The sequence below is a fragment of the Pelodiscus sinensis genome, unplaced genomic scaffold (assembly GCF_049634645.1).
Source record: "Pelodiscus sinensis isolate JC-2024 unplaced genomic scaffold, ASM4963464v1 ctg170, whole genome shotgun sequence".
Taxonomy (NCBI): Eukaryota; Metazoa; Chordata; order Testudines; family Trionychidae; genus Pelodiscus; species Pelodiscus sinensis.
This window is the reverse complement of record NW_027466026.1, coordinates 82,612-154,198: the sequence shown is the minus strand read 5'-3', so window position 1 is coordinate 154,198 and position 71,587 is coordinate 82,612. Positions and strand designations below refer to the sequence as shown.

The 71,587-nt window shown below is 60.1% G+C and overlaps 3 long non-coding RNA genes across 4 annotated transcripts; all 3 read left to right on the top strand.

Moving 5' to 3' along the window:
• Window positions 1-33,560: 33,560 nt before the first annotated feature.
• On the top strand, window positions 33,561-35,048 carry LOC102459223 (uncharacterized). Its single transcript, XR_012900282.1, has 4 exons — window positions 33,561-33,699; window positions 33,786-34,002; window positions 34,242-34,360; window positions 34,673-35,048. It is a non-coding gene; the product is annotated as an uncharacterized LOC102459223 (long non-coding RNA).
• A 7,974-nt stretch (window positions 35,049-43,022) lies between these two features.
• On the top strand, window positions 43,023-44,043 carry LOC142825987 (uncharacterized). Its single transcript, XR_012900281.1, has 3 exons — window positions 43,023-43,103; window positions 43,343-43,461; window positions 43,773-44,043. It is a non-coding gene; the product is annotated as an uncharacterized LOC142825987 (long non-coding RNA).
• A 3,696-nt stretch (window positions 44,044-47,739) lies between these two features.
• Window positions 47,740-49,127, top strand: LOC142825988 (uncharacterized). Of its 2 annotated transcripts, XR_012900284.1 has the most exons (4): window positions 47,740-48,016; window positions 48,103-48,319; window positions 48,559-48,677; window positions 48,989-49,127. It is a non-coding gene; the product is annotated as an uncharacterized LOC142825988 (long non-coding RNA). The 2 variants fall into 2 exon arrangements; XR_012900283.1 differs by having other exon boundaries at window positions 47,740-48,319.
• Window positions 49,128-71,587: the final 22,460 nt, after the last annotated feature.

The following is a 71,587-nucleotide window of genomic DNA, read 5'->3' as shown; positions in this document are numbered from 1 at the left end:
TCCCTCAACCCAACCCCCACCCCCTTTCAACTCATCCCCCAATCCATCACACCCCCAGTCCAACAGCACCCCAACTCCCTCTACCTCAGCCCAACCCAACCCCCTTTCACGCCACCCCCAATCCATCACACCCACAGTCCAACAGCACCCCCACTCCCTCCACCTCAGCCCAACCCAGCCCCCTTTCATTCCATCCCCAATCCACCACACCCCCAGTCCAACAGCACCCCCACTCCCTCCACCTCAGCCCAACCCAGCCCCCTTTCATTCCATCCCCAATCCACCACACCCCCAGTCCAACAGCACCCCAACTCCCTCTACCTCAGCCCAACCCAGCCCCCTTTCACGCCACCCCCAATCCATCACACCCCCTGTCCAACAGCACCCCCACTCCCTCTACCTCAACCTAACCCAGTCCCATTTCACCCCACCCCCAATCCACCACACCCCCAGTACAACAGCACCCCAACTCCCTCTGCCTCATCCCAAACCCAGCCCCCTTTCATCCCATCCCCCAATCCATCACACCCCCAGTCCAACAGCACCCCCACTCTCTCTACCTCAGCCCAACCCACACCCCCTTTCATCCCACCCCCATCCATTAAATCCGCAGTCCAAGAGCACCCCCTCCCTCTACCTCAGCCCTACCCAGCCCCCTTTCATCCCACCCCCATCCATTAAATCCGCAGTCCAAGAGCACACCCTCTCTCTACCTCACCCCAACCCAGCCCCCCTTTGACCGCACCCCTGAATCCATCACACCCTCAGTCCAACAACACCCCCACTTCCTCTACCTCAGCCCAACCCAGACCCCTTTCACTACACCCCCAATACAGCATACCACCAGTCCAACAGCACCGTCATTCCCTCTACCTCATCCCAACACACACCCCCTTTCACACCACCCCCTGTCCATCACACCCCCAGTCCAACAGCAACCCCACTCCTTCTACCTCAGCCCTACGCAGCCCCCCTTTCACCCTACCCCTGAATCCATCACACCCCCAGTCCAACAGCACCCCCACTCCCTGTACCTCAGCCAAACCCAGCCCGCTTTCACCCCACCCCCGTATCCATCACACCCCCAGTCCAACAGCACCCCCACTCCTTCTACCTCAGCCCAACCTCCCCCCTTTCACTCCACCAGCAATCCACCACACCCCCAGTCCAATAGCACTCCCAATCCCTCTACCCAACCTAAGCCGCTTTCATCCCACTCCTAATCCATCACACCCCCATTCCAACAGCACCCCCACTCCCTCCACCTCAGCCCAACCCAGCCCCCCTTTCATCCCATCCCCAATCCATCACACCCCCAGTCCAACAGCACCCCCACTCCTTCTACCTCAGCCCAACCTCCCCCCTTTCACTCCACCACCAATCCACCACACCCCCAGTCCAATAGCACTCCCACTCCCTCTACCTCTGCCCAACCCAGCCCCCTTTCATCCTACCCCCAATCCATCACACCCCACTCTAACAGCACCCCCACTCCTTCTACCTCAGCCCAACCCACACCCCCTTTCACCCACCCCCAATCCATCACACCCCCAGTCCAACAGCACCCCCACTCCTTCTACCTCAGCCCAACCTCCCCCCTTTCACTCCACCACCAATCCACCACACCCCCAGTCCAATAGCACTCCCACTCCCTCTACCTCTGCCCAACCCAGCCCCCTTTCATCCTACCCCCAATCCATCACACCCCACTCTAACAGCACCCCCACTCCTTCTACCTCAGTCCAACCCACACCCCCTTTCATCCCACCCCCAATCCATCATACCCCCAGTCCTACAGTACCCCCACTCCCTCTACCTCAGCCCAACGAACAACCCCTTTCACCCCACCAATCCATGACACCCCCAGTACAAAAGCAACCCCACTCCCTCTACCTCATCCCAACACACCCCTCCTTTCACACCACCCCCGTCCATCACACCCCCAGTCCAACAGCAACCCCACTCCTTCTACCTCAGCCCTACCCAGCCCCCCTTTCACCCTACCCCTGAATCCATCACACCCCCAGTCCAACAGCACCCCCACTCCCTGTACCACAGCCAAACCCAGCCCGCTTTCACCCCACCCCCGTATCCATCACACCCCCAGTCCAACAGCAGCCCCACTCCTTCTACCTCAGCCCAACCTCCCCCTTTTCACTCCACCAGCAACCCCACTCCCTCTCCCTCAACCCAACCCACACCCCCTTTCAACTCACCCCCCAATCCATCACACCGCCAATCCAACAACACCCCCACTCCTTCTACCTCAGCCCAACCTGCCCCCCTTTCACTTCACCCCTAATCCACCACACGCCTAGTCCAATAGGAACCCCACTCCCTCTGCCTCAGCCTAACCCAGCCCCATTTTATTCCACCACCAATCCATCACACCCCAGTCCAACAGCACCCCCACTCCCTCTGAGCCAACCTGCACCCCCTTTTACCGTACACCCATCCACCACACCCCCAGTCCAACAGCACCCCCACTCCCTCTACCTCAGCCCAACCCAGCCTCCTTTCACTACACCACCATCCATCACATCCCCAGTCCAACAGCACCGGCACTCCCTCTACCTCATCCCAACACACACCCCCTTTCAGACCGCCCCCTGTCCATCACACCCCCAGTCCAACAGCACACCATTCCCTCTACCTCAGCCCAACGCACACCCCCTTTCATCCCACCCCAAATCCACCACACCCCCAGTCCAACAGCACACCCACTTCCTCTACCTCAGCTCAACCCAAACCCCCTTTTAGCCGACCACCTCAATCCATCACACCCCCAGTCCAATAGCAACCCCACTCCCTCTCCCTCAGTCCAACCCACACCCCCTTTCATCCCACCCCCAATCCATCATACCCCCAGTCCTACAGCACCCCCACTCCCTCTACCTCAGCCCAACCAACAACCCCTTTCACCCCACCAATCCATGACACCCCCAGTACAAAAGCAACCCCACTCCATCTCCCTCAGTCCAACCCACACCCCCTTTCATCCCACCCCCAATCCATCACATCCCTAGTCCAACAGCACGCCATTCCCTCTACCTAAACACAACCCAGCCCCCTTTCATCCCACCCCCAATCCATCACAACCCCAGTCCAATAGCAACCCCACTCCCTCTCCCTCAACCTAACCCACACCCCCTTTCAACTCACCCCCCAATCCATCACACCCCCAATCCAACAGCACCCCCACTCCTTCTACCTCAGCCCAACCCACCCCCCTTTCACCCACCCCCAATCCATCACACCCCCAGTCCAACAGAACCCCCACTCCGTCTACCTGAGCCCAACGCACAACCCCTTTCATCCCACTCCCCCATCCATCACACCCCCAGTCCAATAGCAACCCCACTACCTCTCCCTCAACCGAACCCACACCCCCTTTCATCCCACTCCCAATCCATCACACGCCCAGTCCAACCTAACACCAACTTCCTCTACCTAAGCCCAACCCAGCCCCCCTTTCACTCCCCCCCCGAATCCATCACACCCCAGTCCAACAGCACCCCCACTCCCTCTACCTCAGCCCACCCCAGCCTGCTTTCACCCCACCCCCAATCCATCACACCCCCAGTCCAACAGCACCCCCACTCCGTCTACCTCAGCCCAACCCACACCTCCTTTCACCCCACCCCAATCCATCACACCCCAGTGCAACAGCACCCCCACTACCTCTACCTCAGCCCAACCCAGCCCCCTTTCACTACACCTCCAATCCCCCACACTCCAAATTCAACAGCACCCCCACTCCCTCTACCTCAGCCCAACCCAGCCTCCTTTCACTACACCACCATCCATCACACCCCCAGTCCAACAGCACCGGCACTCCCTCTACCTCATCCCAACACACACCCCCTTTCACACCGCCCCCTGTCCATCACACCCCCAGTCCAACAGCACACCATTCCCTCTCCCTCAGCCCAACGCACACCCCCTTTCATCCCACCGCAAATCCACCACACCCCCAGTCCAACACCACACCCACTTCCTCTACCTCAGCTCAACCCAAACCCCCTTTTAGCCGACCACCCCAATCCATCACACCCCCAGTCCAATAGCAACCCCACTCCCTCTCCCTCAACCCAACCCCCACCCCCTTTCAACTCATCCCCCAATCCATCACACCCCCAGTCCAACAGCACCCCAACTCCCTCTACCTCAGCCCAACCCAACCCCCTTTCACGCCACCCCCAATCCATCACACCCACAGTCCAACAGCACCCCCACTCCCTCCACCTCAGCCCAACCCAGCCCCCTTTCATTCCATCCCCAATCCACCACACCCCCAGTCCAACAGCACCCCCACTCCGTCCACCTCAGCCCAACCCAGCCCCCTTTCATTCCATCCCCAATCCACCACACCCCCAGTCCAACAGCACCCCAACTCCCTCTACCTCAGCCCAACCCAGCCCCCTTTCACGCCACCCCCAATCCATCACACCCCCTGTCCAACAGCACCCCCACTCCCTCTACCTCCACCTAACCCAGTCCCATTTCACCCCACCCCCAATCCACCACACCCCCAGTACAACAGCACCCCAACTCCCTCTACCTCATCCCAAACCCAGCCCCCTTTCATCCCATCCCCCAATCCATCACACCCCCAGTCCAACAGCACCCCCACTCTCTCTACCTCAGCCCAACCCACACCCCCTTTCATCCCACCCCCATCCATTAAATCCGCAGTCCAAGAGCACCCCCTCCCTCTACCTCAGCCCTACCCAGCCCCCTTTCATCCCACCCCCATCCATTAAATCCGCAGTCCAAGAGCACACCCTCTCTCTACCTCACCCCAACCCAGCCCCCCTTTGACCGCACCCCTGAATCCATCACACCCTCAGTCCAACAACACCCCCACTTCCTCTACCTCAGCCCAACCCAGCCCCCTTTCACTACACCCCCAATACAGCATACCACCAGTCCAACAGCACCGTCATTCCCTCTACCTCATCCCAACACACACCCCCTTTCACACCACCCCCTGTCCATCACACCCCCAGTCCAACAGCAACCCCACTCCTTCTACCTCAGCCCTACGCAGCCCCCCTTTCACCCTACCCCTGAATCCATCACACCCCCAGTCCAACAGCACCCCCACTCCCTGTACCTCAGCCAAACCCAGCCCGCTTTCACCCCACCCCCGTATCCATCACACCCCCAGTCCAACAGCACCCCCACTCCTTCTACCTCAGCCCAACCTCCCCCCTTTCACTCCACCAGCAATCCACCACACCCCCAGTCCAATAGCACTCCCAATCCCTCTACCCAACCTAAGCCGCTTTCATCCCACTCCTAATCCATCACACCCCCATTCCAACAGCACCCCCACTCCCTCCACCTCAGCCCAACCCAGCCCCCCTTTCATCCCATCCCCAATCCATCACACCCCCAGTCCAACAGCACCCCCACTCCTTCTACCTCAGCCCAACCTCCCCCCTTTCACTCCACCACCAATCCACCACACCCCCAGTCCAATAGCACTCCCACTCCCTCTACCTCTGCCCAACCCAGCCCCCTTTCATCCTACCCCCAATCCATCACACCCCACTCTAACAGCACCCCCACTCCTTCTACCTCAGCCCAACCCACACCCCCTTTCACCCACCCCCAATCCATCACACCCCCAGTCCAACAGCACCCCCACTCCTTCTACCTCAGCCCAACCTCCCCCCTTTCACTCCACCACCAATCCACCACACCCCCAGTCCAATAGCACTCCCACTCCCTCTACCTCTGCCCAACCCAGCCCCCTTTCATCCTACCCCCAATCCATCACACCCCACTCTAACAGCACCCCCACTCCTTCTACCTCAGTCCAACCCACACCCCCTTTCATCCCACCCCCAATCCATCATACCCCCAGTCCTACAGCACCCCCACTCCCTCTACCTCAGCCCAACCAACAACCCCTTTCACCCCACCAATCCATGACACCCCCAGTACAAAACCACCCCCACTCCCTCTACCTCATCCCAACACACCCCTCCTTTCACACCACCCCCGTCCATCACACCCCCAGTCCAACAGCAACCCCACTCCTTCTACCTCAGCCCTACCCAGCCCCCCTTTCACCCTACCCCTGAATCCATCACACCCCCAGTCCAACAGCACCCCCACTCCCTGTACCACAGCCAAACCCAGCCCGCTTTCACCCCACCCCCGTATCCATCACACCCCCAGTCCAACAGCAGCCCCACTCCTTCTACCTCAGCCCAACCTCCCCCTTTTCACTCCACCAGCAACCCCACTCCCTCTCCCTCAACCCAACTCACACCCCCTTTCAACTCACCCCCCAATCCATCACACCGCCAATCCAACAACACCCCCACTCCTTCTACCTCAGCCCAACCTGCCCCCCTTTCACTTCACCCCTAATCCACCACACGCCTAGTCCAATAGGAACCCCACTCCCTCTGCCTCAGCCTAACCCAGCCCCATTTCATTCCACCACCAATCCATCACACCCCAGTCCAACAGCACCCCCACTCCCTCTGAGCCAACCTGCACCCCCTTTTACCGTACACCCATCCACCACACCCCCAGTCCAACAGCACCCCCACTCCCTCTACCTCAGCCCAACACAGCCTGCTTTCACTACACCACCATCCATCACACCCCCAGTCCAACAGCACCGGCACTCCCTCTACCTCATCCCAACACACACCCCCTTTCACACCGCCCCTGTCCATCACACCCCCAGTCCAACAGCACACCATTCCCTCTCCCTCAGCCCAACGCACACCCCCTTTCATCCCACCCCAAATCCACCACACCCCCAGTCCAACAGCACACCCACTCCCTCTCCCTCAACCCAACCGACACACCCTTTCAATTCACCCCCCAATCCATCACACCCCCAGTCCAACAGCACCCCCACTCCCTCTACTTAAACACAACCCAGCCCCCTTTCATCTCACCCCCAATCCATCACATCCCCAGTCCAATAGCACCCCCACTCCCTCCACCTCAGCCCAACCCAGCCCCCTTTCATTCCATCCCCAATCCACCACACCCCCAGTCCAACAGCACCCCAACTCCCTCTACCTCAGCCCAACCCAGCCCCCTTTCACGCCACCCCCAATCCATCACACCCCCAGTCCAACAGCACCCCCACTCCCTCTACCTCAACCCAACCCAGCCCCCTTTCACCCCACCCCCAATCCACCACACCCCCAGTCCAACAGCACCCCAACTCTCTCTACCTCATCCCAAACCGAGCCCCCTTTCATCCCATCCCCCAATGCATCACACCCCCAGTCCAACAGCACCCCCACTCCCTCTACCTCAGCCCAACCCACACCCCCTTTCATCCCACCCCCATCCATTAAATCCGCAGTCCAAGAGCACCCCCTCCCTCTACCTCAGCCCTACCCAGCCCCCTTTCATCCCACCCCCATCCATTAAATCCGCAGTCCAAGAGCACACCCTCCCTCTACCTCACCCCAACCCAGCCCCCCTTTGACCGCACCCCTGAATCCATCACACCCTCAGTCCAACAACACCCCCACTTCCTCTACCTCAGCCCAACCCAGCCCCCTTTCACTACACCCCCAATACAGCATACCACCAGTCCAACAGCACCGCCATTCCCTCTACCTCATCCCAACACACACCCCCTTTCACACCACCCCCTGTCCATCACACCCCCAGTCCAACAGCAACCCCACTCCTTCTACCTCAGCCCTACCCAGCCCCCCTTTCACCCTACCTCTGAATCCATCACACCCCCAGTCCAACAGCACCCCCACTCCCTGTACCTCAGCCAAACCCAGCCCGCTTTCACCCCTCCCCCGTATCCATCACACCCCCAGTCCAACAGCAGCCCCACTCCTTCTACCTCAGCCCAACCTCTCCCCTTTCACCCCACCACCAATCCACCACACCCCCAGTCCAATAGCACTCCCACTCCCTCTACCTCTGCCCAAGCCAAGCCCCTTTCATCCCACTCCCAATCCATCACACCCCCATTCCAACAGCACCCCGACTCCCTCCACCTCAGCCCAACCCAGCCCCCCTTTCATCCCATCCCCAATCCATCACACCCCCAGTCCAACGGCACCCCCACTCCTTCTACCTCAGCCCAACCTCCCCCCTTTCACTCCACCACCAATCCACCACACCCCCAGTATAATAGCACTCCCACTCCCTCTACCTCTGCCCAACCCAGCCCCCTTTCATCCTACCCCCAATCCATCACACCCCACTCTAACAGCACCCCCACTCCTTCTACCTCAGCCCAACCCACACCCCCTTTCACCCACCCCCAATCCATCACACCCCTAGTCCATCAGAATCCCCACTCCGTCTACCTGAGCCCAACGCACAGCCCCTTTCATCCCACTCCCCCATCCATCACACCCCCAGTCCAATAGCAACCCCACTCCCTCTCCCTCAACCCAACCCACACCCCCTTTCATCCCACTCCCAATCCATCACACGCCCAGTCCAACCTAACACCAACTTCCTCTACCTAAGCCCAACCCAGCCCCACTTTCACTCCACCCCCGAATCCATCACACCCCAGTCCAACAGCACCCCCACTCCCTCTACCTCAGCCCACCCCAGCCTGCTTTCACCCCACCCCCAATCCATCACACCCCCAGTCCAACAGCACCCCCACTCCGTCTACCTCAGCCCAACCCACACCTCTTTTCACCCCACCCCAATCCATCACACTCCAGTGCAACAGCACCCCAACTCCCTCTACCTCAGCCCAACCCAGCCCCCTTTCACTACACCTTCAATCCCGCACACTCCAAATTCAACAGCACCCCCACTCCCTCTACCTCAGCCCAACCCAGCCTCCTTTCACTACACCACCATCCATCACACCCCCAGTCCAACAGCACCGGCACTCCCTCTCCCTCAGCCCAACGCACACCCCCTTTCATCCCACCCCAAATCCACCACACCCCCAGTCCAACAGCACACCCACTTCCTCTACCTCAGCTCAACCCAAACCCCCTTTTAGCCGACCACCCCAATCCATCACACCCCCAGTCCAATAGCAACCCCACTCCCTCTCCCTCAACCCAACCCACACCCCCTTTCAACTCACCCCCCAATCCATCACACCCCCAGTCCAACAGCACCCCAACTCCCTCTACCTCAGCCCAACCCAACCCCCTTTCACGCCACCCCCAATCCATCACACCCACAGTCCAACAGCACCCCCACTCCTTCCACCTCAGCCCAACCCAGCCCCCTTTCATTCCATCCCCAATCCACCACACCCCCAGTCCAACAGCACCCCAACTCCCTCTACCTCAGCCCAACCCAGCCCCCTTTCACGCCACCCCCAATCCATCACACCCCCAGTCCAACAGCACCCCCACTCCCTCTACCTCAACCCAACCCAGCCCCCTTTCACCCCACCCCCAATCCACCACACCCCCAGTACAACAGCACCCCAACTCCCTCTACCTTATCCCAAACCCAGCCCCCTTTCATCCCATCCCCCAATCCATCACACCCCCAGTCCAACAGCACCCCCACTCCCTCTACCTCAGCCCAACCCACACCCCCTTTCATCCCACCCCCATCCATTAAATCCGCAGTCCAAGAGCACCCCCTCCCTCTACCTCAGCCCTACCCAGCCCCCTTTCATCCCACCCCCATCCATTAAATCCGCAGTCCAAGAGCACACCCTCCCTCTACCTCACCCCAACCCAGCCCCCCTTTGACTGCACCCATGAATCCATCACACCCTCAGTCCCACAACACCCCCACTTCCTTTACCTCAGCCCAACCCAGCCCCCTTTCACTACACCCCCAATACAGCATACCACCAGTCCAACAGCACCGCCATTCCCTCTAACTCATCCCAACACACACCCCCTTTCACACCACCCCCCGTCCATCACACCCCCAGTCCAACAGCAACCCCACTCCTTCTACCTCAGCCCTACCCAGCCCCACTTTCACCCTACCCCTGAATCCATCACACCCCCAGTCCAACAGCACCCCCACTCCCTGTACCTCAGCCAAACCCAGCCCGCTTTCACCCCACCCCCGTATCCATCACACCCCCAGTCCAACAGCAGCCCCACTCCTTCTACCTCAGCCCAACCTCCCTCCTTTCACTCCACCAGCAATCCACCACACCCCCAGTCCAATAGCACTCCCAATCCCTCTACCCAACCTAAGCCCCTTTCATCCCACTCCTAATCCAGCACACCCCAGTCCAACAGCACCCCCACTCCTTCTACATCAGCCCAATCCACACCCCCGTTCACTCCACCCCCAAATCCATCATACCCCGAGTCCAACTGCACACCTACTCCCTCTATCTCAGCCCAACCCACACCTCCTTTCACTACACCTCCAATCCCCCACACTCCAAATTCAACAGCACCCCCACTCCCTCTACCTCAGCCCAACCCAGCCTCCTTTCACTACACCTCCAATCCCCCACACTCCAAATTCAACAGCACCCCCACTCCCTCTACCTCAGCCCAACCCAGCCTCCTTTCACTACACCACCATCCATCACATCCCCAGTCCAACAGCACACCATTCCCTCTACCTCAGCCCAACGCACACCCCCTTTCATCCCACCCCAAATCCACCACACCCCCAGTCCAACAGCACACCCACTTCCTCTACCTCAGCTCAACCCAAACCCCCTTTTAGCCGACCACCTCAATCCATCACACCCCCAGTCCAATAGCAACCCCACTCCCTCTCCCTCAGTCCAACCCACACCCCCTTTCATCCCACCCCCAATCCATCATACCCCCAGTCCTACAGCACCCCCACTCCCTCTACCTCAGCCCAACCAACAACCCCTTTCACCCCACCAATCCATGACACCCCCAGTACAAAAGCAACCCCACTCCATCTCCCTCAGTCCAACCCACACCCCCTTTCATCCCACCCCCAATCCATCACATCCCTAGTCCAACAGCACGCCATTCCCTCTACCTAAACACAACCCAGCCCCCTTTCATCCCACCCCCAATCCATCACAACCCCAGTCCAATAGCAACCCCACTCCCTCTCCCTCAACCTAACCCACACCCCCTTTCAACTCACCCCCCAATCCATCACACCCCCAATCCAACAGCACCCCCACTCCTTCTACCTCAGCCCAACCCACCCCCCTTTCACCCACCCCCAATCCATCACACCCCCAGTCCAACAGAACCCCCACTCCGTCTACCTGAGCCCAACGCACAACCCCTTTCATCCCACTCCCCCATCCATCACACCCCCAGTCCAATAGCAACCCCACTACCTCTCCCTCAACCGAACCCACACCCCCTTTCATCCCACTCCCAATCCATCACACGCCCAGTCCAACCTAACACCAACTTCCTCTACCTAAGCCCAACCCAGCCCCCCTTTCACTCCCCCCCCGAATCCATCACACCCCAGTCCAACAGCACCCCCACTCCCTCTACCTCAGCCCACCCCAGCCTGCTTTCACCCCACCCCCAATCCATCACACCCCCAGTCCAACAGCACCCCCACTCCGTCTACCTCAGCCCAACCCACACCTCCTTTCACCCCACCCCAATCCATCACACCCCAGTGCAACAGCACCCCCACTACCTCTACCTCAGCCCAACCCAGCCCCCTTTCACTACACCTCCAATCCCCCACACTCCAAATTCAACAGCACCCCCACTCCCTCTACCTCAGCCCAACCCAGCCTCCTTTCACTACACCACCATCCATCACACCCCCAGTCCAACAGCACCGGCACTCCCTCTACCTCATCCCAACACACACCCCCTTTCACACCGCCCCCTGTCCATCACACCCCCAGTCCAACAGCACACCATTCCCTCTCCCTCAGCCCAACGCACACCCCCTTTCATCCCACCGCAAATCCACCACACCCCCAGTCCAACACCACACCCACTTCCTCTACCTCAGCTCAACCCAAACCCCCTTTTAGCCGACCACCCCAATCCATCACACCCCCAGTCCAATAGCAACCCCACTCCCTCTCCCTCAACCCAACCCCCACCCCCTTTCAACTCATCCCCCAATCCATCACACCCCCAGTCCAACAGCACCCCAACTCCCTCTACCTCAGCCCAACCCAACCCCCTTTCACGCCACCCCCAATCCATCACACCCACAGTCCAACAGCACCCCCACTCCCTCCACCTCAGCCCAACCCAGCCCCCTTTCATTCCATCCCCAATCCACCACACCCCCAGTCCAACAGCACCCCCACTCCGTCCACCTCAGCCCAACCCAGCCCCCTTTCATTCCATCCCCAATCCACCACACCCCCAGTCCAACAGCACCCCAACTCCCTCTACCTCAGCCCAACCCAGCCCCCTTTCACGCCACCCCCAATCCATCACACCCCCTGTCCAACAGCACCCCCACTCCCTCTACCTCCACCTAACCCAGTCCCATTTCACCCCACCCCCAATCCACCACACCCCCAGTACAACAGCACCCCAACTCCCTCTACCTCATCCCAAACCCAGCCCCCTTTCATCCCATCCCCCAATCCATCACACCCCCAGTCCAACAGCACCCCCACTCTCTCTACCTCAGCCCAACCCACACCCCCTTTCATCCCACCCCCATCCATTAAATCCGCAGTCCAAGAGCACCCCCTCCCTCTACCTCAGCCCTACCCAGCCCCCTTTCATCCCACCCCCATCCATTAAATCCGCAGTCCAAGAGCACACCCTCTCTCTACCTCACCCCAACCCAGCCCCCCTTTGACCGCACCCCTGAATCCATCACACCCTCAGTCCAACAACACCCCCACTTCCTCTACCTCAGCCCAACCCAGCCCCCTTTCACTACACCCCCAATACAGCATACCACCAGTCCAACAGCACCGTCATTCCCTCTACCTCATCCCAACACACACCCCCTTTCACACCACCCCCTGTCCATCACACCCCCAGTCCAACAGCAACCCCACTCCTTCTACCTCAGCCCTACGCAGCCCCCCTTTCACCCTACCCCTGAATCCATCACACCCCCAGTCCAACAGCACCCCCACTCCCTGTACCTCAGCCAAACCCAGCCCGCTTTCACCCCACCCCCGTATCCATCACACCCCCAGTCCAACAGCACCCCCACTCCTTCTACCTCAGCCCAACCTCCCCCCTTTCACTCCACCACCAATCCACCACACCCCCAGTCCAATAGCACTCCCAATCCCTCTACCCAACCTAAGCCGCTTTCATCCCACTCCTAATCCATCACACCCCCATTCCAACAGCACCCCCACTCCCTCCACCTCAGCCCAACCCAGCCCCCCTTTCATCCCATCCCCAATCCATCACACCCCCAGTCCAACAGCACCCCCACTCCTTCTACCTCAGCCCAACCTCCCCCCTTTCACTCCACCACCAATCCACCACACCCCCAGTCCAATAGCACTCCCACTCCCTCTACCTCTGCCCAACCCAGCCCCCTTTCATCCTACCCCCAATCCATCACACCCCACTCTAACAGCACCCCCACTCCTTCTACCTCAGCCCAACCCACACCCCCTTTCACCCACCCCCAATCCATCACACCCCCAGTCCAACAGCACCCCCACTCCTTCTACCTCAGCCCAACCTCCCCCCTTTCACTCCACCACCAATCCACCACACCCCCAGTCCAATAGCACTCCCACTCCCTCTACCTCTGCCCAACCCAGCCCCCTTTCATCCTACCCCCAATCCATCACACCCCACTCTAACAGCACCCCCACTCCTTCTACCTCAGTCCAACCCACACCCCCTTTCATCCCACCCCCAATCCATCATACCCCCAGTCCTACAGCACCCCCACTCCCTCTACCTCAGCCCAACCAACAACCCCTTTCACCCCACCAATCCATGACACCCCCAGTACAAAACCACCCCCACTCCCTCTACCTCATCCCAACACACCCCTCCTTTCACACCACCCCCGTCCATCACACCCCCAGTCCAACAGCAACCCCACTCCTTCTACCTCAGCCCTACCCAGCCCCCCTTTCACCCTACCCCTGAATCCATCACACCCCCAGTCCAACAGCACCCCCACTCCCTGTACCACAGCCAAACCCAGCCCGCTTTCACCCCACCCCCGTATCCATCACACCCCCAGTCCAACAGCAGCCCCACTCCTTCTACCTCAGCCCAACCTCCCCCTTTTCACTCCACCAGCAACCCCACTCCCTCTCCCTCAACCCAACTCACACCCCCTTTCAACTCACCCCCCAATCCATCACACCGCCAATCCAACAACACCCCCACTCCTTCTACCTCAGCCCAACCTGCCCCCCTTTCACTTCACCCCTAATCCACCACACGCCTAGTCCAATAGGAACCCCACTCCCTCTGCCTCAGCCTAACCCAGCCCCATTTCATTCCACCACCAATCCATCACACCCCAGTCCAACAGCACCCCCACTCCCTCTGAGCCAACCTGCACCCCCTTTTACCGTACACCCATCCACCACACCCCCAGTCCAACAGCACCCCCACTCCCTCTACCTCAGCCCAACACAGCCTGCTTTCACTACACCACCATCCATCACACCCCCAGTCCAACAGCACCGGCACTCCCTCTACCTCATCCCAACACACACCCCCTTTCACACCGCCCCTGTCCATCACACCCCCAGTCCAACAGCACACCATTCCCTCTCCCTCAGCCCAACGCACACCCCCTTTCATCCCACCCCAAATCCACCACACCCCCAGTCCAACAGCACACCCACTCCCTCTCCCTCAACCCAACCGACACACCCTTTCAATTCACCCCCCAATCCATCACACCCCCAGTCCAACAGCACCCCCACTCCCTCTACTTAAACACAACCCAGCCCCCTTTCATCTCACCCCCAATCCATCACATCCCCAGTCCAATAGCACCCCCACTCCCTCCACCTCAGCCCAACCCAGCCCCCTTTCATTCCATCCCCAATCCACCACACCCCCAGTCCAACAGCACCCCAACTCCCTCTACCTCAGCCCAACCCAGCCCCCTTTCACGCCACCCCCAATCCATCACACCCCCAGTCCAACAGCACCCCCACTCCCTCTACCTCAACCCAACCCAGCCCCCTTTCACCCCACCCCCAATCCACCACACCCCCAGTCCAACAGCACCCCAACTCTCTCTACCTCATCCCAAACCGAGCCCCCTTTCATCCCATCCCCCAATGCATCACACCCCCAGTCCAACAGCACCCCCACTCCCTCTACCTCAGCCCAACCCACACCCCCTTTCATCCCACCCCCATCCATTAAATCCGCAGTCCAAGAGCACCCCCTCCCTCTACCTCAGCCCTACCCAGCCCCCTTTCATCCCACCCCCATCCATTAAATCCGCAGTCCAAGAGCACACCCTCCCTCTACCTCACCCCAACCCAGCCCCCCTTTGACCGCACCCCTGAATCCATCACACCCTCAGTCCAACAACACCCCCACTTCCTCTACCTCAGCCCAACCCAGCCCCCTTTCACTACACCCCCAATACAGCATACCACCAGTCCAACAGCACCGCCATTCCCTCTACCTCATCCCAACACACACCCCCTTTCACACCACCCCCTGTCCATCACACCCCCAGTCCAACAGCAACCCCACTCCTTCTACCTCAGCCCTACCCAGCCCCCCTTTCACCCTACCTCTGAATCCATCACACCCCCAGTCCAACAGCACCCCCACTCCCTGTACCTCAGCCAAACCCAGCCCGCTTTCACCCCTCCCCCGTATCCATCACACCCCCAGTCCAACAGCAGCCCCACTCCTTCTACCTCAGCCCAACCTCTCCCCTTTCACCCCACCACCAATCCACCACACCCCCAGTCCAATAGCACTCCCACTCCCTCTACCTCTGCCCAAGCCAAGCCCCTTTCATCCCACTCCCAATCCATCACACCCCCATTCCAACAGCACCCCGACTCCCTCCACCTCAGCCCAACCCAGCCCCCCTTTCATCCCATCCCCAATCCATCACACCCCCAGTCCAACGGCACCCCCACTCCTTCTACCTCAGCCCAACCTCCCCCCTTTCACTCCACCACCAATCCACCACACCCCCAGTATAATAGCACTCCCACTCCCTCTACCTCTGCCCAACCCAGCCCCCTTTCATCCTACCCCCAATCCATCACACCCCACTCTAACAGCACCCCCACTCCTTCTACCTCAGCCCAACCCACACCCCCTTTCACCCACCCCCAATCCATCACACCCCTAGTCCATCAGAATCCCCACTCCGTCTACCTGAGCCCAACGCACAGCCCCTTTCATCCCACTCCCCCATCCATCACACCCCCAGTCCAATAGCAACCCCACTCCCTCTCCCTCAACCCAACCCACACCCCCTTTCATCCCACTCCCAATCCATCACACGCCCAGTCCAACCTAACACCAACTTCCTCTACCTAAGCCCAACCCAGCCCCACTTTCACTCCACCCCCGAATCCATCACACCCCAGTCCAACAGCACCCCCACTCCCTCTACCTCAGCCCACCCCAGCCTGCTTTCACCCCACCCCCAATCCATCACACCCCCAGTCCAACAGCACCCCCACTCCGTCTACCTCAGCCCAACCCACACCTCTTTTCACCCCACCCCAATCCATCACACTCCAGTGCAACAGCACCCCAACTCCCTCTACCTCAGCCCAACCCAGCCCCCTTTCACTACACCTCCAATCCCGCACACTCCAAATTCAACAGCACCCCCACTCCCTCTACCTCAGCCCAACCCAGCCTCCTTTCACTACACCACCATCCATCACACCCCCAGTCCAACAGCACCGGCACTCCCTCTCCCTCAGCCCAACGCACACCCCCTTTCATCCCACCCCAAATCCACCACACCCCCAGTCCAACAGCACACCCACTTCCTCTACCTCAGCTCAACCCAAACCCCCTTTTAGCCGACCACCCCAATCCATCACACCCCCAGTCCAATAGCAACCCCACTCCCTCTCCCTCAACCCAACCCACACCCCCTTTCAACTCACCCCCCAATCCATCACACCCCCAGTCCAACAGCACCCCCACTCCTTCCACCTCAGCCCAACCCAGCCCCCTTTCATTCCATCCCCAATCCACCACACCCCCAGTACAACAGCACCCCAACTCCCTCTACCTCAGCCCAACCCAGCCCCCTTTCACGCCACCCCCAATCCATCACACCCCCAGTCCAACAGCACCCCCACTCCTTCCACCTCAGCCCAACCCAGCCCCCTTTCATTCCATCCCCAATCCACCACACCCCCAGTACAACAGCACCCCAACTCCCTCTACCTCAGCCCAACCCAGCCCCCTTTCACGCCACCCCCAATCCATCACACCCCCAGTCCAACAGCACCCCCACTCCCTCTACCTCAACCCAACCCAGCCCCCTTTCACCCCACCCCCAATCCACCACACCCCCAGTACAACAGCACCCCAACTCCCTCTACCTTATCCCAAACCCAGCCCCCTTTCATCCCATCCCCCAATCCATCACACCCCCAGTCCAACAGCACCCCCACTCCCTCTACCTCAGCCCAACCCACACCCCCTTTCATCCCACCCCCATCCATTAAATCCGCAGTCCAAGAGCACCCCCTCCCTCTACCTCAGCCCTACCCAGCCCCCTTTCATCCCACCCCCATCCATTAAATCCGCAGTCCAAGAGCACACCCTCCCTCTACCTCACCCCAACCCAGCCCCCCTTTGACTGCACCCATGAATCCATCACACCCTCAGTCCCACAACACCCCCACTTCCTTTACCTCAGCCCAACCCAGCCCCCTTTCACTACACCCCCAATACAGCATACCACCAGTCCAACAGCACCGCCATTCCCTCTAACTCATCCCAACACACACCCCCTTTCACACCACCCCCCGTCCATCACACCCCCAGTCCAACAGCAACCCCACTCCTTCTACCTCAGCCCTACCCAGCCCCACTTTCACCCTACCCCTGAATCCATCACACCCCCAGTCCAACAGCACCCCCACTCCCTGTACCTCAGCCAAACCCAGCCCGCTTTCACCCCACCCCCGTATCCATCACACCCCCAGTCCAACAGCAGCCCCACTCCTTCTACCTCAGCCCAACCTCCCTCCTTTCACTCCACCAGCAATCCACCACACCCCCAGTCCAATAGCACTCCCAATCCCTCTACCCAACCTAAGCCCCTTTCATCCCACTCCTAATCCAGCACACCCCAGTCCAACAGCACCCCCACTCCTTCTACATCAGCCCAATCCACACCCCCGTTCACTCCACCCCCAAATCCATCATACCCCGAGTCCAACTGCACACCTACTCCCTCTATCTCAGCCCAACCCACACCTCCTTTCACTACACCTCCAATCCCCCACACTCCAAATTCAACAGCACCCCCACTCCCTCTACCTCAGCCCAACCCAGCCTCCTTTCACTACACCTCCAATCCCCCACACTCCAAATTCAACAGCACCCCCACTCCCTCTACCTCAGCCCAACCCAGCCTCCTTTCACTACACCACCATCCATCACATCCCCAGTCCAACAGCACACCATTCCCTCTACCTCAGCCCAACGCACACCCCCTTTCATCCCACCCCAAATCCACCACACCCCCAGTCCAACAGCACACCCACTTCCTCTACCTCAGCTCAACCCAAACCCCCTTTTAGCCGACCACCTCAATCCATCACACCCCCAGTCCAATAGCAACCCCACTCCCTCTCCCTCAGTCCAACCCACACCCCCTTTCATCCCACCCCCAATCCATCATACCCCCAGTCCTACAGCACCCCCACTCCCTCTACCTCAGCCCAACCAACAACCCCTTTCACCCCACCAATCCATGACACCCCCAGTACAAAAGCAACCCCACTCCATCTCCCTCAGTCCAACCCACACCCCCTTTCATCCCACCCCCAATCCATCACATCCCTAGTCCAACAGCACGCCATTCCCTCTACCTAAACACAACCCAGCCCCCTTTCATCCCACCCCCAATCCATCACAACCCCAGTCCAATAGCAACCCCACTCCCTCTCCCTCAACCTAACCCACACCCCCTTTCAACTCACCCCCCAATCCATCACACCCCCAATCCAACAGCACCCCCACTCCTTCTACCTCAGCCCAACCCACCCCCCTTTCACCCACCCCCAATCCATCACACCCCCAGTCCAACAGAACCCCCACTCCGTCTACCTGAGCCCAACGCACAACCCCTTTCATCCCACTCCCCCATCCATCACACCCCCAGTCCAATAGCAACCCCACTACCTCTCCCTCAACCGAACCCACACCCCCTTTCATCCCACTCCCAATCCATCACACGCCCAGTCCAACCTAACACCAACTTCCTCTACCTAAGCCCAACCCAGCCCCCCTTTCACTCCCCCCCCCGAATCCATCACACCCCAGTCCAACAGCACCCCCACTCCCTCTACCTCAGCCCAACCCACACCTCCTTTCACCCCACCCCAATCCATCACACCCCAGTGCAACAGCACCCCCACTACCTCTACCTCAGCCCAACCCAGCCCCCTTTCACTACACCTCCAATCCCCCACACTCCAAATTCAACAGCACCCCCACTCCCTCTACCTCAGCCCAACCCAGCCTCCTTTCACTACACCACCATCCATCACACCCCCAGTCCAACAGCACCGGCACTCCCTCTACCTCATCCCAACACACACCCCCTTTCATCCCACCCCCAATCCATCATACCCCCAGTCCAATAGCAACCCCACTCCATCTCCCTCAGTCCAACCCACACCCCCTTTCATCCCACCCCCAATCCATCACATCCCTAGTCCAATAGCAACCCCACTCCCTCTCCCTCAACCCAACCCACACCCCCTTTCAACTCACCCCCAATCCATCACACCCCCAATCCAACAGCACCCCCACTCCTTCTACCTCAGCCCAACCCGCCCCCCTTTCACTTCACCCCTAATCCACCACACACCCAGTCCAATAGCACCTCTACTCCCTCTACCTCAGCCCAACCCACACCCCCTTTCAACTCACCTCCAATCCATCATACCCCCAGTCCAACAGCACCCCCACTCCCTCTACCTCAGCCCAACCCACAACCCCTTTCACCCCACCAATCCATCACACCCCCAATCCAATAGCAACCCCACTCCCTCTGCCTCAGCCTAACCCAGCCCCATTTCATTCCACCCCAATCCATCACACCCCAGTCCAACAGCACCCCCACTCCCTCTGAGCGCAACCTGCACCCCCTTTTACCGTACCCCCAGTCCAACAGCACCCCCACTTCCTCTACCTCAGCCCAACCCAGCCTCCATTCACTACACCTCCAATCCCCCACACTCCAAATTCAACAGCACCCCCACTCCCTCTACCTCAGCCCAACCCAGCCTCCTTTCACTACACCACCATCCATCACACCCCCAGTCCAACAGCACCGGCACTCCCTCTACCTCATCCCAACACACACCCCCTTTCACACCGCCCCCTGTCCATCACACCCCCAGTCCAACAGCACACCATTCCCTCTCCCTCAGCCCAACGCACACCCCCTTTCATCCCACCCCAAATCCACCACACCCCCAGTCCAACAGCACACCCACTTCCTCTACCTCAGCTCATCCCAAACCCCCTTTTAGCCGACCACCCCAATCCATCACACCCCCAGTCCAATAGCAACCCCACTCCCTCTCCTTCAACCCAACCCACACCCCCTTTCAACTCACCTCCCAATCCATCACACCCCCAGTCCAACAGCACCCCCACTCCCTCTACCTAAACACAACCCAGCCCCCTTTCATCTCACCCCCAATCCATCACATCCCCAGTCCAACAGCTCCCCCACTCCCTCTACCTCAGCCTAACCCAGCCCCCTTTCATCCCACCCCCAATCCATCACACCCCCAGTCCAACAGCACCCCCACTCCCTCTACCTCAGCCTAACCCAGCCCCCTTTCACGCCACCCCCAATCCATCACACCCCCAGTCCAACAGCACCCGAACTCCCTCTACCTCAGCCCAACCCAGCCCCTTTTCACCCTACCCCGAATCCATCACACCCCCAGTCCAACAGCACCCCCACTCCCTCTACCTCAGCCCAACCCAGCTCCCTTTCACCCCACCCCCAATCCACCACACCCCCAGTACAACAGCACCCCAACTCCCTCTACCTCATCCCAAACCACACCCCCTTTCATCCCATCCCCCAATCCATCACACCCCCAGTCCAACAGCACCCCCACTCCCTCTACCTCAGCCCAACCCATACCCCCTTTCATCCCACCCCCATCCATTAAATCCGCAGTCCAAGAGCACACCGTCCCTCTACCTCACCCCAACCCAGCCCCCCTTTGACCGCTCCCCTGAATCCATCACACCCTCAGTCCAACAACACCCCCACTCCCTCTACCTCAGCCCAACCCATACCCCCTTTCATCCCACCCCCATCCATTAAATCTGCAGTCCAAGAGCACCCCCTCCCTCTACCTCAGCCCTACCCAGCCCCCTTTCATCCCACCCCCATCCATTAAATCCGCAGTCCAAGAGCACACCGTCCCTCTACCTCACCCCAACCCAGCCCCCCTTTGACCGCACCCCTGAATCCATCACACCCTCAGTCCAACAACACCCCCACTTCCTCTACCTCAGCCCAACCCAGCCCCCTTTCACTACACCCCCAATACAGCATACCACCAGTCCAACAGCACCGCCATTCCCTCTACCTCATCCCAACACACACCCCCTTTCACACCACCCTCTGTCAATCACACCCCCAGTCCAACAGCAACCCCACACCTTCTACCTCAGCCCTACCCAGCCCCCCTTTCACCCTACCCCTGAATCCATCACACGCCCAGTCCAACAGCACCCCCACTCCCTGTACCTCAGCCAAACCCAGCCCGCTTTCACCCCACCCCCGTATCCACCACACCCCCACTCTAACAGCACCCCGACTCCTTCTACCTCAGCCCAACCCACACCCCCTTTCACCCACCCCCAATCCATCACACCCCCAGTCCAACAGAACCCCCACTCCATCTACCTGAGCCCAACGCACAGCCCCTTTCATCCCACTCCCCCATCCATCACACCCCCAGTCCAATAGCAACCCAACTCCCTCTCCCTCAACCCAACCCACACCCCCTTTCATCCCACTCCCAATCCATCAAACGCCCAGTCCAACCTAACACCAACTTCCTCTACCTAAGCCCAACCCAGCCCCCCTTTTATCCCACCCCCCAATCCATCACACCCCAGTTCAACAGCACCCTCACTCCTTCTACATCAGCCCAATCCACACCCCCTTTCACTCCACCTCCGAATCCATCATACCCCGAGTCCAACTGCACCCCTACTCCCTCTACCTCAGCCCACCCCAGGCTGCTTTCACCCCACCCCCAATCCATCACACCCCCAGTCCAACAGCAGCCCCACTCCCTCTACCTCAGCCCAACCCACACCTCCTTTCACCCCACCCCCAATCCATCACACTCCAAATTCAACAGCAGCCCCACTCCCTCTACCTCAGCCCAACCCAGCCTCCTTTCATTACACCACCATCCATCACACCCCCAGTCCAACAGCACCGGCACTCCCTCTACCTCATCCCAACACACACCCCCTTTCACACCGCCCCCTGTCCATCACACCCCCAGTCCAACAGCACACCATTCCCTCTACCTCAGCCCAACGCACACCCCCTTTCATCCCACCCCAAATCCACCACACCCCCAGTCCAACACCACACCCACTTCCTCTACCTCAGCTCAACCCAAACCCACTTTTAGCCGACCACCCCAATCCATCACACCCCCAGTCCAATAGCAACCCCACTCCCTCTCCCTCAGTCCAACCAACAACCCCTTTCACCCCACCAATCCATGACACCCCCAGTCCAATAGCAACCCCACTCCATCTCCCTCAGTCCAACCCACACCCCCTTTCATCCCACCCCCAATCCATCACATCCCTAGTCCAACAGCACGCCATTCCCTCTACCTAAACACAACCCAGCCCCGTTTCATCCCACCCCCAATCCATCACACCCCCAGTCCAATAGCAACCCCACTCCCTCTCCCTCAACCCAACCCACACCCCCTTTCAACTCACCACCCAATCCATCACACCTCCAATCCAACAGCACCCCCACTCCTTCTACCTCAGCCCAACCTGCCCCCCTTTCACTTCACCCCTAATCCACCACACGCCCAGTCCAATAGCACCTCTACTCCCTCTACCTCAGCCCAACCCACACCCCTTTTCAACTCACCTCCAATCCATCATACCCCCAGTCCAACAGCACCCCCACTCCCTCTGCCTCAGCCCAACCCACAACCCCTTTCACCCCACCAATCCATCACACCCCCAGTCCAATAGCAACCCCACTCCCTCTGCCTCAGCCCAACCCAGCCCCCGTTTCACCCCACCCCCAATCGATCACACCCCCAGTCCAATAGCACTCCCACTCCCTCTACCTCACCCGAACCTAGCCCCCTTTCATCCTACCCCCAATCCATCACACCCACAGTCCAACAGCACCCCCACTTCCTCTACCTCAGCACAAAGCAGCCCCCCTTTCATCCCACCCCCCAATCCATCACACCCTCAGTCCAACAGCACCCCCACTCCCTCAGCCCAACCCACAACCCCTTTCACCCCACCAATCCATCACACCCCCAATCCAATAGCAACCCCACTCCGTCTGCCTCAGCCTAACCCAGCCCCATTTCATTCCACCCCAATCCATCACACCCCAGTCCAACAGCACCCCCACTCCCTCTGAGCGCAACCTGCACCCCCTTTTACCGTACACCCATCCACCACACCCCGAGTCCAACAGCACCCCCACTTCCTCTACCTCAGCCCAACCCAGCCTCCTTTCACTACACCTCCAATCCCCCACACTCCAAATTCAACAGCACCCCCACTCCCTCTACCTCAGCCCAACCCAGCCTCCTTTCACTACACCACCATCCATCACACCCCCAGTCCAACAGCACCGGCACTCCCTCTACCTCATCCCAACACACACCCCCTTTCACACCGCCCCCTGTCCATCACACCCCCAGTCCAACAGCACACCATTCCCTCTCCCTCAGCCCAACGCACACCCCCTTTCATCCCACCCCAAATCCACCACACCCCCAGTCCAACAACACACCCACTTCCTCTACCTCAGCTCATCCCAAACCCCCTTTTAGCCGACCACCCCAATCCATCACACCCCCAGTCCAATAGCAACCCCACTCCCTCTCCTTCAACCCAACCCTCACCCCCTTTCAACTCACCTCCCAATCCATCACACCCCCAGTCCAACAGCACCCCCACTCCCTCTACCTAAACACAACCCAGCCCCCTTTCATCTCACCCCCAATCCATCACATCCCCAGTCCAACAGCTCCCCCACTCCCTCTACCTCAGCCTAACCCAGCCCCCTTTCATCCCACCCCCAATCCATCACACCCCCAGTCCAACAGCACCCCAACTCCCTCTACCTCAGCCCAACCCAGCCCCCTTTCACGCCACCCCCAATCCATCACACCCCCAGTCCAACATCACCCCCACTCCCTCTACCTCAGCCTAACCCAGCCCCCTTTCACGCCACCCCCAATCCATCACACCCCCAGTCCAACAGCACCCGAACTCCCTCTACCTCAGCCCAACCCAGCCCCTTTTCACCCTACCCCGAATCCATCACACCCCCAGTCCAACAGCACCCCCACTCCCTCTACCTCAGCCCAACCCAGCTCCCTTTCACCCCACCCCCAATCCACCACACCCCCAGTACAACAGCACCCCAACTCCCTCTACCTCATCCCAAACCACACCCCCTTTCATCCCATCCCCCAATCCATCACACCCCCAGTCCAACAGCACCCCCACTCCCTCTACCTCAGCCCAACCCATACCCCCTTTCATCCCACCCCCATCCATTAAATCCGCAGTCCAAGAGCACACCGTCCCTCTACCTCACCCCAACCCAGCCCCCCTTTGACCGCTCCCCTGAATCCATCACACCCTCAGTCCAACAACACCCCCACTCCCTCTACCTCAGCCCAACCCATACCCCCTTTCATCCCACCCCCATCCATTAAATCTGCAGTCCAAGAGCACCCCCTCCCTCTACCTCAGCCCTACCCAGCCCCCTTTCATCCCACCCCCATCCATTAAATCCGCAGTCCAAGAGCACACCGTCCCTCTACCTCACCCCAACCCAGCCCCCCTTTGACCGCACCCCTGAATCCATCACACCCTCAGTCCAACAACACCCCCACTTCCTCTACCTCAGCCCAACCCAGCCCCCTTTCACTACACCCCCAATACAGCATACCACCAGTCCAACAGCACCGCCATTCCCTCTACCTCATCCCAACACACACCCCCTTTCACACCACCCTCTGTCAATCACACCCCCAGTCCAACAGCAACCCCACACCTTCTACCTCAGCCCTACCCAGCCCCCCTTTCACCCTACCCCTGAATCCATCACACGCCCAGTCCAACAGCACCCCCACTCCCTGTACCTCAGCCAAACCCAGCCCGCTTTCACCCCACCCCCGTATCCACCACACCCCCACTCTAACAGCACCCCGACTCCTTCTACCTCAGCCCAACCCACACCCCCTTTCACCCACCCCCAATCCATCACACCCCCAGTCCAACAGAACCCCCACTCCATCTACCTGAGCCCAACGCACAGCCCCTTTCATCCCACTCCCCCATCCATCACACCCCCAGTCCAATAGCAACCCAACTCCCTCTCCCTCAACCCAACCCACACCCCCTTTCATCCCACTCCCAATCCATCAAACGCCCAGTCCAACCTAACACCAACTTCCTCTACCTAAGCCCAACCCAGCCCCCCTTTTATCCCACCCCCCAATCCATCACACCCCAGTCCAACAGCACCCTCACTCCTTCTACATCAGCCCAATCCACACCCCCTTTCACTCCACCTCCGAATCCATCATACCCCGAGTCCAACTGCACCCCTACTCCCTCTACCTCAGCCCACCCCAGCCTGCTTTCACCCCACCCCCAATCCATCACACCCCCAGTCCAACAGCAGCCCCACTCCCTCTACCTCAGCCCAACCCACACCTCCTTTCACCCCACCCCCAATCCATCACACTCCAAATTCAACAGCAGCCCCACTCCCTCTACCTCAGCCCAACCCAGCCTCCTTTCATTACACCACCATCCATCACACCCCCAGTCCAACAGCACCGGCACTCCGTCTACCTCATCCCAACACACACCCCCTTTCACACCGCCCCCTGTCCATCACACCCCCAGTCCAACAGCACACCATTCCCTCTACTTCAGCCCAACGCACACCCCCTTTCATCCCACCCCAAATCCACCACACCCCCAGTCCAACACCACACCCACTTCCTCTACCTCAGCTCAACCCACACCCCCTTTTAGTCGACCACCCCAATCCATGACACCCCCAGTCCAATAGCAACCCCACTCCCTCTCCCTCAGTCCAACCAACAACCCCTTTCACTCCACCAATCCATGACACCCCCAGTCCAATAGCAACCCCACTCCATCTCCCTCAGTCCAACCCACACCCCCTTTCATCCCACCCCCAATCCATCACATCCCTAGTCCAACAGCACGCCATTCCCTCTACCTAAACACAACCCAGCCCCGTTTCATCCCACCCCCAATCCATCACACCCCCAGTCTAATAGCAACCCCACTCCCTCTCCCTCAACCCAACCCACACCCCCTTTCAACTCACCACCCAATCCATCACACCTCCAATCCAACAGCACCCCCACTCCTTCTACCTCAGCCCAACCTGCCCCCCTTTCACTTCACCCCAATCCACCACACGCCCAGTCCAATAGCACCTCTACTCCCTCTACCTCAGCCCAACCCACACCCCCTTTCAACTCACCTCCAATCCATCATACCCCCAGTCCAACAGCACCCCCACTCCCTCTGCCTCAGCCCAACCCACAACCCCTTTCACCCCACCAATCCATCACACCCCCAGTCTAATAGCAACCCCACTCCCTCTGCCTCAGCCCAACCCAGCCCCCGTTTCACCCCACCCCCAATCGATCACACCCCCAGTCCAATAGCACTCCCACTCCCTCTACCTCACCCGAACCTAGCCCCCTTTCATCCTACCCCCAATCCATCACACCCACAGTCCAACAGCACCCCCACTTCCTCTACCTCAGCCCAAAGCAGCCCCCCTTTCATCCCACCCCCCAATCCATCACACCCTCAGTCCAACAGCACCCCCACTCCCTCTACCTCAGCCCAAACCAGACCCTGTTCCACCCCACCCCCAATCGATCACACCCCCAGTCCAATAGCACTCCCACTCCCTCTACCTCACCCCAATTCAGCCCCCCTTTCATTCCACCCCCAATCCATCACACCCACAGTCCAACAGCACCCCCACTCCCTCTACCTCAGCCCAACCCAGGCCCCCTCTAACTCCACACCCCAATCCATCACACCCCAGTCCAACAGCAACCCCCACTCCCTCTACCTCAGCCCACCCCACACCCCCTTTCACTCCACCCGCCCAATCCATCTCACCCCAAGTCCAATAGCAACCCCACTCCCTCTACCTCAGCCCAACCCACACCCCCTTTCAATCCACCCCCAATCCATCATACCTCCAGTCCAACAGCACCCCCACTCCCTCAGCCCAACCCACATCCCCTTTCACTCCAGCCCACCAATCCATTACACCCCCAGTCCAATAGCAACCCCACTCCCTGTGCCTCAGCCCAACCAGCCCCCCTTACACGCCACCCCCAATCCATCACATCCCCAGTCCAACAACACCCCCACTCTCTCTGCCTCAGCCCAACCCGCACCCCCTTTTACTCCACATCCACCACACCCCCACTCCAACAGCACCCCCACTCCGTCTACCTCAGCTCAACCCAGCCCCCCTTTCATCCCACCTCCAATCCACCACACCCCCAGTCCAACAGCACCCCCACTCCTTCTTCCTTCCTTCCTTCCTAACCCACAGAGGCTCCTCGCACACCCCTCTATCATCAGGTCTGCATCCTACCACCCTCCCTTCTTCCTTCCTTCCTTCCTAACCCGCACACCCTCCTCGCACACCCCTCTCTCACCAGGTCTGCGTCCTACCAGCCTCCCTTCTTCCTTCCTTCCTAACCCACACACCCTCCTCCGACACCCCTCTATCGCCAGGTCTGCGACCTACCAGCCTCCCTTCCTCCTTCCTTCCTCCATTCCTAACCCACACACCCACCTCTCACACCCCTATCTCGCCATGTCTGCGTCCTGCCAACATCCCTTCTTCCTTCCTTCTCAACCCACACACCCTCCTCACACACCCCTCTCTCGCCTGGTCTGCGAACTCCCATCCTCCCTTCTTCCTTCCTTCCCAACCTACACACCCTCCTCGCACACCCCTCTCTCGCCAGATCTGCGTCCTACCAGCCTCCCTTCTTCGTTACTTCCCAACCCACACACCCTCCTCGCACACATCTCTCTCGCCAGGTCTGCCACCTACCAGCCTCCCTTCTTCCTTCCTTCCTAACCCACACACCCTCCTCCGACACCCCTCTATCGCTAGGTCTGCGACCTACAAGCCTCCCTTCCTCCTTCCTTCCTCCCTTCCTAACCCACACACCCACCTCTCACACCCCTATATCTCCATGTCTGCGTCCTGCCAACATCCCTTCTTCCTTCCTTTTCAACCCACACACCCTCCTCACACACCCCTCTCTCGCCTGGTCTGCGAACTCCCATCCTCCCTTCTTCCTTCCTTCCTAACCTACACACACTCCTCGCACACCCCTCTCTCGCCAGATCTGCATCCTACCAGCCTCCCTTCTTCCTTCCTTCCCAACCCACACACCGTCCTCGCACACCCCTCTCTTGCCAGATCTGCGTCCTACCAGCCTCCCTTCTTCCTTCCTTTCCATCCCACACACTGTCCTCGCACACCCCTCTCTCGACACATCTGCGTCCTACCAGCCTCCCTTCTTCGTTACTTTCCACCCCACACACCCTCCTCGCACACACCTGTCTCGCAAGGTCTGCGTCCTACCACACTCCCTTCTTCCTTCCTTCCTTCCCACCCCACACACCCTTCTCGCACACCCCTCTCTCGCCAGGTGTGCGTCCTACCAGCATGCCTTCTTCCTTCCTTCCTAACCCACACACCCTACCTCGCACACCCCTCTCTCGCCAGGTCTGGGAACTGTCAGCCTCCCTTCTTTGTTCCTTCCTAACCCACACACTCTCCTCGCACACCCCTATCTCGCCGGGTCTGTGTCCTACTAGCCTCCCTTCTTCCTTCCTTCCTAACACACACACCCTCCTCGCACACCCCTTTCTCTCCAGGTCTGCATCCTACCAACCTCCCTTCTTCCTTCCTTCCCAACCCACACACCCTCCTCACACACCCCTATCTTGCCAGGTCTTTGATCTACCCGCCTCCCTTCTTCCTTCCTAACCCACACACCCACCTCGTACACCCCTCTCTCACCAGGTCTGCATCCTACCAGCCTCACTTCCTCCTTCCTTCCCAGCCCACACACCCTCCTCGCACACCCCTATCTCGCCAGGTCTGCATCCTACCAGCCTTCCTTCTTCCTTCCTTCCCAACCCACACACCCACCTCGTAAACCCCTCTCTCGCCAGGTCTGCGTCCTACCAGCCTCCCTTCTTCCTTCCTTCCCATCCCACACACCCTCCTCGCACACCCCTCTCTCGCCAGGTCTGCGTCCTACCAGCCTCCCTTCTTCCTTCCTTCCCAACCCACACACCCTCCTCACACACCCCTCCCTTGCCAGGTCGGCGACCTTCCAGCCTCCCTTCTTCCTTCCTTCCTAACCCACACACCCTCCTCGCACACCCCTCTCTTGCCAGGTCTGCGTCCTACCAGCCTCCCTTCTTCCTTCCTTCCCAACCCACACACCGTCCTCGCACACCCCTCTCTCGCCAGGTCTGCGAACTACCAGCCTCCCTTCTGCCTTCCTTCCCAACCCGCACACCCTCTTAGCACACCCCTCTCTCGCTAGGTCTGCATCCTACCAGCGTCCCTTCTTCCTTCCTTCCCGACCCACACACCCTCCTCGCACACCCCTATCTCGCCAGGTCTGCGTCCTACCAGCCTACTTTCTTCCTTCCTTCCTAATCCACACACCATCCTCGCACATCCCTCTATCGCCAGGTCTGCGACCTACCAGCCTCCCTTCTTCCTTCCTTCCTAACCCACACACCCTCCTGGCACACCCCTCTCTCGCCAGGTCTGCGACCTATCAGCCTCCCTTCTTCCTTCCTTCCTAACCCGCACACCCTCCTCGAACACCCGTATCTTGCCAGGTCTGCATCCTCCCAGCCTCCCTTCTTCCTTCCTTCCTTCCTTCCTTCCTTCCTAACCCACACACCCTCCTCGCACACCCCTCTCTCGCCAGGTCTGCGTCCTACCAGCCTCCCTTCTTCCTTCCTTCCCAACCCACACATCCTCCTCGCACACCCCTCTCTCGCCAGGTCTGCGTCCTACCAGTCTCCCTTCTTCCTTCCTTCCTAACTGTCACATTACCGAGTGGGAGGGAAGCAGCTAGATCGCTGCTGCACCCCTAAGTAGGGGTGCTGGCCCCAGAAATCTGTATGAAAGGGAGCCATGTGGGGTATTGAATGGGAGCTTGTTGTTTTCTGATTCTGTGTACACTGTTTATGTGAGTATATAATGTCTGTGTGTGTAGATCTGTAATCTGTGTGGAAACTGAAGATTTCCCTGCATGTGGTTAAGCATTGGGCAGGGCCGAGCCTGTGGACATGCTAATTTCCTGTGGAACAATGGTTCTCAATGGGCCAAAGACACACCCAAAGAATGGGGGCTGTCCTGAGAGCAGCCAGCAGGGAACACAGAGAGGCTGAGGACCAGGTGACCTGCTACATACTAGAAGAGGCCAGGAAGGAGTATAAAGAGGCCATGTGGTCGATGCCATTTTGTTCTCAGCTCAGCACTTCATCCCAGAGGCAGCACTGCAGGGATTGAAGAGCCCGGAAGACCTGTGAACCCATACTGATCGTAGGATGTGCAATAAGAACTTTTAAACCAGCAGCTGCAACATCTCTGCTAGAGCCTGCATCGAGAACTGGGAGATTCGGTGCATGTAACGTACTGTACTTTAATAACCTTACTCTCATGCTTTTCTTTCCTGTAATAATAAACCTTTAGATATAGATTCTAAAGGATTGGCAGAGCGTGATTTGTGGGTAAGATCCAGAGGGTAAATTGACCAGGGATCTGTGGCTAGTTTCTTGGAACCGGACAGGACTTGTTCGGGGTAGGTGGGATTGGGTGCTAGGACCCCCCACCTGTGTATAGGCCCGGGGCCATCTGGGGCACGGATATTGCAGGGGTGTCGGAGGGGTTTTGCTCGGGAGGCTTCAGGCAGGCTGCTGAAGCGCTCTGTGAGACTGGTTGGTGGTCTGTTTGGAGAGGTCGCCAGTCAGGGGGACTGTAAAGAGCCCCGGATTTGAGCAATTCGCCCTTAGCGGACGCCCTAAGCTGTGCCCAGACACGGCCCGGTCCGTCACACTAACCCACACACCCTCCTCGCACACCCCTCTCTCGCCAGGTCTGTGACCCACCAGCCTCCCTTCTTCCTTCCTTCCCGACCCACACACCCTCCTCGCACACCACTATCTCGCCAGCTCAGCATCCTACCAGCCTCCCATCTTCCTTCCTTTCCACCCCACACACCCTTCTCGCACACCCCTCTCTCGCCAGGTCTGCGTCCTACCAGCATCCCTTCTTCCTTCCTTCCGAAACCACACACCCTACCTCGCACACCCCTCTCTCGCAAGATCTGGGACTTGTCAGCCTCCCTTCTTCCTTCCTTCCCAACCACACACCCTCCTCGCACATCACTCTCTCGCCAGGTCTGCGTCCTACCAGCCTCCCTTCTTCCTTCCTTCCCATCCCACACACCCTCTTCACACACCCCTCTCTTGCCAGGTGTGCGACCTACCAGCCTCCCTTCTTCCTTCCTTCCTAACCCTCACATCCCTCTCTCGCCAGGTCTGCGACCTACCATCCTCCCTTCTTCCTTCCTTTCCAACCCTCACACCCCTCTCTCGCCAGGACTGTGACCTACCAGCCTCCCTTCTTCCTTCCTTCCTTCCTTCCTTACCCACACACCTTCCTCGCACACCCCTCTCCCGCCAGGTCTGCGACCTACCATCCTCCCTTCTTCCTTCCTTTCCAACCCTCACACCCCTCTCTCGCCAGGACTGTGACCTACCAGCCTCCCTTCTTCCTTCCTTCCTTCCTTACCCACACACCCTCCTCACACACCCCTCTCTCGCCAGGTGTGCGACCTACCAGCCTCCCTTCTTCCTTCCTTCCTAACCCTCACATCCCTCTCTCGCCAGGTCTCCGTCCAACCAGCCTCCCTTCTTCCTTCCTTCCCATCCCACACACCCTCCTCGCACACCCCTCTCTCACCAGCTCTGTGACCCACCAGCCTCCCTTCTTCTTTCCTTCCCAACCCACACACCCCTCTCTCACCAGGTCTGCGACCTACCAGCCTCCCTTCTTCCTTCCTTTCCAACCCTCACACCCCTCTCTCGCCAGGTCTGCGACCTACCAGCCTCCCTTCTTCCTTCCTTCCTTACCCACACACCCTCCTCGCACACTCCTCTCTCGCCAGGTCTGCGACCTACCAGCCTCCCTTCTTCCTTCCTTCCCACCCCTCACGCCCTCCTCGTAAATCCCTCTCTTGCCAGGTCTGCGTCCTACCAGCCTCCCTTCTTCCTTCCTTCCTTACCCACACACCCTCCTCGCACACCCCTATCTCGCCAGGTCTGCGTCCTACCAGCCTCCCTTCTTCCTTCCTTTCTTACCCACACACCCACCCCACACACCGTCCTCGCACACCCCTCTTTCGCCAGGTCTGCGTCCTACCAGCCTCCCTTCTTCCTTCCTTCCCACCCCACATACCCTTCTCGTAAATCCCTCTCTCGCCAGGTCTGCGTCCTACCAGCCTCCCTTCTTCCTTCCTTCCTAACCCACACACCCTTCTCGCACACCCCTCTGTCACCAGGTCTGCATCCTACCAGCCTCCCTTCTTCCTTCCTTCCTTCCTAACCCACACACCCTCCTCGCACACCCCTCCCTCGCCAGGTCTGTGACCTACCAGCCTCCCTTCTTCCTTCCTTTCCAACCCACACACCCCTGTCTCACCGGGCCTGGGACCTGTCAGCCTCTTATTCTTTCTTTCACGCCCTCAAGTTGCACTCCTACCTCCTCACTCCTTCTCCTTCCCAGCACTGCCAGCCTGCCATATCGTTCCCTAATCTGCTCCCTGCAATGGTTATCCCTCCATTCATGGGATCCCTTAACCCCCAGCTCTCCCTAATTCCAATTATTGTTCCCCATGAACTTGCTGAGTTGGCTTTGCCTGCCACCCTGGGGTCCTGAAACACTCCTCCATGCTCTCCTCCATCTCTGGAGCCTCTAAATCCCCCAAACTCTGTGCCCCTGGGGTCCTTAGATCTCTCCCCTCCACAGTGCAGCCCCCAATACCATGTATTCAAAACAGTCATACTTACGTAGAGACCAAAATAGGAAATGAACTTCTCCACTGATCACCCCTTTGAGACTCTATTCTTCGCAGTGCTGCTGTCTCCCTCCACAGGACATGGGAAGGTCTGCTGGGTGAACATCTCCACAGATGTGGTCTTGGGAGCCTTCAAAAAAGTAGGGGACAACTGACGGTTTCATCACAGGCCATGAGCTTCCTTTTGGGTACGAATAATTCTGCTGGGTCTGCTCTGTAAGGAAACTATTTGGATGTTGGCTCAAAGCGCTCTTCTCCACTCGTATTTCTGCAGTGCCAGTGGGAGGGTAGAAGCCAGAGGCATACTTTATATGTGAGAAGCGGTTACGTGACATTACGGACTGAGATGCCAACGTGTTCACTTTTCCTAAAGTGCTGGATTCAGAACCAGGGGAAAAAGTCAACTATTGGAGACTCCTCCAGTTCTGCGATGAACAGAGAGAGAAAACGAGACTATGAGCAAAATTACTGCAAGTCAAGAGCTGTTCCAGGTGAGCATCTCCATGGGTTAAGGGCTCAGGAGCTAACAGGAATTCTGCAGGTACGCCAGTCACGCCAGGGAGAGCGGTGGTGTGTCCTGGCTGTGTCCTGGCTGACTGACTCAGTGTCCTTGTAGTGGGCCAGATACAGAGGGCAGAGGGGGGGAAAGGGCTAAAGGATAGAATTCCCGCAGTTAGGGACTGTAGTGAGTGGGAGCTCACGCTGGGTTTTTATTGTTCCGCACTTGCAGAGGAATCAGTGCAGGGCCATGGCCAGAGAAGAAACCGTCCGAGATGGACTTGAGCTTCCTGGGCGTGATTCTCGGGACACGTGAAGGGTCTTCAGCCTTCGGCCTTCCCATGGCTCTGTGTGAGTAAGAGATGCGTGCTTTGAAATCTTCAAGCGTCCTGGCAGTAGGTTTCTTCTGAGGCAGAGAGCTTCCTGCTGGGGCACGGAGCCTGGTGGCTTGGGGGCTGGTGAAGGGGCAGTAGGCGGTTCAACAGCGCGTGGATAGAGATTCAAGGCCTCCTTTCTCCTCCGCGGTCCTGTAGTGGCAGCGGGAGGGGGTGGCCGATGGTGGGAGGCTGCGGTGCGATGGTGGGAGGAGAAGCGATGCCGCGTCCTTGTGGACTGAAACGCTAAGTTGTTTGGTTGGTTTTCCCCCTCTGCTGTGTTCGGTAGCGAGCGATAAGAAGTCAACCCTCCCGGTGTCCTCCCGTCTGGGGATGGAACGGAAACGAGAACAGCGAGCTCGGGAGCTTGGTCGAAGCGAGGCGAGAACCGTCCGTCTGGGAGCGGAGCAGCCGTCGCTGTCACGGAGATAAGTGTCGGGTCTGGAAATCTCTCGGCTGACGGCCCACTCGGGTCTAGGAAGGGAAGTCACGTTTGCTTAGACAGCGAGTCCGAGCGGAGGTTCTCGAGGAGGAAGACGCTCTCGGATTGTGTTGCTGGGTGGGGGGATCTCTGGCGCAGCTCTCCGGGCACTGCTGGGGGGGAGGGTCTCTGGCTCCGCTCTCGGGTGATGCTGCTGGGGGGGGTCTCTGGCTCCGCTCTCGGCTGACGCTGCTGGGGGGGTCTCTGCCGCCGCTCTCAGGTCGCGCTGCTGGGGGGGGGGCTCTGCCGCCGCTCTCAGGTCGTGCTGCTCGGGGGGGGTCTCTGTGGCATCTCTCGGGTCGCGCTGCTGGGGGGAGTCTCTGGCGCCGCTCTGGGGTTGCTCTGCTGGGGGGTTGTCTCTGGCGCCGCATTTGGGTGACACTGCTGGGGGTGGGTGTTTGGCGCCGCTTTCGGGTCCCGCAGCTGGGGGGGGTCATCTGGCGCCGCTATCCGATTGTGTTGCTGGGGGGGCTCTCTGGCGCCTCTCTCGGTTCGTGCTGTTGGGGTGTCTCTGCCGCCGCTCTCAGGTCGCGCTGCTGGGGGGGGTCTCTACCGCATCTCTCCGGTCACGCTGCTGGGAGGGTCTCTGGCTCCGCTCTCGAGTGATGCTCCGGGGGGGGGAGGGTCATTAGCCCCGCTCTCGGGGGTCACTGCTTGGGAGGTCTCTGGCGCCTCTTTTGGGTGATGCTGCGGGGGGGGTCTCTGGCACCGCTCTCGGGTCGACCTGCTGGGGCGGGGTCTCTGGCGCTGCTCTCGGGTGACGCTGCTGGGGGGGTGTCTCTGGCGCCGCATTCAGGTGAGGCTGCTGGGGGGGGTGTCTGGCGCCGCTCTCAGGTGATGCGACTGAGGGGGGTCTCTGGCGCCTCTCTCTGGTCGCGCTGCTCGGGGGGGGCGTCTCTGGCGCCACTCTCGTTTTGTGCTGCTGGGGGGGGCGTGTCTGGCGCCGCTCTCGGATCGCGCTGCTGGGGGGGGGTCTTTGGTGTCGCTGTCAGGTGGTGCTGTTGGGGGGGGTCTCTGGTGTCACTCTCGAGTGATGCTGCTGGGGGGGTCTCTGGTTTTGCTCTCGGTTCGCACTGCTGGGGGGGGGGTCTGTGGCTCCCCTCTCGGGTTGCGCTGCTGGGGGGGGTCTCTGGTGCCGATCTCGGGTGATGCTGCTGCGGCGGGGTCTCTGACGCCGCTTTCGGTTGATGCTGCTGGGGGGGGTCTCTGGCGCCGCTTTCGGGTGATGCTGCTGCGGGGGGGTCTCTGGCTCCGCTCTCGGGTCGCACTGCTGGGGGGGGGGGGGGTCTCTGGCGCCGCTCTCCGGTCGCGCTGCTGGGCGGGGGTCTCTGTTGCCGCTCTCGGGTTGCACTTCGCGGGGGGTCTCTGGTGCCGCTCTCAGGTCGCACTGTTGGGGGGGGGTCTCTGGCTTCGCTCTGGGGTCGCTCTGCTGGGGGGGAGACTCTGGCGCCGATATCAGGTGATGCTGCTGGGGGTGTTTCTGGCGCCACTCTCGGGTGACGTTGTCTGGTGGGGGGCTATCTGGTGCCGCTCTTGAATCATCCTGCTGGGGGGGTGGTCTGCGTCCTACCAGCCTCCCTTCTTCCTTCCTTCCTTACCCACACACCTTCCTCGCACACTCCTCTCTCGCCAGGTCTGCGTCCTACCAGCCTCCCTTCTTCCTTCCTTCCTTACCCACACACCTTCCTCGCACACCCCTCTCTCGCCAGGTCTGCGTCCTACCAGCCTCCTTTCTTCCTTCCTTCCCATCCCACACACCCTCCTCGCACACCCCTCTCTCACCAGGTCTGCGACTCACCAGCCTCCCTTCTTTCTTCCTTCCCAACCCACACACCCCTCTCTCACCTGGTCTGCGACCTACCAGCCTCCCTTCTTCCTTCCTTTCCAACCCTCACACCCCTCTCTCGCTAGGTCTGCGACCTAGCAGCCTCCCTTCTTCCTTCCTTCCTTATCCACACACCCTCCTCGCACACCCCTCTCTCGCCAGGTCTGCGACCTACCTGCCTCCCTTCTTCCTTCCTTCCCACCCCACACACACTCCTCGTAAATCCCTCTCTCTAGCCAGGTCTGCGTCCTACCAGCCTCCCTTCTTCCTTCCTTTCCAACCCTCACACCCCTCTCTCGCTAGGTCTGCGACCTACCAGCCTCCCTTCTTCCTTCCTTCCTAACCCACACACTCTCCTCGCACACCCCTATCTCGCCAGGTCTGCGTCCTACCAGCCTCCCTTCTTCCTTCCTTCCTAACCCACACACCCTTCTCGCACACCCCTATCTCGCCAGGTCTGCGTCCTACCAGCCTCCCATCTTCCTTTCTTCGTAGCCCACACACCCTCTTCGCACATCCCTATCTCGCCAGGTCTGCGTCCTACCTGCCTCCCTTCTTCCTTCCTTTCCAACCCTCACACCCCTATCTCGCCAGGTCTGCGACCTACCTGCCTCCCTTCTTCCTTCCTTCCCACCCCACACACCCTCCTCGCACACCCCTCTTTCGCCAGGTCTGCGTCCTACCAGCCTCTCTTCTTCCTTCCTTCCCACCCCACACACCCTCCTCGTAAATCCCTCTCTCGCCAGGTCTGCGTCCTACCAGCCTCCCTTCTTCCTTTCTTCCTAACCCACACACTCTTCTCGCACACCCCTATCTCGCCAGGTCTGCGTCCTACCAGCCTCCCTTCTTCCTTCCTTTCCAACCCTCACACCCCTCTCTCGCCAGGTCTGCGACCTACCAGCCCCCCTTCTTCCTTCCTTCCTTATCCACACACCTTCCTCGCACACCTCTCTCTCGCCAGGTCTGCGTCCTACCTGCCTCCCTTCTTCCTTCCTTCCCAACCCACACACCCCTCTCTCACCAGGTCTGCTACCTACCAGCCTCCCTTCTTCCTTCCTTTCCAACCCACACACCCTCCTCGCACACCCCTCTCTCACCAGGTCAGCGTCCTACCAGCCTCCCGTCTTCCTTCCTTCCTAACCCACACACCCTCCTCGCACACCCCTCTGTCACCAGGTCTGCATCCTACCAGCCTCCCTTCTTCCTTCCTTCCTTCCTAACCCACACACCCTCCTCGCACACCCCTCCCTCGCCAGGTCTGCGACCTACCAGCCTCCCTTCTTCCTTTCTTCCTAACCCACACACCCCTGTCTCACCGGGCCTGGGACCTGTCAGCCTCTTATTCTTTCTTTCACGCCCTCACGTTGCACTCCTACCTCCTCACTCCTCCTCCTTCCCAGCACTGCCAGTCTGCCATATCGTTCTCTAATCTGCTCCCTGCAATGGTTATCCCTCCATTCATGGGATCCCTTAACCTCCAGCTCTCCCTAATTCCAATTATTGTTCCCCATGAACTTGCTGAGTTGGCTTTGCCTGCCACCCTGGGGTCCTCAAACACTCCTCCATGCTCTCCTCCATCTCTGGAGCCTCTAAATCCCCCAAACTCTGTGCCCCTGGGATCCTTAGATCTCTCCCCTCCACAGTGCAGCCCCCAATACCATGTATTCAAAACAGTCATACTTACGTAGAGACCAAAATAGGAAATGAACTTCTCCACTGATCACCCCTTTGAGACTCTATTCTTCGCAGTGCTGCTGTCTCCCTCCACAGGACATGGGAAGGTCTGCTGGGTGAACATCTCCACAGATGTGGTCTTGGGAGCCTTCAAAAAAGTAGGGGACAACTGACGGTTTCATCACAGGCCATGAGCTTCCTTTTGGGTACGAATAATTCTGCTGGGTCTGCTCTGTAAGGAAACTATTTGGATGTTGGCTCAAAGCGCTCTTCTCCACTCGTATTTCTGCAGTGCCAGTGGGAGGGTAGAAGCCAGAGGCATACTTTATATGTGAGAAGCGGTTACGTGACATTACGGACTGAGATGCCAACGTGTTCACTTTTCCTAAAGTGCTGGATTCAGAACCAGGGGAAAAAGTCAACTATTGGAGACTCCTCCAGTTCTGCGATGAACAGAGAGAGAAAACGAGACTATGGGCAAAATTACTGCAAGTCAAGAGCTATTCCAGGTGAGCATCTCCATGGGTTAAGGGCTCAGGAGCTAACAGGAATTCTGCAGGTACGCCAGTCACGCCAGGGAGAGCGGTGGTGTGTCCTGGCTGTGTCCTGGCTGACTGACTCAGTGTCCTTGTAGTGGGCCAGATACAGAGGGCAGAGGGGGGGAAAGGGCTAAAGGATAGAATTCCCGCAGTTAGGGACTGTAGTGAGTGGGAGCTCACGCTGGGTTTTTATTGTTCCGCGCTTGCAGAGGAATCAGTGCAGGGCCATGGCCAGAGAAGAAACCGTCCGAGATGGACTTGAGCTTCCTGGGCGTGATTCTCGGGACACGTGAAGGGTCTTCAGCCTTCGGCCTTCCCATGGCTCTGTGTGAGTAAGAGGTGCGTGCTTTGAAATCTTCAAGCGTCCTGGCAGTAGGTTTCTTCTGAGGCAGAGAGCTTCCTGCTGGGGCACGGAGCCTGGTGGCTTGGGGACTGGTGAAGGGGCAGTAGGCGGTTCAACAGCGCGTGGATAGAGATTCAAGGCCTCCTTTCTCTCCGCGGTCCTGTAGTGGCAGCGGGAGGGGGTGGCCGATGGTGGGAGACAGCGGTGCGATGGTGGGAGGAGAAGCGATGCCCCGTCCTTGTGGACTGAAACGCTAAGTTGTTTGGTTGGTTTTCCCCCTCTGCTGTGTTCGGTAGCGAGCGATAAGAAGTCAACCCTCCCGGTGTCCTCCCGTCTGGGGATGGAACGGAAACGAGAACAGCGAGCTCGGGAGCTTGGTCGAAGCGAGGCGAGAACCATCCGTCTGGGAGCGGAGCAGCCGTCGCTGTCACGGAGATAAGTGTCGGGTCTGGAAATCTCTCGGCTTACGGCCCACTCGGGTCTAGGAAGGGAAGTCACGTTTGCTTAGACAGCGAATCCGAGCGAAGGTTCTCGAGGAGGAAGACGCTCTCGGATTGTGTTGCTGGGTGGGGGGGTCTCTGGCGCAGCTCTCCGGGCACTGCTGGGGGGGAGGGACTCTGGCTCCGCTCTCGGGTGATGCTGCCGGGGGGGGTCTCTGGCTCCGCTCTCGGGTGACGCTGCTGGGGGGGGTCTCTGGCTCCACTCTCGGGTCGCGCTGCTGGGGGGGGTCTCTGCCGCCGCTCTCAGGTCGTGCTGCTCGGGGGGGGTCTCTGTGGCATCTCTCGGGTCGCGCTGCTGGGGGGAGTCTCTGGCGCCGCTCTGGGGTTGCTCTGCTGGGGGGTTGTCTCTGGCGCCGCATTTGGGTGACACTGCTGGGGGTGGGTGTTTGGCGCCGCTTTCGGGTCCCGCAGCTGGGGGGGGTCATCTGGCGCCGCTATCCGATTGTGTTGCTGGGGGGGCTCTCTGGCGCCTCTCTCGGTTCGTGCTGTTGGGGTGTCTCTGCCGCCGCTCTCAGGTCGCGCTGCTGGGGGGGGTCTCTACCGCATCTCTCCGGTCACGCTGCTGGGAGGGTCTCTGGCTCCGCTCTGGGGTTGCTCTGCTGGGGGGTTGTCTCTGGCGCCGCATTTGGGTGACACTGCTGGGGGTGGGTGTTTGGCGCCGCTTTCGGGTCCCGCAGCTGGGGGGGGTCATCTGGCGCCGCTATCCGATTGTGTTGCTGGGGGGGCTCTCTGGCGCCTCTCTCGGTTCGTGCTGTTGGGGTGTCTCTGCCGCCGCTCTCAGGTCGCGCTGCTGGGGGGGGTCTCTACCGCATCTCTCCGGTCACGCTGCTGGGAGGGTCTCTGGCTCCGCTCTCGAGTGATGCTCCGGGGGGGGGAGGGTCATTAGCCCCGCTCTCGGGGGTCACTGCTTGGGAGGTCTCTGGCGCCTCTTTTGGGTGATGCTGCGGGGGGGGTCTCTGGCACCGCTCTCGGGTCGACCTGCTGGGGCGGGGTCTCTGGCGCTGCTCTCGGGTGACGCTGCTGGGGGGGTGTCTCTGGCGCCGCATTCAGGTGAGGCTGCTGGGGGGGGTGTCTGGCGCCGCTCTCAGGTGATGCGACTGAGGGGGGTCTCTGGCGCCTCTCTCTGGTCGCGCTGCTCGGGGGGGGCGTCTCTGGCGCCACTCTCGTTTTGTGCTGCTGGGGGGGGCGTGTCTGGCGCCGCTCTCGGATCGCGCTGCTGGGGGGGGGTCTTTGGTGTCGCTGTCAGGTGGTGCTGTTGGGGGGGGTCTCTGGTGTCACTCTCGAGTGATGCTGCTGGGGGGGTCTCTGGTTTTGCTCTCGGTTCGCACTGCTGGGGGGGGGGTCTGTGGCTCCCCTCTCGGGTTGCGCTGCTGGGGGGGGTCTCTGGTGCCGATCTCGGGTGATGCTGCTGCGGCGGGGTCTCTGACGCCGCTTTCGGTTGATGCTGCTGGGGGGGGTCTCTGGCGCCGCTTTCGGGTGATGCTGCTGCGGGGGGGTCTCTGGCTCCGCTCTCGGGTCGCACTGCTGGGGGGGGGGGGGGTCTCTGGCGCCGCTCTCCGGTCGCGCTGCTGGGCGGGGGTCTCTGTTGCCGCTCTCGGGTTGCACTTCGCGGGGGGTCTCTGGTGCCGCTCTCAGGTCGCACTGTTGGGGGGGGTCTCTGGCTTCGCTCTGGGGTCGCTCTGCTGGGGGGGAGACTCTGGCGCCGATATCAGGTGATGCTGCTGGGGGTGTTTCTGGCGCCACTCTCGGGTGACGTTGTCTGGTGGGGGGCTATCTGGTGCCGCTCTTGAATCATCCTGCTGGGGGGGTGGTCTGCGTCCTACCAGCCTCCCTTCTTCCTTCCTTCCTTACCCACACACCTTCCTCGCACACTCCTCTCTCGCCAGGTCTGCGTCCTACCAGCCTCCCTTCTTCCTTCCTTCCTTACCCACACACCTTCCTCGCACACCCCTCTCTCGCCAGGTCTGCGTCCTACCAGCCTCCTTTCTTCCTTCCTTCCCATCCCACACACCCTCCTCGCACACCCCTCTCTCACCAGGTCTGCGACTCACCAGCCTCCCTTCTTTCTTCCTTCCCAACCCACACACCCCTCTCTCACCTGGTCTGCGACCTACCAGCCTCCCTTCTTCCTTCCTTTCCAACCCTCACACCCCTCTCTCGCTAGGTCTGCGACCTAGCAGCCTCCCTTCTTCCTTCCTTCCTTATCCACACACCCTCCTCGCACACCCCTCTCTCGCCAGGTCTGCGACCTACCTGCCTCCCTTCTTCCTTCCTTCCCACCCCACACACACTCCTCGTAAATCCCTCTCTCTAGCCAGGTCTGCGTCCTACCAGCCTCCCTTCTTCCTTCCTTTCCAACCCTCACACCCCTCTCTCGCTAGGTCTGCGACCTACCAGCCTCCCTTCTTCCTTCCTTCCTAACCCACACACTCTCCTCGCACACCCCTATCTCGCCAGGTCTGCGTCCTACCAGCCTCCCTTCTTCCTTCCTTCCTAACCCACACACCCTTCTCGCACACCCCTATCTCGCCAGGTCTGCGTCCTACCAGCCTCCCATCTTCCTTTCTTCGTAGCCCACACACCCTCTTCGCACATCCCTATCTCGCCAGGTCTGCGTCCTACCTGCCTCCCTTCTTCCTTCCTTTCCAACCCTCACACCCCTATCTCGCCAGGTCTGCGACCTACCTGCCTCCCTTCTTCCTTCCTTCCCACCCCACACACCCTCCTCGCACACCCCTCTTTCGCCAGGTCTGCGTCCTACCAGCCTCTCTTCTTCCTTCCTTCCCACCCCACACACCCTCCTCGTAAATCCCTCTCTCGCCATAGACTCATAGACTTTAAGGTCAGAAGGGACCATTATGATCATCTAGTCTGACCCCCTGCACAGTGCAGGCCACAGAATCTCGCCCACCCCTCTTAGAATAATCCTCTCACCTATGTCTCAGATATTGAAGCCTTCAAATACTTTGAAGGCCCCAACATGCAGAGAGTCCTTCAGCTGTGATCTGTGCCCAATGCTACAGAGGAAGGCGAAAAACCTCCAGGGCCTCTGCCAATCTACCCTGGAGGAAAATTCCTTCCTGACCCCAAATATGGCGATCAGCTAAACCCTGAGCATGGGGGCAAGACTCACCAGCCAGACACCCAGAAAGTTCCCTATAGCAACTCCTATCATCCCTCCATTGACCTATTTCCAACTGGTAATGAATGGTCAATTAGTTACCAAGATCATGTTATTTCATCCAACCATCCCCTTATCATAGAATCAGAACTGGAAGAGACTCCTCCAGTTCTGCGATGAACAGAGAGAGAAAACGAGACTATGAGCAAAATTACTGCAAGTCAAGAGCTGTTCCAGGTGAGCATCTCCATGGGTTAAGGGCTCAGGAGCTAACAGGAATTCTGCAGGTACGCCAGTCATGCCAGGGAGAGCGGTGGTGTGTCCTGGCTGTGTCCTGGCTGACTGACTCAGTGTCCTTGTAGTGGGCCAGATACAGAGGGCAGAGGGGAGGAAAGGGCTAAAGGATAGAATTCCCGCAGTTAGGGACTGTAGTGAGTGGGAGCTCACGCTGGGTTTTTATTGTTCCGCGCTTGCAGAGGAATCAGTGCAGGGCCATGGCCAGAGAAGAAACCGTCCGAGATGGACTTGAGCTTCCTGGGCGTGATTCTCGGGACACGTGAAGGGTCTTCAGCCTTCGGCCTTCCCATGGCTCTGTGTGAGTAAGAGGTGCGTGCTTTGAAATCTTCAAGCGTCCTGGCAGTAGGTTTCTTCTGAGGCAGAGAGCTTCCTGCTGGGGCACGGAGCCTGGTGGCTTGGGGACTGGTGAAGGGGCAGTAGGCGGTTCAACAGCGCGTGGATAGAGATTCAAGGCCTCCTTTCTCTCCGCGGTCCTGTAGTGGCAGCGGGAGGGGGTGGCCGATGGTGGGAGGCTGCGGTGCGATGGTGGGAGGAGAAGCGATGCCCCGTCCTTGTGGACTGAAACGCTAAGTTGTTTGGTTGGTTTTCCCCCTCTGCTGTGTTCGGTAGCGAGCGATAAGAAGTCAACCCTCCCGGTGTCCTCCCGTCTGGGGATGGAACGGAAACGAGACCAGCGAGCTCGGGAGCTTGGTCGAAGCGAGGCGAGAACCATCCGTCTGGGAGCGGAGCAGCCGTCGCTGTCACGGAGATAAGTGTCGGGTCTGGAAATCTCTCGGCTTACGGCCCACTCGGGTCTAGGAAGGGAAGTCACGTTTGCTTAGACAGCGAGTCCGAGCGAAGGTTCTCGAGGAGGAAGACGCTCTCGGATTGTGTTGCTGGGTGGGGGGGTCTCTGGCGCAGCTCTCCGGGCACTGCTGGGGGGGAGGGTCTCTGGCTCCGCTCTCGAGTGATGCTCCGGGGGGGGGAGGGTCATTGGCCCCGCTCTCGGGTCACACTGCTTGGGAGGTCTCTGGCGCCTCTTTTGGGTGATGCTGCGGGGGGGGGTCTCTGGCACTGCTCTCGGGTCGACCTGCTGGGGCGGGGTCTCTGGCGCTGCTCTCGGGTGACGCTGCTGGGGGGGTGTCTCTGGCGCCGCATTCAGGTGAGGCTGCTGGGGGGGGGTGTCTGGCACCGCTCTCGGGTGATGTGACTGAGGGAGGTCTCTGGCGCCTCTCTCTGGTCGCGCTGCTCGGGGGGAGGGGCGTCTCTGGCGCCACTCTCGTTTCGTGCTGCTGGGGGGGGCGTGTCTGGCGCCGCTCTCGGATCGTGCTGCTGGGGGGGGTCTTTGGTGTCGCTGTCAGGTGGTGCTGTTGGGGGGGGTCTCTGGTGTCACTCTCGAGTGATGCTGCTGGGGGGGGTCTCTGGTTTTGCTCTCGGTTCGCACTGCTGGGGGGGGTCTGTGGCTCCCCTCTCGGGTTGCGCTGCTGGGGGGGGTCTCTGGTGCCGATCTCGGGTGATGCTGCTGCGGCGGGGTCTCTGACGCCGCTTTCGGGTGATGCTGCTGGGGGGGGGTCTCTGGCGCCGCTTTCGGGTGATGCTGCTGCGGGGGGGGTCTCTGGTTCCGCTCTCGGGTCGCACTGCTGGGGCTGGGGGTCTCTGGCGCCGCTCTCCGGTCGCGCTGCTGGGGGGGGGGCTCTGTTGCCGCTCTCGGGTCGCACTGCGGGGGGGGTCTCTGGTGCCGCTCTCAGGTCGCACTGTTGGGGGGGGTCTCTGGCTTCGCTCTGGGGTCGCTCTGCTGGGGGGGAGACTCTGGCACCGATATCAGGTGATGCTGCTGGGGGTGTCTCTGGCGCCACTCTCGGGTGACGTTGTTTGGTGGGGGGCTATCTGGTGCCGCTCTTGAATCATCCTGCTGGGGGGGTGGTCTGCGTCCTACCAGCCTCCCTTCTTCCTTCCTTCCTTACCCACACACCTTCCTCGCACACCCCTCTCTCGCCAGGTCTGCGTCCTACCAGCCTCCCTTCTTCCTTCCTTCCTAACCCACACACCCTTCTCGCACACCCCTATCTCGCCAGGTCTGCGTCCTACCAGCCTCCCTTCTTCCTTCCTTCCTAACCCACACACCCTTCTCGCACACCCCTATCTCGCCAGGTCTGCGTCCTACCAGCCTCCCTTCTTCCTTCCATCGCAACCCACACACCCTCCTCGCACACACCTATCTTGCCAGGTCAGCGTCCTACCAGCCTCCCGTCTTCCTTCCTTCCTAACCCACACACCCTCCTCGCACACCCCTCTGTCACCAGGTCTGCATCCTACCAGCCTCCCTTCTTCCTTCCTTCCTTCCTAACCCACACACCCTCCTCGCACACCCCTCCCTCGCCAGGTCTGCGACCTACCAGCCTCCCTTCTTCCTTTCTTCCTAACCGAAGAGGTCTCTGCCGCCGCTCTCAGGTCGCGCTGCTGAGGGGGGGGGTCTCTGCCGCCGCTCTCAGGTCGCGCTGCTGGGGGGAGTCTCTGGCGCCGCTCTGGGGTTGCTCTGCTGGGGGGTTGTCTCTGGCGCCGCTTTCGGGTCCCGCAGCTGGGGGGGGGTCATCTGGCGCCGCTATCCGATTGTGTTGCTGGGGGGGCTCTCTGGCGCCGCTCTCGGGTCGTGCTGTTGGGGGGTCTCTCCCGCCGCTCTCGGGTCGCGCTGCTGGGGGGGGGTCTCTGCCGCATCTCTCGGGTCACGCTGCTGGGAGGGTCTCTGGCTCCGCTCTCGAGTGATGCTCCGGGGGGGGAGGGTCATTGGCCCCGCTCTCGGGTCACACTGCTTGGGAGGTCTCTGGCGCCTCTTTTGGGTGATGCTGCGGGGGGGGGGGTCTCTGGCACCGCTCTCCGGTCGACCTGCTGGGGCGGGGTCTCTGGCGCTGCTCTCGGGTGACGCTGCTGGGGGGGTGTCTCTGGCGCCGCATTCAGGTGAGGCTGCTGGGGGGGGTGTCTGGCGCCGCTCTCGGGTGATGTGACTGAGGGAGGTCTCTGGCGCCTCTCTCTGGTCGCGCTGCTCGGGGGGGGGGGGGCGTCTCTGGCGCCACTCTCGTTTCGTGCTGCTGGGGGGGCGTGTCTGGCGCCACTCTCGGATCGTGCTGCTGGGGGGGGGTCTTTGGTGTCGCTGTCAGGTGGTGCTGTTGGGGGGGTCTCTGGTGTCACTCTCGAGTGATGCTGCTGGGGGGGTCTCTGGTTTTGCTCTCGGTTCGCACTGCTGGGGGGGGTCTGTGGCTCCCCTCTCGGGTTGCGCTGCTGGGGGGGGTCTCTGGTGCCGATCTCGGGTGATGCTGCTGCGGCGGGGTCTCTGACGCCGCTTTCGGGTGATGCTGCTGGGGGGGGGTCTCTGGCGCCGCTTTCGGGTGATGCTGCTGCGGGGGGGGTCTCTGGCTCCGCTCTTGGGTCGCACTGCTGGGGCAGGGGGTCTCTGGCGCCGCTCTCCGGTCGCGCTGCTGGGGGGGGTCTCTGTTGCCGCTCTCGGGTCGCACTGCGGGGGGGGTCACTGGTGCCGCTCTCAGGTCGCACTGTTGGGGGGGGTCTCTGGCTTCGCTCTGGGGTCGCTCTGCTGGGGGGGAGACTCTGGCACCGATATCAGGTGATGCTGCTGGGGGTGTCTCTGGCGCCACTCTCGGGTGACGTTGTTTGGTGGGGGGCTATCTGGTGCCGCTCTTGAATCATCCTGCTGGGGGGGTGGTCTGCGTCCTACCAGCCTCCCTTCTTCCTTCCTTCCTTACCCACACACCTTCCTCGCACACCCCTCTCTCGCCAGGTCTGCGTCCTACCAGCCTCCCTTCTTCCTTCCTTCCTAACCCACACACCCTTCTCGCACACCCCTATCTCGCCAGGTCTGCGTCCTACCAGCCTCCCTTCTTCCTTCCTTCCTAACCCACACACCCTTCTCGCACACCCCTATCTCGCCAGGTCTGCGTCCTACCAGCCTTCCTTCTTCCTTCCTTCCTAACCCACACACCCTTCTCGCACACCCCTATCTCGCCAGGTCTGCGTCCTACCAGCCTCCCTTCTTCCTTCCTTCCCAACCCACACACCCTCCTCGCACACACCTATCTTGCCAGGTCAGCGTCCTACCAGCCTCCCGTCTTCCTTCCTTCCTAACCCACACACCCTCCTCGCACACCCCTCTGTCACCAGGTCTGCATCCTACCAGCCTCCCTTCTTCCTTCCTTCCTTCCTAACCCACACACCCTCCTCGCACACCCCTCCCTCGCCAGGTCTGCGACCTACCAGCCTCCCTTCTTCCTTTCTTCCTAACCCACACGCCCCTGTCTCACCGGGCCTGGGACCTGTCAGCCTCTTATTCTTTCTTTCACGCCCTCACGTTGCACTCCTACCTCCTCACTCCTCCTCCTTCCCAGCACTGCCAGTCTGCCATATCGTTCTCTAATCTGCTCCCTGCAATGGTTATCCCTCCATTCATGGGATCCCTTTACCCCCAGCTCTCCCTAATTCCAATTATTGTTCCCCATGAACTTGCTGAGTTGGCTTTGCCTGCCACCCTGGGGTCCTGAAACACTCCTCCATGCTCTCCTCCATCTCTGGAGCCTCTAAATTCCCCAAACTCTGTGCCCCTGGGATCCTTAGATCTCTCCCCTCCACAGTGCAGCCCCCAATACCATGTATTCAAAACAGTCATACTTACGTAGAGACCAAAATAGGAAATGAACTTCTCCACTGATCACCCCTTTGAGACTCTATTCTTCGCAGTGCTGCTGTCTCCCTCCACAGGACATGGGAAGGTCTGCTGGGTGAACATCTCCACAGATGTGGTCTTGGGAGCCTTCAAAAAAGTAGGGGACAACTGACGGTTTCATCACAGGCCATGAGCTTCCTTTTGGGTACGAATAATTCTGCTGGGTCTGCTCTGTAAGGAAACTATTTGGATGTTGGCTCAAAGCGCTCTTCTCCACTCGTATTTCTGCAGTGCCAGTGGGAGGGTAGAAGCCAGAGGCATACTTTATATGTGAGAAGCGGTTACGTGACATTACGGACTGAGATGCCAACGTGTTCACTTTTCCTAAAGTGCTGGATTCAGAACCAGGGGAAAAAGTCAACAATTGGAGACTCCTCCAGTTCTGCGATGAACAGAGAGAGAAAACGAGACTATGAGCAAAATTACTGCAAGTCAAGAGCTGTTCCAGGTGAGCATCTCCATGGGTTAAGGGCTCAGGAGCTAACAGGAATTCTGCAGGTACACCAGTCACGCCAGGGAGAGCGGTGGTGTGTCCTGGCTGTGTCCTGGCTGACTGACTCAGTGTCCTTGTAGTGGGCCAGATACAGAGGGCAGAGGGGGGGAAAGGGCTAAAGGATAGAATTCCCGCAGTTAGGGACTGTAGTGAGTGGGAGCTCACGCTGGGTTTTTATTGTTCCGCGCTTGCAGAGGAATCAGTGCAGGGCCATGGCCAGAGAAGAAACCGTCCGAGATGGACTTGAGCTTCCTGGGCGTGATTCTCGGGACACGTGAAGGGTCTTCAGCCTTCGGCCTTCCCATGGCTCTGTGTGAGTAAGAGATGCGTGCTTTGAAATCTTCAAGCGTCCTGGCAGTAGGTTTCTTCTGAGGCAGAGAGCTTCCTGCTGGGGCACGGAGCCTGGTGGCTTGGGGACTGGTGAAGGGGCAGTAGGCGGTTCAACAGCGCGTGGATAGAGATTCAAGGCCTCCTTTCTCTCCGCGGTCCTGTAGTGGCAGCGGGAGGGGGTGGCCGATGGTGGGAGGCTGCGGTGCGATGGTGGGAGGAGAAGCGATGCCGCGTCCTTGTGGACTGAAACGCTAAGTTGTTTGGTTGGTTTTCCCCCTCTGCTGTGTTCGGTAGCGAGCGATAAGAAGTCAACCCTCCCGGTGTCCTCCCGTCTGGGGATGGAACGGAAACGAGAACAGCGAGCTTGGGAGCTTGGTCGAAGCGAGGCGAGAACCATCCGTCTGGGAGCGGAGCAGCCGTCGCTGTCACGGAGATAAGTGTCGGGTCTGGAAATCTCTCGGCTTACGGCCCACTCGGGTCTAGGAAGGGAAGTCACGTTTGCTTAGACAGCGAGTCCGAGCGAAGGTTCTCGAGGAGGAAGACGCTCTCGGATTGTGTTGCTGGGTGGGGGGGTCTCTGGCGCAGCTCTCCGGGCACTGCTGGGGGGGAGGGTCTCTGGCTCCGCTCTCGGGTGATGCTGCTGGGGGGGGTCTCTGGCTCCGCTCTCGGGTGACGCTGCTGGGGGGGGGTCTCTGCCGCCGCTCTCAGGTCGCGCTGCTGGGGGGGGGGGTCTCTGCCGCCACTCTCAGGTCGCGCTGCTGGGGGGGGTCTCTGTCGCATCTCTCGGGTCGCGCTGCTGGGGGGAGTCTCTGGCGCCGCTCTAGGGTTGCTCTGCTGGGGGGTTGTCTCTGGCGCCGCATTTGGGTGACGCTGCTGGGGGTGGGTGTTTGGCGCCGCTTTCGGGTCCCGCAGCTGGCGGGGGGGGGTCATCTGGCGCCGCTATCCGATTGTGTTGCTGGGGGGGATCTCTGGCGCCGCTCTTGGGTCGTGCTGTTGGGGGGTCTCTCCCGCCGCTCTCGGGTCACGCTGCTGGGAGGGGGTCTCTGCCGCATCTCTCGGGTCACGCTGCTGGGAGGGTCTCTGGCTCCGCTCTCGAGTGGTACTCCTGGGGGGGGAGGGTCATTGGCCCCGCTCTCGGGTCGCACTGCTTGGGAGGTCTCTGGCGCCTCTTTTGGGTCGACCTGCTGGGGCGGGGTCTCTGGCGCTGCTCTCGAGTGATGCTGCTGGGGGGTGGTCTCTGGCACCGCTCTCGGGTCGACCTGCTGGGGCGGGGTCTCTGGCGCTGCTCTCGGGTGACGCTGCTGGGGGGGTGTCTCTGGCGCCGCATTCAGGTGAGGCTGCTGGGGGGGGTGTCTGGCGCCGCTCTCGGGTGATGTGACTGAGGGAGGTCTCTGGCGCCTCTCTCTGGTCGCGCTGCTCGTGGGGGGGGGCGTCTCTGGCGCCACTCTTGTTTCGTGCTGCTGGGGGGGGGGCGTGTCTGGCGCCACTCTCGGATCGCGCTGCTGGGGGGGGGGTCTCTGGTGCCGCTGTCAGGTGGTGCTGTTGCGGGGGGTGTGACAGACCGGGCCGTGTCTGGGCACAGCTTAGGGCGTCCGCTCAGGGCGAATTGCTCAAATCCGGGGCTCTTTACAGTCCCCCTGACTGGCGACCTCTCCACACAGGCCACAAACCAGTCTCACAGAGCGCTTCAGCAACTGCCTGAAGCCTCCCGAGCAAAACCCCTCTGACACCCCAGCAATATCCGTGCCCCAGATGGCCCCGGGCCTATACACAGGTGGGGGGTCCTAGCACCCAATCCCACCTACCCCGAACAAGTTCTGTCCGGTTCCAAGAAACCAGCCACAGATCCCTGGTCAATTTACCCTCTGGACCTTACCCACAAATCACGCTGGGCCAATCCTTTAGAATCTATATCTAAAGGTTTATTATTACAAGAAAGAAAAGCCTGAGAGTAAGGTTATTAAAGTACAGTACGTTACATGCACCGAATCTCCCAGTCCTCGATGCAGGCTCTAGCAGAGATGTTGCAGCTGCTGGTTTAAAAGTTCTTATTGCACATCCTACGATCAGGATGGGTTCACAGGTCTTCCGGGCTCTTCGATCCCTGCAGTGCTGCCTCTGGGATGAAGTGCTGAGCTGAGAACAAAATGGCATCGACCACATGGCCTCTTTATACTCCTTCCTGGCCTCTTCTAGTATGTAGCAGGTCACCTGGTCCTCAGCCTCTCTGTGTTCCCTGCTGGCTGCTCTCAGGACAGCCCCCATTCTTTGGGTGTGTCTTTGGCCCATTGAGAACCATTGTCCCACAGGTAATTAGCATGTCCACAGGCTCCACAGGCTCGGCCCTGCCCAATGCTTAACCACATGCAGGGAAATCTTCAGTTTCCACACAGATTACAGATCTACACACAGAGACATTATATACTCACATAAACAGTGTACACAGGATCAGAAAACAACAAGCTCCCATTCAATACCCCACATGGCTCCCTTTCATACAGATTTCTGGGGCCAACACCCCCACCTAGGGGTACAGCAGCGATCTGGCTGCTTCCCTCCAATTCGGTAATGTGACACCCCCAACGCAAAATTGATGCAGGAAGTGATGCCAGTAACATCACTGAGGGCATCACAGGCCTCCCCCAACCAAAATGGTGGCGTGCCTCAGTTTCCCTTCTCACACAGGACCTTCTGGCTGGAACCCCTTTTGTCCTGTAAAAAGTTCCAAGACCAGTTACAAGTGTTAACCATGAGATAGCAACATCACAATGTCCCCTTACATACCGTCTGTCGTTTGGTACATCTCCAGACAGATTACATGGTATTTTCATAAGCTCATGCACACTGTATACCGTTACAATTCTCTGCAACAATAATACATTGGTTACAGGAATTAACATCAGTAACAAGAACAATCCTATACCAGGTGTATACTGAAATTCTCCATCAGGCCCCTTCTCTGGCCCCACACCATTGCAGTTTTGGCCCTTCAGGATTAAACTGCAAATCTTCTTGGCCAAAGCAAGTTCTACCCTTCCTCCCTGTCCTGTGGGCTCCAGGCCTGAAACCTCTGGCCAGACCAAGACAATGGGCTGGCTGGGTGTGACTCCCTGGCTCACAACGGCCCTGGAATTCTCCCCCTTCCCCCACTCAGTGGGGTAACAGCAGTAAGCTGTAGACTCCCAAGTCTCTCCTCTGTCCACCTCCAACCTCTGTTTCCACATGGAACCAGATATCCACCTCCCTGATTGAGTATGAGTGTCCACAGTGTCCAGAGATGGGAGCAGAACTGCCATCTCCTGCATCCTAGGGAGAGTGACCACACAGCTGTTCTGCTCTGCATACTTGACTACACAGTCCTCCTCCTGAATCTGAGACACTAATTTCCCACTCTCCTCATTCACCTGGGAAGAATCCTGTTCCAATTCTCTGGCTGTTCCTGCTTCATCTGGAACAACCCTCAGTCCCTCTGAGACTTCTCCAACACCATCCACACTGGGTTTCCCTAAACCCAAGTCAGTGGAGTCACTGCCAACAGACAAGTTCTGTCTGCCAGGCACTGCAACAAGTGCCTCACACAAGAAGCTGCTGCCTTTTACAGGCAGAGCTTTCTCCTGAATGCCTTCTCCAAGCCAGGCATCGTCACCTCTCTCAGTTACTGCAAACTGCTTGCTACAAGCATTGCCAGGACTCTCCTCCCTATGAGCTTCCTTAAGCAGCGGTTCACCCTTCCCTGGCTCTGCAGTAGCATTGCCCTGCTGAGCCCCAACCAATTCCTCCTGCACTTCCCTTACTCCCTGAGTTATCTCCGGCCCCTCAGGTGGATTCACAGACAATCCCCTCTCAGGCACACAGACAGACTCACAAGAGACAGGGTCAGAGGCATCTTCACTCTCTGTGCAGCTCTCTAGATGGCTGTAAACGTCCACACCATCATTAGGCACCAGAGTTAACACACCTTCATTCTCTCCTTGTGCCCGGGCTAAGGGGTCTCCCTGCTCCCACCGAGTAGCTCCCCCCTCTGCCAGCAACACAGCAACATCAGGCACAATATCAGGGTCACCACTGTCTGGTCTCTGGGGTTCTGGTAAAACACTGACTGACTCTACCTGAGTCACCTCATCCCTCTCCCCAGCAGACACAAACCTTGGGTCACCCCCTTCCTGGGCCTTAGCCATATCCAGACCCAACTCTGGGACAACCACACTGCTCTCAGCCTTCACAGGCTGTGGGGCACCTTCCGCAGACACAGGAAGAAACTCTTCCCCACACACAGCCAGACAACCAGAGACAGTTTCACCCTTGTCCCAACACCCCTGGCTAATCTCAGGCATACAGCTAGCCACTGGGACAGCTTCCTTCACTGCCCCACTGCTACTTCCACCAGCCAAATTGCCAGCTTGCACACACTGTGCTTCTTCACACAAATCACTTTCAGCTTTTGCAGGTTCAATTCCACAAACCTCACCAGCCACCAACTCCTCAACTAAAACTTCACTCTGGCCAGCCACTCCTGGCGCCGCTTTCGGGTCCCGCAGCTGGGGCGGGGGTCATCTGGCGCCGCTATCCGATTGTGTTGCTGGGGGGGGCTCTCTGGCGCCGCTCTCGGGTCGTGCTGTTGGGGGGTCTCTCCCGCCGCTCTCGGGTCGCGCTGCTGGGGGGGGGGTCTCTGCCGCATCTCTCGGGTCACGCTGCTGGGAGGGTCTCTGGCTCCGCTCTCGAGTGATGCTCCGGGGGGGGGAGGGTCATTGGCCCCGCTCTCGGGTCACACTGCTTGGGAGGTCTCTGGCGCCTCTTTTGGGTGATGCTGCGGGGGGGGTCTCTGGCACCGCTCTCGGGTCGACCTGCTGGGGCGGGGTCTCTGGCGCTGCTCTCGGGTGACGCTGCTGGGGGGGTGTCTCTGGCGCCGCATTCAGGTGAGGCTGCTGGGGGGGGGGGTGTCTGGCGCCGCTCTCGGGTGATGTGACTGAGGGAGGTCTCTGGCGCCTCTCTCTGGTCGCGCTGCTCGGGGGGGGGGCGTCTCTGGCGCCACTCTCGTTTTGTGCTGCTGGGGGGGGCGTGTCTGGCGCCGCTCTCGGATCGCGCTCCTGGGGGGGGTCTGTGGCTCCCCTCTCGGGTTGCGCTGCTGGGGGGGGTCTCTGCCGCCACTCTCAGGTCGCGCTGCTGGGGGGGGGTCTCTGCCGCCGCTCTCAGGTCGCGCTGCTGGGGGGGGTCTCTGTCGCATCTCTCGGGTCGCGCTGCTGGGGGGAGTCTCTGGCGCCGCTCTCAGGTCGCGCTGCTGGGGGGGGTCTCTGCCGCCGCTCTCAGGTCGCGCTGCTCGGGGGGGGTCTCTGTCCCATCTCTCGGGTCGCGCTGCTGGGGGGAGTCTCTGGCGCCGCTCTGGGGTTGCTCTGCTGGAGGGTTGTCTCTGGCGCCGCATTTGGGTGACGCTGCTGGGGGGTTGTCTCTGGCGCCGCTTTCGGGTCCCGCAGCTGGGGGGGGGGGGGTCATCTGGCGCCGCTATCCGATTGTGTTGCTGGGGGGGCTCTCTGGCGCCGCTCTCGGGTCGCGCTGCTGGGGGGGGGTCTCTGCCGCATCTCTCGGGTCACGCTGCTGGGAGGGTCTCTGGCTCCGCTCTCGAGTGATGCTCCGGGGAGGGGAGGGTCATTGGCCCCGCTCTCGGGTCACACTGCTTGGGAGGTCTCTGGCGCCTCTTTTGGGTGATGCTGCGGCGGGGGTCTCTGGCACTGCTCTCGGGTCGACCTGCTGGGGCGGGGTCTCTGGCGCTGCTCTCGGGTGACGCTGCTGGGGGGGTGTCTCTGGCGCCGCATTCAGGTGAGGCTGCTGGGGGGGGTGTCTGGCGCCGCTTTCGGGTGATGTGACTGAGGGAGGTCTCTGGCGCCTCTCTCTGGTCGCGCTGCTCGGGGGGGGCGTCTCTGGCGCCACTCTCGTTTCGTGCTGCTGGGGGGGGCATGTCTGGCGCCACTCTCGGATCGCGCTGCTGGGGGGGGTCTCTGGTGTCGCTGTCAGGTGGTGCTGTTGGGGGGGTCTCTGGTGTCACTCTCGAGTGATGCTGCTGGGGGGGTCTCTGGTTTTGCTCTCGGTTCGCACTGCTGGGGGGGGGTCTGTGGCTCCCCTCTCGGGTTGCGCTGCTGGGGGGGGTCTCTGGTGCCGATCTCGGGTGATGCTGCTGCGGCGGGGTCTCTGACGCCGCTTTCGGGTGATGCTGCTGGGGGGGGGTCTCTGGCGCCGCTTTCGGGTGATGCTGCTGCGGGGGGGTCTCTGGCTCCGCTCTCGGGTCGCACTGCTGGGGCAGGGGGTCTCTGGCGCCGCTCTCCGGTCGCGCTGCTGGGGGGGGGTCTCTGTTGCCGCTCTCGGGTCGCACTGCGGGGGGTCTCTGGTGCCGCTCTCCGGTCGCACTGTTGGGGGGGGGGGGTCTCTGGCTTCGCTCTGGGGTCGCTCTGCTGGGGGGGAGACTCTGGCACCGATATCAGGTGATGCTGCTGGGGGTGTCTCTGGCGCCACTCTCGGGTGACGTTGTTTGGTGGGGGGCTATCTGGTGCCGCTCTTGAATCATCCTGCTGGGGGGGTGGTCTGCGTCCTACCAGCCTCCCTTCTTCCTTCCTTCCTTACCCACACACCTTCCTCGCACACCCCTCTCTCGCCAGGTCTGCGTCCTACCAGCCTCCCTTCTTCCTTCCTGCCTTACCCACACACCTTCCTCGCACACCCCTCTCTCGCCAGGTCTGCGTCCTACCAGCCTCCCTTCTTCCTTCCTTCCCATCCCACACACCGTCCTCGCACACCCCTCTCTCGCCAGGTCTGCGTCCTACCAGCCTCCCTTCTTCCTTCCTTCCCAACCCACACACCCCTCTCTCACCAGGTCTGCGACCTACCAGCCTCCCTTCTTCCTTTCTTCGTAGCCCACACACCCTCTTCACACATCCCTATCTCGCCAGGTCTGCGTCCTACCTGCCTCCCTTCTTCCTTCCTTTCCAACCCTCACACCCCTCTCTCGCCAGGTCTGCGACCTACCAGCCCCCCTTCTTCCTTCCTTCCTTACCCACACACCCTCCTCGCACACCCCTATCTCGCCAGGTCTGCGTCCTACCAGCCTCCCTTCTTCCTTCCTTCCTTACCCACACACCCTCCTCGCACACCCCTATCTCGCCAGGTCTGCGACCTACCTGCCTCCCTTCTTCCTTCCTTCCCACCCCACACACCCTCCTCGCACACCCCTCTTTCGCCAGGTCTGCGTCCTACCAGCCTCTCTTCTTCCTTCCTTCCCACCCCACACACCCTCCTCGTAAATCCCTCTCTCGCCAGGTCTGCGACCTACCAGCCTCCCTTCTTCCTTCCTTCCTAACCCACACACCCATCTCGCACACCCCTATCTCGCCAGGTCTGCGTCCTACCAGCCTCCCTTCTTCCTTCCTTCCCAACCAACACACCCCTCTCTCACCAGGTCTGCGACCTACCAGCCTCCCTTCTTCCTTCCTTTCCAACCCTCACACCCCTCTCTCGCCAGGTCTGCGACCTACCAGCCTCCCTTCTTCCTTCCTTCCTTACCCACACACCCTCCTCGCACACCCCTCTCTCGCCAGGTCTGCGACCTACCTGCCTCCCTTCTTCCTTCCTTCCCACCCCACACACCCTCCTCGTAAATCCCTCTCTCTAGCCAGGTCTGCGTCCTACCAGCCTCCCTTTTTCCTTCCTTCCTAACCCACACACCCTCCTCGCACACCCCTATCTTGCCAGGTCTGCGTCCTACCAGCCTCCCTTCTTCCTTCCTTCCTAACCCACACACCCTTCTCGCACACCCCTATCTCGCCAGGTCTGCGTCCTACCAGCCTCCCATCTTCCTTTCTTCGTAGCCCACACACCCTCTTCACACATCCCTATCTCGCCAGGTCTGCGTCCTACCTGCCTCCCTTCTTCCTTCCTTTCCAACCCTCACACCCCTCTCTCGCCTGGTCTGCGACCTACCAGCCCCCCTTCTTCCTTCCTTCCTTACCCACACACACTCCTCGCACACCCCTATCTCGCCAGGTCTGCGTCCTACCAGCCCCCCTTCTTCCTTCCTTCCCACCCCACACACCCTCCTCGCACACCCCTCTTTCGCCAGGTCTGCGTCCTACCAGCCTCTCTTCTCCCTTCCTTCCCACCCCACACACCCTCCTCGTAAATCTCTCTCTCGCCAGGTCTGCGACCTACCAGCCTCCCTTCTTCCTTCCTTCCTAACCCACACACCCATCTCGCACACCCCTATCTCGCCAGGTCTGCGTCCTACCAGCCTCCCTTCTTCCTTCCTTCCTAACCCACACACACTTCTCGCACACCCCTATCTCGCCAGGTCTGCGTCCTACCAGCCCCCCTTCTTCCTTCCTTCCTTACCCACACACCTTCCTCGCACACCCCTCTCTCCAGGTCTGCGTCCTACCAGCCTCCCTTCTTCCTTCCTTCCCATCCCACACACGCTCCTCGCACACCCCTCTCTCACCAGATCTGCGACCCACCAGCCTCCCTTCTTCCTTCCTTCCCAACCCACACACCCCTCTCTCACCAGGTCTGCGACCTACCAGCCTCCCTTCTTCCTTCCTTTCCAACCCTCACAGCCTCCTCGCACACCCCTCTCTCACCAGGTCTGCGACCCACCAGCCTCCCGTCTTCCTTCCTTCCTCACCCACACACCCTCCTCGCACACCCCTCTGTCACCAGGTCTGCATCCTACCAGCCTCCGTTCTTCCTTCCTTCCTAACCCACACACCCTCCTCGCACACCCCTCCCTCGCCAGGTCTGTGACCTACCAGCCTCCCTTCTTCCTTTCTTCCCACCCCACACACCCTCCTCGTAAATCCCTCTCTCTAGCCAGGTCTGCGTCCTACCAGCCTCCCTTTTTCCTTCCTTCCCAACCCACACACCCCTCTCTCACCAGGTCTGCGACCTACCAGCCTCCCTTCTTCCTTCCTTCCTAACCCACACACCCTCCTCGCACACCCCTCCCTCGCCAGGTCTGTGACCTACCAGCCTCCCTTCTTCCTTTCTTCCTAACCCACACACCCCTGTCTCACCGGGCCTGGGACCTGTCAGCCTCTTATTCTTTCTTTCACGCCCTCACGTTGCACTCCTGCCTCCTCACTCCTCCTCCTTCCCAGCACTGCCAGTCTGCCATATCGTTCTCTAATCTGTTCCCTGCAATGGTTATCCCTCCATTCATGGGATCCCTTAACCCCCAGCTCTCCCTAATTCCAATTATTGTTCCCCATGAACTTGCTGAGTTGGCTTTGCCTGCCACCCTGGGGTCCTCAAACACTCCTCCATGCTCTCCTCCATCTCTGGAGCCTCTAAATCCCCCAAACTCTGTGCCCCTGGGATCCTTAGATCTCTCCCCTCCACAGTGCAGCCCCCAATACCATGTATTCAAAACAGTCATACTTACGTAGAGACCAAAATAGGAAATGAACTTCTCCTCTGATCACCCCTTTGAGACTCTATTCTTCGCAGTGCTGCTGTCTCCCTCCACAGGACATGGGAAGGTCTGCTGGGTGAACATCTCCACAGATGTGGTCTTGGGAGCCTTCAAAAAAGTAGGGGACAACTGACGGTTTCATCACAGGCCATGAGCTTCCTTTTGGGTACGAATAATTCTGCTGGGTCTGCTCTGTAAGGAAACTATTTGGATGTTGGCTCAAAGCGCTCTTCTCCACTCGTATTTCTGCAGTGCCAGTGGGAGGGTAGAAGCCAGAGGCATACTTTATATGTGAGAAGCGGTTACGTGACATTACGGACTGAGATGCCAACGTGTTCACTTTTCCTAAAGTGCTGGATTCAGAACCAGGGGAAAAAGTCAACTATTGGAGACTCCTCCAGTTCTGCGATGAACAGAGAGAGAAAAGGAGACTTTGAGCAAAATTACTGCAAGTCAAGAGCTGTTCCAGGTGAGCATCTCCATGGGTTAAGGGCTCAGGAGCTAACAGGAATTCTGCAGGTACGCCAGTCACGCCAGGGAGAGCGGTGGTGTGTCCTGGCTGTGTCCTGGCTGACTGACTCAGTGTCCTTGTAGTGGGCCAGATACAGAGGACAGAGGGGGGGAAAGGACTAAAGGATAGAATTCCCGCAGTTAGGGACTGTAGTGAGTGGGAGCTCACGCTGGGTTTTTATTGTTCCGCGCTTGCAGAGGAATCAGTGCAGGGCCATGGCCAGAGAAGAAACCGTCCGAGATGGACTTGAGCTTCCTGGGCGTGATTCTCGGGACACGTGAAGGGTCTTCAGCCTTCGTCCTTCCCATGGCTCTGTGTGAGTAAGAGATGCGTGCTTTGAAATCTTCAAGCGTCCTGGCAGTAGGTTTCTTCTGAGGCAGAGAGCTTCCTGCTGGGGCACGGAGCCTGGTGGCTTGGGGACTGGTGAAGGGGCAGTAGGCGGTTCAACAGCGCGTGGATAGAGATTCAAGGCCTCCTTTCTCTCCGCGGTCCTGTAGTGGCAGCGGGAGGGGGTGGCCGATGGTGGGAGGCTGCGGTGCGATGGTGGGAGGAGAAGCGATGCCGCGTCCTTGTGGACTGAAACGCTAAGTTGTTTGGTTGGTTTTCCCCCTCTGCTGTGTTCGGTAGCGAGCGATAAGAAGTCAACCCTCCTGGTGTCCTCCCGTCTGGGGATGGAACGGAAACGAGAACAGCGAGCTCGGGAGCTTGGTCGAAGCGAGGCGAGAACCATCCGTCTGGGAGCGGAGCAGCCGTCGCTGTCACGGAGATAAGTGTCGGGTCTGGAAATCTCTCGGCTTACGGCCCACTCGGGTCTAGAAAGGGAAGTCACGTTTGCTTAGACAGCGAATCCGAGCGGAGGTTCTCGAGGAGGAAGACGCTCTCGGATTGTGTTGCTGGGTGGGGGGGGGTCTCTGGCGCAGCTCTCCGGGCACTGCTGGGGGGGAGGGTCTCTGGCTGCGCTCTCGGGTGATGCTGCTGGGGGGGGTCTCTGGCTCCGCTCTCGGGTGACGCTGCTAGGGGGGGGTCTCTGGCTCCACTCTCGGGTCGCGCTGCTCTGGGGTTCTCTGGCGCCGCTCTGGGGTTGCTTTGCTGGGGGTGGGTGTCTCTGGCGCCGTATTTGGGTGACGCTGCTGGGGGTGGGTGTTTGGCGCTGCTCTCGGGTCCCGCAGCTGGAGGGAGTCTTCTGGCGCCGCTATCCGATTGTGTTGTTGGGGGGGGTCTCTTGCGCCGCTCTCGGGTCGCGCTGCTGGGGGGGGGGTCTCTGCCGCCACTCTCAGGTCGCGCTGCTCGGGGGGGGTCTCTGTCCCATCTCTCGGGTCGCGCTGCTGGGGGGAGTCTCTGGCGCCGCTCTAGGGTTGCTCTGCTGGGGGGTTGTCTCTGGCGCCGCATTTGGGTGACGCTGCTGGGTGTGGGTGTTTGGCGCCGCTTTCAGGTCCCGCAGCTGGGGGGGAGGTCATCTGGCGCCGCTATCCGATTGTGTTGCTGGGGGGGCTCTCTGGCACCGCTCTCGGGTCGTGCTGTTGGGGGGTCTCTCCCGCCGCTCTCGGGTCGCGCTGCTGGGGGGGGGTCTCTGCCGCATCTCTCGGGTCACGCTGCTGGGAGGGTCTCTGGCTCCGCTCTCGAGTGATGCTCCTGGGGGGGAGGGTCATTGGCCCCGCTCTCGGGTCGCACTGCTTGGGAGGTCTCTGGCGCCTCTTTTGGGTGATGCTGCTGGGGGGGTCTCTGGCACCGCTCTCCAGTCGCGCTCCTGGGGGGGGTCTCTGTCGCCGCTCTCGGGTTGCGCTGCTGGGGGCAGAGGTCTCTGTTGCCGCTCTCGGGTAACGCTGCTGGGGTGGTCTCTGGTACTGCTCTCGGGTCGTGCTGCTGAGGGGGTTCTCTGGCACCGCTCTCAGGTCACGCTGCTGGGGGGAGACTGGCGCCGATCTCGGGTGATGCTGCTGGGAGGGGTGTGTCTCTGGCGCCGCTCTCGGATTGTGTTGCTTGGGGGGGTATCTGGCGCTGAACTCCGGGCACTGCTGGGGGGGAAGGGTCTCTGGCTCTGCTCTCGGGCCCCGCAGCTGGGGGGTCTTTGGCTCCGCTCTCGGGTGATGCTGGTGGGGGGGGTGTCTCTGGTGCCTCTCTCTGGTCGTGCTGCTGGGTGCTGGGGGTCTCTGGCACTGCATTCAGGTGACGCTGCTGGGGGCGGTCTCTGGCTCCACTCTCGGGTTGCACTGCTGGGTGGTGGTCTCTGGCGCCGCCATCGGATTGTGTTGCTGGGGGGGGGGTCTCTGGCGCTGATCTCCGGGCACTGCTGGGGGGGAGGGTCTCCGCTACTGGGGGAGGGGGCTCTGGTGCTGCTCTTGGGTCTCGCTGCTGGGGGGGGTCTCTGGCTCCTCTCTCGGGTCTCGCTGCTGGGGGGGGTCTCTGGCTCCTCTCTCGGGTCTCACTGCTGGGGGGGTCTCTGGCGCCGCATTCGGGTGATGCTGGGGGGGAGGGTCTCTGGCTCTGCTCTCCGGTGATGCTGGGGGGGAGGGTCTCTGGCTCCGCTCTCAGGTTGTCCTGCTGTGGGGGGGTCTCTGGCGCCAATCTTCTGGCACTGCTGGGGGGGGAGCGTCTCCGCTACTGGGGGAGGGGGCTCTGGTGCCGCTCTCGGGTCTCGCTGCTGGGGGGGGGTCTCTGGCTCCGCTCTCAGGTCGTGCTGCTGGGGGGAGGGTCTCTGGCTCCGTTCTCGGGTGATGCTGGGGGGGGGATCTCTGGCACCGCTCTCGGATTGCGCTGTTGGGGGGGTCTCTGCCCCCGCTCTCGGATCGAGCTGCTGGGGGGGGGTCTTTGGTTCTGCTCTCGGGTCGCTATGCTGGGGGGGGGATCTCTGGCACCGCTCTCGGATTGCGCTGCAGGGGGGGGTCTCTGCCCCCGCTCTCGGATCGAGCTGCTGGGGGGGGTCTTTGGTTCTGCTCTCGGGTCGCTATGCTGGGGGGTGTCTCTTGCTCCGTTCTCAGATTGCGCTGCTGGGGGGGGTCTCTGGTGCCGCTCTCGGGTCGCGCTGCTGTGGGGGGTCTCTGGCACCGCTCTCAGCTCGTGCAGCTGGGGGGGTCTCTGCCACCGCTCTTGGGTCATGCAGCCGGGGGGGGGGGGTTCTCTGGCAGCGCTCTCATGTCATGCAGCTGGTGGGTGGTCTCTGGTGCCTCTCTCGGGTCACGCTGCTGGGGGTGTCTCTGGCGCCGCTCTTGGGTCACGCTGCTGGGGAGGGGTCTCTGGTTCCGCTCTTGGGTCGCGCTGCTGGGGAGGGGTCTCTGGCGCCGCTCTCGGGTCACGCTGCTGGGGAGGGGTCTCTGGTTCCGCTCTTGGGTCACGCTGCTGGGGAGGGGTCTCTGGTTCCGCTCCTGGGTCGTGCTGCTGGGGGGCGGTCTCTGGCGCTGCTCTCAGCTCGTGCTGCTGGGGGGTTCTCTGGCGCTGCTCTTGGGTGATTCTTCTGGGAGTGGTCTCTGGCGCCGCTCTCGGGTCGCACTGCTTGGGGGGGTCTCTGGCGCCGCTCTTGGGTGATGCTGCTGGGGGGTGTCTCTGGCTCCTTTCTTGGGTCACGCTGCTGGGGGGGTCCCTGGCTCTGCTCTCAGATCGTGCTGGTGGGGGGGGGTCTCTGTCGCTGCTCTCGGGTCACGTTGCTGGGGGAGGTCCCTGGCTCTGCTCTCAGGTCGCGCTGCTGGGGTGGGGCTCTGGCACCGCTCTTGGGTGACGCTGCTGCAGCGGGGAGTGTTCCCGGCACTGCTCTCGGGTAGCACTGGGGCCAATCCCAGGCACTGCTTTGGGGTAACACTGCAGGGGGTGGTCTCAGAAACCATTGTTGGGTATTGGTGCTGGGGGGCGGTCCTAGGAGCAGCCCGATACTGCTGCGCCCATGGGGGCGGGTGTTTGCCCCAAAGTCTGTAGAAAGGGGCCATGCGAGGTGTCAAATGAAAGCTTGTGTTCTACTGACTCTGTGTCTAGGAGCTTCAGGGGTAGCCGAGTTAGTCTGTTACAGAAAGAAACAACAAGTGGTCTGGTAGCACTTTATAGCCTAACCAAACATGTAGATACCATCTATGTCTGCTCCTCATGTTCGGGTGTGATATCTGTGTGTGGAGTTAGTGGAATATGGACTCTGCTGATATTGGCCTGGACTGCCTGTTGTAAAGGAGGATTGTCACATGAATGACTATGCTGATTAGCACAGCCCCAAGGACAATGGTCTCTAGGTGCCAATACACACCTGGGGAAGGCATCTAGAAACCTGCAAACCAGTCAGGGCATAATGGCTGCCAGCATGTGAAACAGAGACTGTGTGACCTGCTCTGGATGGGGGACGCCAGGAGAACTATATAAGTGCCATGAGGTGGATCCCATCTTGTCTTCAATCTTGCTACTGATCCCAGATGCAGCCTTACAATGGACAGAGAGCGGGAAGGATTGCTGACCCATCCTGACATAGGCTGCACACCAGAAACTTTTAAGCTAGCAGCTTATAACATCTCTGCTGAAAGCCTGCGTCAAGAACTGGGTGACTGGTGCATGTAATGTATTTTCTTTAACCCCCTCACTCTCCACCTTTTCTTTCTTTTATTAATAACCCTGCAGATTGTAAGTATCAGGGGGTAGCCGTCTTAGTGTGGAGCTGCAAAAGCGACAGGGAGTCCTGTGGCACCTTCTAGACTTTCATCTTGCATGCGTCTGACGAAGTGGGTCTTTGCCCACGAAAGCTTATGCTCCAATCAAACTGTTAGTCTAGAAGGTGCCACAGGACTCTTTGTCGCTTTCGATTTTAGATTCTAAAGGACTGGCCCAGCATGATCTTGTGGGTAAGATCCAAAGGGGAAACTGACCAAGAATCTGTGGCTGGTTCTTTGGGACTGGAAAGACCTGTTCGGGGAAGGTGAGATTGGGTTCCATAACCCCTCACCTGTGTGCAGGCCCAGGGCTGATTGTGGCACAGGGAAAGCTGGGGTGTCTGAGGGGTTTTGCTCGTGAGGCTTCCTGCTGGCCAGATTGGCAGCTGAAGCGCTTGGTGTGACCGGATTGTGGCCTGTTTGGGAAAGGTCTCCAGTCTGGGGCTGTAAGGAGCCCTAGTTTTGAGCAATTTGCCCTGAGCGGACGCCCTCAGCTGTGCCCAGACCCGGCCCGGTCCGTCACAGAGGCCAAGGGGGTGACTGTTACCCAGGGTGCGAGCCCCCTGTCAAGGGTCCAAATCTGTCACTGGGGGCACAAAGGCGGAGTGTAGAGGAGTTTTTATTTACAAGTGCTGTAATTGTTTCATCTCTCCCTGCCAGCCCCTCCCTCTGCATTGCTATAGCTTCGTGGTCACCAACCGGTAGATCATGATTGACTGGTGGATCGCGAGGCGTTCGGGCCTCTCCACCCCCTATTTTCCCCCCAACCCAAGAAGCCCCACTACCTACCTCCAGCGTAGTGCCAGCTTCCCGCGGGGTGGACGGAAGTCCTGCCTGCAGCTTCGCGCTGGTTCCAGAAGTGCGCTGGCTGCTTCCCTCCCACAGCTCTGTGGCGTGCGGCACACGCTGCGAGGGGGGGGTCGGCCCCAGAGGAGGAGTGCAGCTTCCCTGCATCACTGGAGGAGTGAGCCGAGTGCAGGGGTTTCCCTGCGCCGCGGGAGCAGGTGTTGGCCCCGGAACAGGCATACACGGGGGTTGGGCTGCGCCATGGGAGGCACGCACCAGCTTCCCTCTAAGGGCGGGGGGGGAGAATCCTGGGAGGAGGTGGGTGCAGGGGACTCTCTCCCCACCACTCCCCTGCCACAGAAAGCTCTCTCCACTGGCACCCTGTCCCCTGCGGAAGCACCCACTAGCACCCTTCCCCAGTACTATGTCCCCTGCTCCCATCAACACAGTTGGGGCCACATCAGTGAAGCTTCAGGGCGGGGGTAGTAGGTTGGAGGAGGGTTTTTTTGCATCTCACTTGTGTGGCCCCAATTGACTTTTCTGTGGGTCAGTGACCCCTGACTCCAAACAGGTTCCCTGCCCTTCTCAGAAATAAAGACAATGCATAAACTTCTTGTGTTTTAAATAAAATACTGTGTCAAAGTGAAGCCTGGCCAACAAACCCCCATTGGGGCCAAGCCCCCATCTGCCCACAGCATCATAACACTCCTGCGCTCCCCTTTCCCCCAGTCCCTACATCTGAGCTTATCATACACTGGAAACCCCTGCCCTGAGCCCTCACCTACCCCAACCCAAATTCCTGAACCCGCACATCAAGAAGTCTGTGGCTTGCTTCGTCCCCTAACCCTTCCCCTGGATCCGGCACCTTCCCCCTCCCGGTCCCAGGCTGGCAACACCCGCTCCCCCAGCCCTGCCCCCACCCAGTCATGGCCACACCCCCGAGCAGCGCCGTAGCCATGTGCCCCTGCCCAGCTCCAGCCAGGCGAGCCAGGGGCAGCAGGAGAGCTCGGGAGGGCATTGCTTCCCCTTGGGCTTTAGGCTGCCATTCTGTTCTCTTGGTCCAGCCAGAAGGCAGCTTCCCTGCGGGACCAGGTGAGCAGGGTCTGTGGGGGAGGGGGAGCTGGGCCCAGTGCCGAGTGTGCCGTAGGGTTGCCAGGTGTCCGGTATTTTTGCCTCCTGGCAGGGAAAAACCAGCAGATACCAGACATTTTAGGTGTCCGGTATTTTCTGATCTTCTTTACTGGGCAGGAGGTGGAAATACCGGACACCTGGCACCCTACTGCAGGGTCAGCAGCAGGGGAGAGGAGCAGGGTCCAGCACCTGCTCCACCAGCGGCCAGTGCGGGGTCTGGTGCCTTCTGATTGGGTGGGGGAAGAGCCTTCCTAAGAGAGGCGGAAGTGGGTGCAAGAGGAAGTGATGTCAGCGGATCTAAATTACAGTAATCGAATTGCCGATGGAATTTGCCGTGACTGTTCAGTGGGTCGATGGGGCGCCTGCGCCTCTGAAATGCAGCGTGAGCCCCGCTGGTTCTGCAAAGGCGGAAGCGCCGTAGGGAGCGCGGGGCCAGCAGGGAACTCGAGCAGCCCTCCGCTGGCCCCGTGCTCCCCACGTGTGAAATGGATCAGGGCTCCACGGGCCCTTCTCCATTTCAGACCAAAGCGTGTGGGGAGTACGGGGCCAGCGGGGGACTGGAGGACCCAGGGCATCCTGGGAAGTGCAGCGCCCGCTGGCTCAGGCGTTCCCGTGCGCAGGACGAGGGTCGTGCGAGGCTGGAAGGGGAAGCTGCCCTGACGCTGTGCTGGTATCAGGAGGCCACCGCTGCCCTCGCTGTGAAGGAGCCCCTCCCTCCGGGAGACATCACCTTGCCCGCCGGCACAAAGCTTGCTGGCGCCTAGACATCTCCAGCAGAACTCGCCCATCCTGCAAGTGGCGCTTTGTGGGGAGGGGTTTGCGAGCTACCAGAGCATGTGCAAAACCTGTGACTGACATTTCTCATTTCCAAATGGAGTGCTTTGAATTACCATCAGCATGTGCGGCGCATGGTCCAAAACACGCTCCTTTCTGCTGAGAGAGAAATGGCAGAAAAGTGGAGGGTTTTTTGCAAAAATAATTTACTTGGCTTCAGTTATTTGGCTGGAAGGGGACAAGCGACAGAGACAGCAGGGGGACAGGATGCCGCCTGTCTCCCACACCCCTCCCTCTGCCTGCCCGCCGCCTTGGTAGCAGTTAAGTGGGGGGAATGGGAGCCAGTGCCGTGGAGAGCCATCTGTCCTCCCGCCCCTCCCTCCTGTGCACGGCTCCGATAGAGAGGCGCAGCGTGGAGGGTGAGGGGGGGAGACGGGAGCCAGTCCCTGCACGTGCCAGCTATCGCAGGCAGCAGTGGCAGGCGGGGTGTGGGTCACCAGGGCTCACTGCGGACGGAGGCAGCTGCGTGAGATACCGGGGCAGTGTCAAAGGAAGCAGTCCATGCTGATGGGGGGGCTTCCTGGGAGTGGGGGCTGGGATCGCACTGGCTGCCGGCCCCACCTCAGGAGACTATCGAATAGTCATGGAACCGACAGTATTTTGTGCGGTTCCAGGACTATTCACTTAATGGCTGCCTAACGTCCCTGCTTGCCTTGCGGTCAGCATGGGCTGGGGGTTTGAATGGGGAGGGTTTGAAAGGGATATGCTGGTAGGTGTCATACCTCGGTGTTTTCGTACCTCGGTACCTTCGGTGGTCTGGACTGTCAGTGTCAGCGTCGTCTGGTCAGGGTTGTCCTGGCGCGCTCCTGACAGGACCTCTACTCTGTTGTTAAACTTTCGGCTGCGTGCGTAACAATGGGTACACCCTTTATCTAGAGTGTTAGACCCCGTGCACTTGGGTCAACACAAGAGATCTCTGAGAGGCCCCGTGTGACGGGGCGGCCCCGCCCCGCACTCAAGCCCAGGGAAACCACCTGGGGCCTGGGGCGGAGAGGGCCCCACCCACACAGCCCTATTGGGCATGCTCCAAAGGGAGCCAAGGTATAAAAGGCTGCTGGCCTGCTCAGAAAGGGCAGACTGCGACCCGAGCAGGAGCTAGCGACCACTGGCCAGAGAGGGAGTCGCCAGGGGAGCTGAGCGTGCTGCTGCCGGGCCTCTGCAGGGCTCGGCCCCAACGCCGGAGCCGCCAACCGACCACCTGCGACCCGAGTGCTGGAACGGACCCCGCCAACTCTGCAGCTGCCGGGGGGAGGACCACTACAGCCCATCGACCGGCGCCGACAGGTGGGACCGCGGCAGGCTGCGAGCAAGGGGTAGGAAGCGGCCCAGGGCAGGGAGCTGGAGAAGCCCCTGAGGGCTCGGGGCGTTGCGGGGAGGAGCCCCCGCCGAGCCGGTGGTGGGAACCACCCGAAACTACTAGGGCCCTGGGTCGGGGTCCGGTGGAGAGGGAGGGCCCGGACCCCCCTACCCCTGCTGCCTGAGACCCTGACACGTGGGAGCAGGGTAACAAACTGCAAACTGTGGACTAGGCCTCTGGGCCTGCAAACTGTGGACTAGGCCTCCGGGCCTGCAAACTGAGGACTAGGTCGGGAGGCCGTATTTCCCCTAGCACAGGGGCATTGTACTTTGGGACTAGGCCGGTGGGCCGTATTTCCCCTACGAGAGGGGCAGTGTACTTTGAGGGCTAGGCCCAGACGGGCCGAGTTAGGCCCCGGATGGAGGTGGCAACCCCAAGACAGGGGCGAGCCCCCCGACACATGTTGGAGAATGTGGGTACGCGACCCCGCCCCTGGACAGAGGGGCTGGCAAAGGGGATTGGTAGATGTGGGCCGCGAGAACCCCGGGGACAGAAACCGGGGTTGCTGACCTGGCGACAGCGGTATGAAGGGGACCTGACCGAACTGCGGAGGCAGTTGGCAGGCCTACAAGAGCGACAGGACCGATGGGAGCGGGAGGTCGCGAGCCAGTTGGGGGCCCAGGGAAGGGCGGTGCCCCCCGGGGTCTGCCCCTTTGGGCAAGCGCCGATTGCCGAGCCTGGTAGGGGGCCAACGGACCCTGCTAAAATGGTGGTGAGACTTAGAGTAGAAGGGAACCCCACGGTGGCACTGGTGGACTCAGGGTGCAGCCAGACCCTAGTTAGGGCCGACCTAATATCTGAGCCAGAGCCAGCCGGGGGCCCCATCCGGTTGCTGTGCGTACACGGGGACGTGCGGGCGTACCCGACAGCATGGGTGCGGCTAGATGATGGCCAGGAGGTGGGGGTCTATAGCGTGGGGTTGGTCCCGACGCTCGCCTACCCCGTGATATTAGGCCGCGATTGGAGAGGCCTAGGCCGGGTGTTGCGGGAGTGGGGCCAGCAGTCAGTGCCAGGGCGGGGCACCTCCCCACACGACCTGGAGGAAGCCGCCCAAGGCAAGAGTCTAAGGGGGGAGGAGAGGCCGAACCCAGGAACAGCGGCGGGCTTGCCACCGAACCAGGGAGACCACCCCGCCTGGGAGGAGGAAGTCGAAACCCTAGAAGTAGAGGGCGACTTTATGAGAGAGCAAAGGGAAGACCAGACCCTGAGTCGAGCTTGGGAGCAGGTACAGGACCCAGGGGAGGGGACCAGCCAAGATCCCCGTAAGCCCCAAGGCCCTCGGTTCTGTGTGAAGGCAGATCGGCTATATAGGGTGGTCCGGGAACCCCAGACGGGGGAAGACATCTGGCAGCTCCTGGTCCCCCACAGGTTTAGGAACGCCGTACTCCGGCTGGCGCACCGGCTGCCTTGGGCTGGCCACCTCGGGCGAGAAAAGACCCTGCAACGGATAGGGATGAGGTTTTTTTGGCCGGGCATACACCACGCCGTGAGGGCCTTCTGTGAATCCTGCCCCGAGTGCCAACTCACCAGTAGAAAGGGGGTGCCGAAAGCCCCCCTGGTGGCCCTGCCCGTGATAGGGGTCCCCTTTGAAAGGATCGGCTTGGACCTGGTGGGACCCCTAGAAAAGGCCAGCTCAGGCTGTCAATACATCATGGTGGTGGTGGACTATGCCACCCGTTACCCAGAAGCGGTTCCCCTACGTAATACCACCGCCCGCACTCTTGCCGAAGAACTTTTTAAACTGTTTGCTCGAGTAGGGATACCGAAGGAGATCCTGACCGACCAGGGGACCAATGTGTCGTCCCGGCTGATGGCAGAACTATCGCGGCTACTGAACATCCACCCTCTGAGGACGACGGTTTACCATCCCCAGACAGACGGCCTGGTGGAGCGTTTTAACCAAACGCTAAAGACTATGCTGCGTAAGTTCGTGGCTGAGGACCCTCGACACTGGGACAAGCTCCTACCAGCCTTGTTATTTGCCATTCGGGAGGTCCCCCAGGCGTCAACGGGTTTCTCCCCATTCGAGCTCCTATATGGGCGACAGCCGAGGGGAATACTCGACCTTTTACGAGAAAGTTGGGAAGAACAAGAATCGCGTGTCCAAGGGACAGTACCCTATATCTTACAGCTGCGGGAACGCCTGCGGAAGGTAGGGGAATTTGCCAGGGCTAACCTCCTACAGGCGCAGGAGGTCCAAGCCCGCTATTACAACCGAGGGGCCAAACTCCGCTCCTTTGAACCGGGGGACCACGTCCTCGTCCTGCTGCCCTCTCGAGAGTCCAAGCTATTGGCCCGATGGCAAGGCCCGTTCGAGGTGGTCCGGCGAATAGGGACGGTGGACTACGAAGTGAGGCTGCCGGGGAGGAGGAGAGAGGTACGATTATACCACATCAACCTCTTGAAGGAGTGGAAGACCGCCGAAGGACTACTGGTCACCCCATATCCCCCGGATCCAGAGCTCGGGCCAGCCGTAGAGGACCTCCAGGGGGAGGCTCAGGTAACGATGGGCCCCGAGTTGAGTCCAGTACAGCGGGGAGAATTACAGCGAGTGGCCCAGAGGTTCGAGCCGTTTTTCTCCACTCGACCCGGCCGCGTCCGCACCACGCATCACCACATCGCTACCCGGCCAGGCCATAAGGTGCGAGACCAACACAGGCCCCTCCCTAGGAAGATGTGGGGAACAGTCCAGCGGGAACTCCAGACCATGCTAGAGATGGGAGTGGTGGAGGAATCTCATAGTGAGTGGAAGAGTCCCATAGTTCTAGTCCCGAAGCCAGACGGCACGACGCGATTTTGCATCGATTTTCGAAAAGTGAATGCCATCTCGCGGTTCGATGCCTACCCGATGCCCCGAACCGAGGAGCTCTTGGAACGGCTCGGCCAAGCGGAATACTTCTCCATCCTGGACATGACGAAAGGGTATTGGCAGATCCCACTGACACCAGCCTCTAAGGAGAAGACGGCCTTCCCTACACCATGGGGCCTGTTTCAATTCGTGACCATGCCATTCGGACTGCATGGGGCAGCGGCCACGTTCCAACGATTAATGGACCGATTGTTACAGCCCCATCACGCCTACGCAGCCGCATATATAGATGACGTGGTGATCTATAGCCCAACGTGGACGGCCCATCTGCAGCATTTAGAAGCCGTATTGAAGTCCCTGAAGGAGGCCGGCCTCACAGCCAACCCGCGAAAATGCCAGCTGGGACGCCGGGAAGTAACCTACTTGGGGTACACGGTCGGGCAAGGGACAGTACGACCGCTGGTGGACAAAGTGAAAGCCGTGCAGGAGTGCAAGACACCCGCAACCAAAAAGCAGGTACGCCAGTTCTTGGGGCTTGCGGGGTACTACCGCCGGTTTATCCCCGGTTTTGCGGACATTGCAGCCCCTCTATCTGACCTCACGAAAAGTACCCAGCCGAACAAGGTACAATGGTCAGCGGACTGTGAGGTGGCTTTCAGGACACTGAAGGACCAGCTTACTAAAGCCCCGGTCCTGTTCCACCCAGATTTTTCAAAGCCCTTCCTACTGCAAACGGATGCATCAGAAAGAGGCTTGGGGGCAGTGCTGTCCCAACAGGCAGAGGGAGGGGAGCACCCGATAGTATATTTGAGCCGCAAGCTCTTCCCACGAGAACAGAACTACGCTACCATAGAAAAGGAGGCACTGGCAATAAAGTGGGCGGTAGACGCCCTAAGATATTATTTATTGGGCAACACGTTTCAGGTGGTGACAGACCATGCCCCCCTGAAATGGTTAAATAGCATGAAAGAGACGAACCCCCGTTTAATGCGGTGGTATCTATCTTTACAGCCGTACAATTTCAGTATAACCCATCGCCCAGGGAAGGCGCACACGAATGCTGATTTCCTTTCCCGAGGGGGGGAAGAAGAGACGGGAACGGGCGAGAGGATAGGTACCCACTTAAGGGGGGGGGGGGGTGTGACGGGGCGGCCCCGCCCCGCACTCAAGCCCAGGGAAACCACCTGGGGCCTGGGGCGGAGAGGGCCCCACCCACACAGCCCTATTGGGCATGCTCCAAAGGGAGCCAAGGTATAAAAGGCTGCTGGCCTGCTCAGAAAGGGCAGACTGCGACCCGAGCAGGAGCTAGCGACCACTGGCCAGAGAGGGAGTCGCCAGGGGAGCTGAGCGTGCTGCTGCCGGGCCTCTGCAGGGCTCGGCCCCAACACCGGAGCCGCC